The 70,774-nt window shown below is 49.4% G+C and overlaps 1 protein-coding gene and 2 long non-coding RNA genes across 6 annotated transcripts in view; 2 read left to right on the top strand and 1 right to left on the bottom strand.

Moving 5' to 3' along the window:
* The window catches only part of LOC142903907 (uncharacterized), a 30,111-nt gene extending 14,553 nt beyond the window's left edge, over nt 1–15,558 (top strand). Inside the window, exon 3 of the long non-coding RNA XR_012929300.1 lies at nt 15,335–15,558. This is a non-coding gene — a long non-coding RNA (uncharacterized LOC142903907). The remainder of the gene's footprint in view (nt 1–15,334) is intronic.
* Nucleotides 15,559–17,540: 1,982 nt separating this feature from the next.
* On the top strand, nt 17,541–21,688 carry LOC142903987 (uncharacterized). Its single transcript, XR_012929303.1, has 3 exons — nt 17,541–19,294; nt 19,419–19,545; nt 19,929–21,688. It is a non-coding gene; the product is annotated as an uncharacterized LOC142903987 (long non-coding RNA).
* Nucleotides 21,689–31,724: 10,036 nt separating this feature from the next.
* Nucleotides 31,725–69,463, bottom strand: ets1 (v-ets avian erythroblastosis virus E26 oncogene homolog 1). Of its 4 annotated transcripts, none has more exons than XM_076050015.1 (10): nt 69,194–69,463; nt 67,625–67,734; nt 64,345–64,492; nt 42,758–42,877; nt 42,008–42,208; nt 41,602–41,679; nt 41,058–41,255; nt 38,944–39,204; nt 35,065–35,183; nt 31,725–34,807 (listed from the first exon to the last, which is right to left on the bottom strand). In XM_076050015.1, the coding sequence occupies exons 1-10, from the start codon at nt 69,366–69,368 to the stop codon at nt 34,592–34,594; spliced, it is 1,626 nt and encodes a 541-aa protein (XP_075906130.1). In that variant the 5' UTR covers nt 69,369–69,463; the 3' UTR covers nt 31,725–34,591. The 4 variants fall into 4 exon arrangements, with proteins under 4 accessions (XP_075906130.1, XP_075906128.1, XP_075906129.1 ...); XM_076050013.1 differs by having other exon boundaries at nt 41,058–41,303; nt 69,194–69,462; XM_076050014.1 differs by having other exon boundaries at nt 41,058–41,303; nt 67,625–67,731; nt 69,194–69,462.
* Between the last annotated feature and the right edge of the window lie 1,311 nt (nt 69,464–70,774).

The following is a 70,774-nucleotide window of genomic DNA, read 5'->3' as shown; positions in this document are numbered from 1 at the left end:
TGGACACGCCATGCTAGCAGTAGCTTCTGGTTTCGATGGCTTCCACCTCTTTCTCCTTGGAAAATAATGCCCAGTGGCCTTTGAGCAGCCAGACGTGGCCTAGATGAGGTCTTGTCAAGAGGGATGGATGTGAGGATTAAGACTTGTGCCTTCTGGATGGACCACATCCTGATGGGCCCTTTTCTTCTTCTCCGACAGCAGTAGCCCCACGGAGGTGTGGGGAAAGATTCAATCAGGCTTCTGCATGACTAAAATATTTCCTGGACCCATTACGGCCAGCGGCAGCGAGACGCAGCATAATGCAGACTTGCGCCGTGCTGTTTGTTTCGTATGGACATTCCTGAGGTAAACTGGAGAACCGCACAGTTATTATGTGGAGGGATATCAAAGGCTGGCGCGGCCACCAGGGCTGCAGTGGGGAACATGGGAGGTTTGTGCAAGACCCTCTGATTTTTTTTCCCCTTTTTCTTTTTTTTTCCATCTTCCCACCAATAACGTGCATCGTGCGGTGAGGGGGTTTGGGAGGGAGGGAGGGGGGGCGTGTGGCTGCGGCCTAATGAGGCTGTTTGTTGATGACTTCCACCTCATTTCAAGGAAGCGTCATCAAGGTCTCTTGAACACGTCCCTGGAGGGAATCCTAATGGAGAAGTTTAAGCCTGTTCCGACTTATGCACATTTGGCATGGGGGGCAGAGAAAAAAGGCAAATAAAGCTACCAGAGCCTGTTAAAATCTGGATTAGATGGCGGCGTTTGCTCACGGATCTCCACAAACAAACCCCTCCTGTTGACTCGCCACAGCTCCGTTTGTTGGTCCGTCCGTCCGCCCGTCGGGGTCGAGTTGTCGGGGGCCGAGGAATGCTTGCCAGGCCAGGCCTCGGTTTATTGGTGTTCACATCAGCCTGACCTCGGGGTGTCAGGGGCTGTTGCTTCACCGTTACTTCACCGGCTCAGGTTACTTGCACCACCACCCGATTCCCCCCGATGGCAAGAAAAAAAAAAAAAAAACGTGGGAGGCGGCAACCCATGCAAATGGGGGAGTGCGTGGAGTCTCCCCAGTGCCGCGTCGCATTTGGCACCCATTAAGGAATGTTGGGGCCAAATAAAAGTTTAAGTATGGCCTGAGTGAGCACGCCACGCCCCAAGACGTTCGCCGCTCGGCTGCCACGACCTCCAGAACTGCTGACCTCATTTCCTCGCCGGGTGGCAGCTTTGCTTGGAGGACACGGTGACTCATTGGCTGAACAGGGTCCCAAATTACGACCGTTGAGTTAAGTGACAAGTCGCTTCACCTGGGCAGCGATTAGCTGCAGCGGCTGCAACAGCAGTGAAGACTTCACAGTCAATGTTTGAATTCAAAAATGAAATGCCTGATCCCAGTTCAGTTCAATTCAGTTCTGACATTCAGTCAAACGACTAACTTAGTGTTTGAAAGCAGTGTGGATGTCATAAATAAGTAGATTATTAAAACAGTATTATTCATCATAAACAACATCATTATGTGATTGGACTCCAGTGTTCAGAGCAGTTGACGGAGAAAAACTGCATGAAACTCAACGCTTAAATGGATGCAGTGTTGCTGCTCAAGCAGACAAGTGTAAAGACTGAGGGGATTTGGATGAATCTGAAGTTTCGGTTACAAACACAAGTACTTACTTTAGGTGAGACTAGAAACCAGACGCAAGAATTAGAAACTGACTGAGTAAAGGTGATTTCCTCAGTGCTGGCGATACGGTTAACTCACTGCTGTAGTGAGAGCGAGGTGAGAGAAGAGACCCCCCCAACCCCCCTCCGACCAAGCCCTCACCCTTTCATCGTTTCTCCCCGCTCACGGCTGCCAATGCCGCCACCACCGCCGCTGCACCAGAGCCCACCTTCATTAAAACCCACCAGAGGGTTATGAATGGGCCTGTCTGGCCCACTGAGCAGCCTCGGAAGCCCAGCTGGTTCCCATTACTGACTCTCACCGTGCTTCGTGTGTGTGTGTGTGCGTGTGTGTGTGTGTGTGTGTGTGTGAGTGTGTAGGGGGTGAGGGGGAGGGGGAGTGGGAGCCAGTCCTCTGACGCTGAGGGGTAACAGGTTTTGGTTAATCCCTGGCAGGTAGCGCTGATGAGAGCCAGGGTCCAGGTGCCGGAGTCGGAGCAGAGTCACTGCATCCCATCCTTCCTCCTCTCGTCTTCTCCTCCCTCCATCTGCACCCCTTCATCCCACTTTCACCCCCCTCAGCTCGTCTTTCTCCACCTTTCTGCCTCGTGCACAGTTATAATGTATTTGTAATTTACGGTCAAGGCTACTTTTTTTTAAAGAACGTTTTGTCTTCTTTTTCAACCCCCTTCTTTTTTTCGAGGGGTTTTCCTGGCTTGGCTCCAGAAGTGAGGATGGGGTAGTTGGGCCTGGGGCCAAAACATTTTTGGCCCATTTTATGAAAGTGTGTAAATCTAAGGGAGCCACAGAGGGGGGGGGGGGGGGGGTGGTCTCGGTCCCATGGCCTTTTGTTCTCATGCTTGGTCTCTTACAGCGTGGTGGTGGTGTTTGGGGGGGCACTGAAATGAAGATCATCCGAGCAGAGACAAGCCTGAACGCACGTCTCCGTCTGTGGTCAATTTGTCAAGGGGAACGATGGGCGATGAAGATTAGCACGAGTGGAGGAGACAAAGAGACGAGTGTGGCTGCAGCGACGACGTCCACCCGTTGTGTTTGGGAACCTTACAAAGGCCTGGTGTGCGACCAGAAACCATCCACTGTGTCATCCAGGACGTGTTGGTTTCACGCTGATTGCTACTCCAGACAAGAAGTTTTCTCCTCTTCTTCTATGAGCAGAAATTAGTTAAAAATGCCTCGTAGATCACGATACACGTCATTATACTCGTCAGTGCTGCCACGCTGGAGCCCATATGCTGTGTCAGTACTGTGCATGTTCATTGCACATAATGTACGCGCAAAGTTTGGTTGTTGTGTAATAACAATGTTGTGCACTTTTTGCATGTTAGGCAAGTTATGCATGTTTATTTTTAGCGATAAATGAGCAACAAGAACACGAGAGCGAGAAAATGTTTGTGGCATTTTTTTAAAGTTAATATGAACATCGCACCAATGACTTATTATTATTATTACTTCATACCTTTTTGGCAAGTGCAGTTTTATATTTTTCCATTATTACATTTGTGGTTGTCCTCTTGTTTGCCTTGCCAGGAGTTCACCTGAAGGTCCACTTGTTGTGGCTCCTCCTGCTAGTTTTATTTTCTCCGTATGAATCAACTGCAACCAGCGAAACATGAAGCCGTCTGCTTCATTTATGAATGTCAGCCTGCACTGAGTCACAGACGAGCGTAGTGTCTCCATCACGGTGGTCATGGTGACACTGTGGGGGGGGGGGCTGTGTTTGCCAAAATCACTTTATTTATAGCACTTTTGTTTGTCACACAATATGGTTTAGATTGAGTCGGCTCGCTCCACACTGAGATCTTCCCAGGCCGGAGTGAATCGCCTCACTTACATCGAGGTTTACGTTCTCATGCCCTTCACTCTCCCTCTGTCTCTCTCTCTCTCTCCACCCCCGCCCCTCCACAAACAGACACAAGGCCCCCCCTCCCCTTCTCTCCCATCAGCAACACTCTCATTCACAATAGCAACACACACACACACACACACACAGCATCACGACCAGCGCCGTCCTCCACTGCTGCTCAGTGCAACACATGTGCTTCCAATTTGGTTCTGCTGGTGAAGAATGGAGGCTCCCTCGGAACCCCCACCCTCACCCCCACCCGTTGCATTCACACACCCCCACTCTGGTTCACATGAACACGTGTGTACTAAACACTGGCCTCTCGCTCTCAGCACTGACTTGTAGCGCCCACAGCGCAGGTTCCAATCGTCTCGTTGCACAACCTGCCTGTAAAGTTGTTTTGCCCCCCCCCCTCCTCCCTCCCTCACCCCTTTTTACTCTCCGGAGAGATCAGATGACTTTGCTCACTCAAGCTGTCTGTGTGTGCAGTGGGTCACTTCAATATCTGCCACCAACTGTTGTCCTTGTGGGGAATCTATCGCCACTTTGCCTCCCTCAAATAGAGCCGAGTGGAGACTGAGAGGGTGTAGTTCCATATCAGGCCGCTAGAGGAGCCCCTGCAACACGCTGGTGTGTTGGCAGGCAGGCAGGCAGGCAGGCAGGCAGGGAGGGAGGGAGGGAGAGAGGTGAGGCGGTGCAGAGCTGTGCAGCCTTGTGTCAGGTCACTGCTTGAGTCAAACTGGTTGCAAATGTTGCTCCTTCAGCACGCATCAGGTTCGGTTAATGTGGTCTCGTCTTCAGCAGCACAGGAGGATTGTGGGAAGTCTTCTGTGTCGTATTATTCAATTCAAAACAGTACACGAAGCATGAAAAAAAAAACGGAGAGAGAAAAAACACAAAACACACACACACACACACACATACGCACGCACATTCTCTGTGTGTTTACCAGCCGCTCAAGAGTACACACTGCACTGTTTTGAGTGTAGTTGTTTTCTAGGCCGCTGCTGTGGTTTGTGATTGAAATTACCGTTGCCAAGGAAACGTTCTAATTTGGCCTCATTGGAGACGTTGCGGTTTGAGCAACAGGTGCCTGTTATTTTTGGTCTCTTTGTCGCAGGCTGCTGCTGCTGCTGCTGCTGTGTGTAAAGACACCTTTGTTTGTATATGAATTTGCGTGTGTGTGTGCGCGTGCGTGTGTGTTTGCACGCAAGCCTGTGCGCCGATGTGTGACCTGCTCTGCAACGCAGTCGCACGCTGCGGCGAACGGAGCTCGGCAACCTTGGTTTTGTTTATTGGGGATAAAAACAAAAAACCTTAAAGATCTTTTCTTGGTTTCAGGTCAGAACAGGGGAGCACGGTGAGGAATGGGAGCTCAGCTTCGCAGAGCTGCAGCTCGCTCCGTGTCAACCGCCACTCACATTGACCTTTCTGTTTTTCCACACCACCATTTCTTGCATGAGGGCTTTGAGGCGACGATGCGGCTGGTTAAAGTTCACAGCGTCAGTCTGCGAGCGGTCCGAAACTGACGCCTTAAAAATAACAGTTTTTTCTGTTATTTATGTTTTGGGTTTTTTTTTAAAGCAAAATTCAATTTCTGACATTCTAAACGGGGCCAGCATGCAACACAGCAGTTACAGGGCTGCGGTTTCCATTTGACTGTTTCATGTATAGGACGAACGAGCACGTTGTGACTCACCGGGTAACCAGTTCAACAGTCAGTAAACGACTTCTGCATGTTAATAAGTTCTAAAGTGAAACAAATTCTAATATGTGGTTCTTCTGTCATTGGCTGATCAGGTGTGTGAATATTCAAAGCAAATTATTCAACAAATGTTCTCCCATTGAAAGTCTTATACATGTATGTTGCAGAACACTCAGAACACAACATTGAAGCTGATGGAAAGTTTCAAAGAGTTTCCTCCCACATCTTTTGCCTCGAATGACAGTTTTGACCATTTTTAAAACGGTGTGTCTCTTCGGTTGACCTAACACCTTTCAATGGTTTAGCCTCATTAGGGGGCCCACATAGAGCCACTCGGCCATTTTGAGGTTGCGGTGGTGGTGGTGTGTGTGTGTGTGTGTGTGTGTGTGTGTGTGTGTGGTGGGGTGTTGCAATTTGCCATGATGCTGTTTTACTTTATCTGCATTTTTTTATGTGTCATTTGACATTTGGATCATTAATGTGGGCGTTCAATCCCCCCCCCCCCCAAGATTGTGTTTCTGTTTCTCTCACATCATAGTTAATAAAGCACTCACTCGCTCCGCTTCAGTGCAACGCAACAACACACCTCGCTACTGGTGCTGTGCCATTTTGACGCCTACCTACGCTTGGGTCAAAACGACCAACTTCAGACAATGTAAAGAAAATGCATTAAAAACGGGGGGAGTTGGGGTTCAAAGCTCCAACAATAGACAGACGCAGGCTCCATCAATAAGTAATACAAACATAACATAAAAGGGAATTTGGAATAAAATAATCTATGTAAATTTATGTAAATATGTAAATAAATGAATAGGTTAACACACTACACGCTTACAAACACACATGTAGATATGATGCTAATCCCTGCGGGCCCAGTTCTCTTGACCTGAGTCACTGCTCTCAGTGGGCAGAGTCCTCCCTCCCGCCCGCCCCCTGCCGGGCTGATCTATGTCCTGTGAGAGTGAAGAAGAAGAAGAAGAAGGAGAAGAAGGAGGAGTAAAAAAAAAAAAGTTCCCTCACCTCCTGACCTCTGTCCAGGCTCGGGGCAGGGAGTGCGGCTGTAAAGCCGAGCGCTCCCCCCTCCCGCCCCCTGTGTTATTTCAGCTCTCTGGTTACAGTCCTAAACCCGAGGGGGTCTTTAACGGCGGCCTGGGGATCACAGGGCCGAGTCTTAACAGCTCTGAGGTGAAAGGCCTCGGACGCTGCCCCCAGACTCGCCTGGTGTCACACACTGGGCCTGGGCTCCGCTAAAAAAACCCAGGAGAAGTTCAGCTCTACGGGTGACACCGTCTCACGTTCAGCCTGTTTGCATCCCAGAGGTTGCTGGCGTACAGGGGGCAGAGTTACAGCCCCAACAAGTGGTCGTCTCTTCGACAAAACAGAGGAGAGAGACAACTGTTGGCACTCATATTCACACCTATACGGAGCGTTTCAGAAGGAATGTAGGAAGCAGGAAACCTGAAGAACCTGGATGAACATGCAAGCCCCACACAGAAAGGTCCTGGAATAGAACCGGCAACCTCCTTGTTTTAAAAAGAAAAAAAATGGAAATCCAATTTAAAATCTTAATCTTACTGATTATTAACTCTGACCTGTGTGTGACAGAGTAGCGGGCGTCATCAGCAAAGCGTCCTCTCAAGTCTGACAAGTCCCCCGGCACGCCGTCAATTTTTTAATTATTTAATCCTTCTCCGACCAAATGATTGATTGCAGCTCGGAAAGTGAACATCTAATCATTCAAATGTATGCGCGCGTGTCAACTGGATATTCCGCTTTTGTGTGCGACCCTGCTGTTGACCCCACAATTTGTCTTTCTCCTGACAGAGCGTGTCAGTGCGTTGGCCGCCGGCAAATTTCCGTCATCCCGCCGCCAGTTAGCTGCTTATGTACCACATTTGAAGCTGTCAACGTTGATCCCACGGCGGTAATTGATGCGCGAGCCGCCGCCGCCGCCACCCTGCTGCTCGTCTTTTTTTTCTTTTCTTTTTTTTTTCGTCAAAATTACACTTGTCAACTTCCATCTGAAGATGTGCCTCTCAGGTTAACAGTTGTTTGTCTCCCGGAGGTTGTGCAGTGTGACTTGTTGTTGCCTTTGTCTCAATCAATCACGCTAATTGTGGAGAGCTGTACAGGATTTTACTGAAACGGATCCCGGCTGAAGTTTTTAATTGATATATGGCACCTAAACCGAGAGAAAATAGTTTTTTTCTTCGTTTTTGTCTTTTTTTTTTACAAAATGAGCTGCGACGCAAACAAGTAAAGCACAATCAACTGAGATTGTGCTCGTCAACAAGTGATTCTTCTCAGTGGAACAGAAGGAAGCCAAGACGACAGCCGCTGCCGAGCTCTTGTCGGGTTTTTCTTCCGTGCCCACAATGCACAAATCTCACGCTTTTCTTCATGTCACGATCGGAACCACAAAGACCAACTCAATTTGTTTTTTTGGTTTTTTTTTACCCTCTCTCTGCGCTCTTCTAACATGTTCTCAATCTGAGTCAACCTGTGCAAAACAGCCCAGGCAGATGGCGGCTTGTGATAATAATTAAAGTGTTGTGTCTGGCCCGCGCTGAGGATTTCCTTCGGGAAGCGTCTGGCTGCTGCCGCCATGCCGGGCCATTGAAAACGGGCGGAGGCCTCCGTCGCTCCGACGGCCACCTCAAGAGCAGGATGACCCTCTTTTCCACCCACCGGACAAAAATACCAGAGAGGTGGGCGTCGACAAACACTCGGGGGAGGGAGGGCGCAGGCACGCAAAACATCCAGTGGGGACGAGCGACGCTCAAGGTGTTGTGGCGGCCACTCAGACCCTGAGCAAACATGCCACCAAGTGTTTTATAAATCTTTTGGATTATTTATCTCACATGTCCACCTCGGGGACACGGAGAGGAAAGGTCCGGGAAGAGGAGGCCCGTCCAAAATTAAACTGGAGGATGATTGGAGCAGAGCTCCGTCCATCACATTGAAGCCAGCAGCCCGATCGGGTTTTGTGTTGTTGGTTGAGTCGGTTACATTAGATGGTGAGCTTCCACTGTAAGCTCCTGCCAAAATCTGTCAGTTGTGAAAAGCAAAAAAACATATTTTACACCGGCAAAAGACTTCAAACGCTCATCTCAGCCTAGCAGGCAGCCACTGCCTCGTCTTCTTCTTCTGGGGTTTTAAATGGCAGCGTGCAGCAGTTTTTGTCACAGCTACAAGGAAGCCGACTGGTTGCTTTATTTGGAGCAAGTCAGTAAAACTCAAGACGCTGCTGTTTCACGATGGATTTGCACGGGCCAAGACTTAAAATTTCAGATTTTCAAATCCCAGCGTAAATAAAGTCCAATGAAAGATGGAGGACTGGTCCCACGGCGAAGCTCAGCTTCCAAGTTCTCCAGAACTTCATATTTATTTGCCTCATTTCATCAAAAATAATAATGACACACACTTCAAGCTTAATGAATCTGCCGGTTTTGTCCACATTGTTCCTGAGCTGAGTTCTAAGACCAGTCGGCTCCTCGCCGACGTCGTGACTCATCGTGCACTCCGCTCTTGTTTTGCGACCGCCCGCCGGTGTCTCCCATGACCCCTTGACGTTCCGCTATCTCAGTCGCACAGACGCAACGCACCTCCACTGGTCCACCGGCGGCCTTGTACGCCCCCCTCCTCCACCACCACCCATTGTCTGCTGTCCCTGTAGTCGTGACCCCACACACAGCACCGCGGGGGTCTGTTCCTATTTATGATGTGGGGGCGTTTCCTCCTATTGCATTGTTGCTGTTTGCCAGCACTTCCTCCTTTCATTCACTGACCTCTTCTCTACTTCCTGTTTGCGCGGAGGACCCACGGTCATCCCGAGGGTCGGCTGCCGACTAAATCCTCTTTAATTGAATGGTTAAAAAAAAGGGAGCGGTTTCAGCATTTTAATCTGAGTGGAGGTCCAGTAGGGCCTCCGCTGGTCCGTCCCGGCATGGTAGCAGTGGCCCGTTGGAGCGAAGTGCGCCGCCTTCGTTCAAGAATTTGGTAAATGTGCCTTCGGCTCAGGGACCCGTCAGAGGTCTCACGTTTTACCCCTTTTAAGATCATTTTTTTTTTCCATGGTGGATCCTCAGGGGATCAGTCTCACATATTTAATTACCCCCCCCCCAAAAAAAAAAACCTCAGCAGGATTCCAAAAAAAACGGCAGATTTAGCTCTCTGCTGGGGAATGTTTAATTTAGAAGTCCAATATCGGGACAAAAACAAGGCAGTCTGAGGGGCGGAGACAACACCTGGTCCAGTGTGTAAAATGTTTAAGGCAGCCCAGTATTTAAGGCAGGTTTCCTTAAATATCGAGTTTCCTTTGAAAATGGCTGCGCAAGATGGCAGCAAACGATTCTCATATATATATATTAAAAAAAGGGTGTGGTCACCAATATGGGAGGGTTGATCTCTGGGAGTGTTAACCAAATATGAACGCTGATAAATGGGTCCTTCAACAGACTAGCATTATGAAGTGAACATTTCCTGCTGCCACAGTTGGACATAGTTTCATCGGCAGGATTCATTGCCACACTGGCTGATGATGAACTATTTACTGGCCTTACAGACTCAGTGAGACATTACGCTCTTGTTCATAGTCAAACTAACTTTTCTCCAACTTCTCCTGCAGACAGGAGCCTTTATTTAATCACTTTATGAAGATCCAGGCTGGTGGTTGCGTGCAGTCGCTTCTGGTTGCGGAACAATCTGTGAGTTCCACTTCAGATCTGCTGTCCCGGGGGGAACCTTTTTATAGATTAACAGGAACCAACCCTCCCATGTGGCTTCCACTCATCTGTGCGAGTGACACACTTTTTCTTCATGATTTAAAACTCCTCTGTTTTATTTTCTTTGCGCAAAGTAATCAGCAGCCATTGGGGACGAGGGGAGTTTATATAATTTTTTTTTTTCTTATTTTCTTTCCCCTCAACCCCCCACCACCCCCCGCCGCTGGCGCTCTGGGAAAAGGGTTCCGAAGTGGAACGCAATTATACTTGACAGCTTTATCACGAAATTTCAGTCACATGCAGTTTTGTGCCAGTCTTTTGTTTTTCACACTGCGGCCTCGAGTGTTTAGATGAGCAATTGAAAATAAACAATGCAGCTGACACTGCAATTCAATATCAAACAATCTCCGCAGCAACAATGATCCCGAGCGTTCGGGGGGGCTGTGGAGGTGGGAGGGGGGCCGGGAGGGTCGGGGGGGTTCAGATGTGAATAAGCGGCCCGGCCATTGATGCATGCTTGACTTTGTTGCCCAGACGATGGGAAGACTATGGCAGGAAATGATGTAAATGGTGACCTGGAGATGCAAAAAAACATTGTGTGAAGAGGAGGTGGGGGGAGTTGGGGGGTGGGGGGGGGGTCTCATGAGAGTCTGGCTGACAATGGATCAAAATGTGTGCAGGAACAATGGAGCACGAGTTACTGACAACATTCACAGCCTTCACCAGATGCTGGTGTGAGAAAACAGAGAGAGAGAGAGAGAGAGAGAGAGAGAGAGAGAGAGAGAGAGAGAGAGAGAGAGACCCCTTCCAGTTTGATTATTTGGACCTCTGAGCGGCTGCAGCCAAGGCTACGGCCCACCTGGATGTTCCGAAAGCCTCGGCAGCCAGAGATGGGGAGGCTGAACTCTAACTCATGGCTGCTTATCTTTTTCCGACATCTGTTTGCACTGGGCCCTTCCAGATGTTTCCTGCTTGGCTCCCGCACACCCCCCACCCCCTCACCCCCAAACCCACACCCCCAACCTCGACTCACTCACCAGGGCCAAAGTGCCTGTGCGCTCGACACGGCTCGGCTCGGCTCCGCCGCTGGTGCTGAGACCTTTTGGGTCCCGTCAAATGTGTTTACCTAAAGCTGATAGCAGCTCGGTGACGGGGGGGCTCAATCATAGCGCACATGCAACTATTTGTCAGTGGGAGAGGCCGGTTATTTCTGATGCGGGGCAAGTGTTTGGCCCTGTTATTTATATTTTTTTCCCCTCCTCCTGCTTCTTCTGCAATTGTGCAAAGGACGTTATGTAATGTCACCAGCGGTCGCAGCTGAGATAGTCCATCCAGCGTGACGATCGGCGGGCCGGTGCTGGTGGGTCGGTCGGGGTCTACGTGACTGTGTTCAGCCGCTCAGGACCACGGAACGTCCTCTCCTTTGTTTAGAAGACGGTTTGGATGGAAGCCATCCTCCACTTCTGTTAGATGTGTTTCAGACTGAGACATGAACAATATACCTCGGATGGCGAGTCGTGGGGACTGATAAATTATTGGATAAGAATCGCTCAGCATTGTTACTGAGTCACCGCCCTCGGCCTCTTCTGCTGGACGGTAACTGAGCAGCAAATCAAATCACGAAGACCCGAGTCTTTTGGCTGAACAAACTGGACCGAATCACTCCCTGAAATGACTTGTTCATTTCTCAGTTCGGTGAAGCACTTACATTATGTTGCTTTGTTTTAAATTGTGGTTCACAAAGTGTTGTGGAAGCTGAAGAAACGTGACATACAGCCAGAGTGTGTAGTGACAATTTTATTGGGCGTACTGCGTTTGTACGTTTGTAAAGTGATTGGTTCTGAAGATACTATGCTGAATGTGAGCCTTCACATTAAGCACATTGTGTAGAAGAAGGAATAATTGTCCATATTTCTCAAGATTTTCAAACCAAGTTCAATATGTTTGTAAAAACAACAGCCCCTCTGTGTACAGCGCTGGGGAACTCAATCATTTGGTTCTTTTGAATGCATGGATTTTTGGGGTTTTTGGTGTTTTTTTCACTGTTTCCAGTAATTTAGTACAACGAAAACAAGTGCCCGTCCTGTCACTAGCGGCCGCCATGATGCTCAATGATTCATATTCAGTCAAAAACAACCTTCAGCAAAGTTTAGAGCAAAGTTTTCAAAATCCCTCGATGTCACGAGCCATCATCACTGTGGCGTCTGCACAGCAAGTCGAGTTTCAGACCTGCTTTGATATCGAAGGATTAAAAGAGACACACGGTGAGGACTTTCATTTGAATTGCATGCAAAGAGTTTTTGTTTTAATTCGTCATGTATCGCTTCCTTGAATTACGGCTCCACCTTTTTACCCTTGGGTGTGTCCGACAGTTGTGCTGCCCCCGTGGTCCTGCTGAAGATCCTGGAGGCCTAGCAGTCTGGAGGTCTGGGTCAGAGACAATCAGCCAGAAGTCAGTCTTTTTTGTTTGTTTTGTTTTTTTAACTGCGGCTTGATAATGCTTGGAGACTGTCTCTTGCGAGGCGCTGCTTCGCTCTATCATCTGTGACAGTGCTGGAGTCTGCCTGCCTATCTGCTGCCCCCCCCCACCCCACCATCACCTCCTCCCTCCCCCTCCCCTCCTCCTCATTTACTTCTTGCCTCATGTCTCCACTGACGCTCCTCCCCAGCTGAAGCTCAACCCTCTTGTATTCCTCCTTCACGACCACACATCTCCTCAGCGTCTTGCCTTGGTCCTACAAGGCAAAAATAAAGGGTCAGTTCACCCAAATCTAAACAACCACCCATTTGCTCTGCACTGATGTATTGGTTTTTGGCTTGGGTCACATTTTTTTCAAAGCAAAACCCTTGTGTGTTTTCGTAGCATGAAAGGTTTCCAGTGATGCCAATGCAAGGGATGAAGTGAAGCTTTTGGTTTCCTCAGTGGTTTTTTGTTGTGTTTTTTTTTAACTCTCATACAGCAAAACGTCTTGGTGCAGAGAGTGTCACAAGTCCAAAAAACAAGAAACAAAACAAAACAAACAAAAAAGATTTCACAGTAACTAATTCCTGTTGGTTTCATAGCGCGGTAAGGCCCTCAAGTTCTGGTGAATTCCAACCAAGACAGTGTAGCAAAGTTGCGTGGTGGAAAATTACGCAGGCTGGAATGCACCTCGGTGCACCTGAGGCATGCGAGAGACGAGAAGCCGCAGTAAGCGCTGCATCTTTTACGGGCGTCTGACGCTGTGCGAGCAGATGAAAGACGCAGCGTCTGACGGTTTCTGCAGATGCATGTGCGCATCTCTCTCTCTCTTTCTCTCTCTCTCTCACTCACACTCACACTCTCTCTCACACACACACACACACACACACACACACACACACACACACACACACACACACACACACACACACACACACACAAAACAAACTTTCTGAGTCTTTGCATGGAGTTCCTCGTCTCCTCTTACAGATCAGGAACTTTTGGGGGAATTTTCTTGCACTACATTGGAAGATCAGCATCTTTTTCTGCTGCTGCTGCTGCTGCTGCTGCTGCGGTGGGGTTTTCACTCTTGCATCATTGCAAAATGGCACCTGTGCCTCTACTGCTGCCAATCAAGTCAAACCCTGTTTACGCAAGAAGAAGAAGAAGAAGAAGAAGAAGAAGAAGAAAACACGCCCTGACAATAAGTTCCCCCTACGTGGAAATGTACAGGCAGACGCAGCTGTTTCTAGAGAATCATCCTGTGTGCACAGCAGTGCCACAGAGACGTGCGAGGCGCCGCATCTACGCGGCGAAGCAAAGCAAACCCCTGCCTGTCCGACGCCCTCGGTGTTAAATCTGCTACCAATTTGGGGCTATTTCTAGTATTCCCGTTGAGTTGCAGCACTCGCATCACTGGCACAGACACACACACACTGGCTCTCGGGCAACGGGATCCATTTAATATCCTCCTACATTTCATTTGAATCATGAGGATCAGAGCATATTTATGAGATGTGCTGCCAAGATGTGTGATTCCTTCCAGCCCGTTTGGCACTGAGCTTTGTGTGCAGTGCCCTGCAGATGGTTCTTTTATTCACCTTATCTGCTGTTTCCCCCTCCTTCCCGCCCCATCTTCTCTTGTTGCTCATTTTCTTTCATATAATGCTCTGGTTCTGCACTCCCTTTTCTTTTTTTCTGCTATTTTTTTGGAGAATGAGAGAGGAAATCCATCAGATCTGCAGCAGCGCACGTTCCTCTGGGCTCATAAATTGTGTGCGCCTCAAAGTAGCAGGAAGTACAGGCCTAATAGGGTGTATCCTCCAGGTTTCCTGTTAGGTTAACCCGTCGGGTCTGGGGCTTTCTGGCCCGTCACTGGATCATGAGGCACGACCCCCTCTTGGCCCAACACTTAGAACGAATGGCCTTGTAATACAGTCAAGCTGCAATGTAAAGTGTTTTGTGTTTCTCACAGAAACAAAAGGGGCCATAAATTTATTGTTCTATACATAGAACGCTGTTTGGGGAGAAAGTTACTCTGAGGTGGGCCGGTGGGCTTTCACTCTGAGTCGGCAATAGTCATATTGCTGCGGTTGCAGTGATGTAAAGATCTCACAGCGCTAAAGTACCTAAAGTAAAATCAAAATTTCAAAAGGAAGAAATATTTCCTCATTGATTTCTAGAAACAACAGAACAAAACATGGTCTAACAATAGTCTGTTTCTCAGTGGACTTCCACATCCATCCTTTCCTTTTTCCCTGCTCCGTTTCTCAGTCAGTTCTAAATCACACCATTCTACAGTACAACCTCAGACCTTCTGTGATGTCATAAAGGGCACAGGTACCTCTCACAGGTTGGTGACCACACCGCTTCTGCTGCAGTCAGCATCCTGCTATACTATCATGTTATTTGGTGATCATTTTCACGTGATCGTGACCCTTGTTTTTCTTTTTTCTTTTTTCTTTTTCTAGTGTGGCAGCAATGCCCTTTGGTAGTAATTCTTTAGATCACAAAGTAAGTGTTTTTTTTTGAATTTGTACACAGATTATAGAGCTAGATTCAACTAGATCTCTAGAACCCAAAAAGTCCTTTGAATCGCTGTCCTTGTGTGTGTTCCTTTTCAATCACCTTGAGTTGATGCAAGTGTATTAACATGAAAATTATCACGAAACAATGTATTTTTCCCCCTTTTACTTGGACATTTATGGGAGATTGTTTCTATCTCACTGGCTTCTCTGCCTCGTCAGTCAGTTTGTGTCGGCGCCACCTGTTGCTTCTGCTTCTTTCACTCCACGAGTAAAAGCAAGTGGGGCAACAAGACCAAGGGGTTGACACGGACTGACGGCAGCAGGGCAGCCACTGGACTTTGCATCAGGAATCAAGCTCGTCCACGTGTTCACACCCAGATCTAGTTTTTTGTGTTTTTTTTTTTTTTGCAGGGGGACTCGGCTCAGGGAGCCAGCGTCCGACGTGGCGCTGAAAGGGTTATGGCAGGAAAAAATCCAGTCAGTCGATCAGCTTCCCCATCTGGATCCAATCCCACCTGGGCCCCTGATAAAAATAGAGACGGTGTGATGGGCCAGAGGCACGGCGCTGCTCCATCTTCCTTAGCGGAGAGGAGGACACGTCACAGTCTAGAGTAACCCCATGTTCTTGCTCCTCCCCCCCTCCTCCTTCCCCTTCTCTTCTTCCTCCTGTGTCTCTGGATGGGTTGCAGGTGTTAGAGGGTGGGGGTGGGGGATCAGTGGGGGTGTCCTGACTACGCTCTCCTCCGTCAGCGGCTGCAAGCGCTGGGTTCGTCGACCGCGGCCTCCTCGCCGAGGCGCCTTTGAACCGTGGAGGTCATCCCACCTCACCGCCTCCTCTGGCAGAGTGAAAATGCTGTGAAGTGACACATCGAAGGGATGTGTTTCCAATTTGACTCATGAAACACCCCTCCTCACATCACCTCACCCCTCCCACTGGCCTGTCTGCCTCGGTGCTGGTGTCAGACAGCTGATTAATTCCCTCCAGACAGGAGGGGAGAAGGAGGGAGGGGCACAAGACGTTTATTGATGAATCATCTCTTCATTCATTCTCAGGTAAACTGAAAAGAAAAACACTCACTGGGGTGTCCAAGGATACGCAGATCTGACTGTCCGACAGCCACAGACTGTCTGCGCTAATGTCACCGATGCCTCTTGAGCTTATCGGTGATGACGTCCATCTCTGCTGCATCCAGCAGGAGATCTGTGTATTTGGTTTTCAGACATTTTTTTTCAGCCTCCTGTTCTATGCTGATGCTTTGTTAGACCCTCCAGCTCTTTAAAAGGGGACAGAAACGAACAAATTCTGCATATTGCAGGAACTTCAGGTTCAGTTTAACCTCGTCCGAGAACTGAGATGAAAATTATCTTGGCATCAGTCGGTGCAAACCTTCTTGAAATATCGGCGGCTGCGGGATGTTTAAAGATCATCCAATGCGTGAATGTGCAATCACACCTTTTGTGCTGATGTCGCATCCAGAGTTGCCGCAACACAATCAGCTCCAGCTGTGCGGCCGGCCTTTTTTTGTGCACACCACCTTGACCTCAACGCAGCGATTATTAGCCGTCGCTATTTTCGCAGACATGAACTTACGGCTGCAGCGCTGGCGTCGGATGCAGGGCCTCTTCCTGTAAACACCGTGCTAATTATTTTTAACAAGGTGTGAACCATGCGGCCGCTCGAGAGGCGAGCTGTCAGTTCATCGCGACGCTCGAGCGGCTTTAAGTTGTGATTTCGAGCGTCGTCTTGCATTTCCCACCACACGTGCAAAAGAGCACGAGGGCGGCGAACGTGGCCGCCTGCCCGCCCGGCAGCGCGCTATCGGCGTCTTGTTTGTGTGGGATGTGCACCGCGTCTCATCCTGACACAGAGCACAAAGGTGACTGTGGTTTGGATAATGATAAGGTTTGGTTTTAGCGAGGGAAACAGCAGCGTCTCGGGTGAAAGTTGTGCAAGTGTGCGACTCGCCGCGACACCCTGAGCCCACGCTCCACTTTAGCAGCCAAAAACATGATCTTTGTTGGCTGAGCATTACCTTTATTTTTTGTTGTCGCTGTTTTGTTGCATGGCTTGGCAATAAATAGTGGGTGTTTAGGTTTGATATGCAGACTGTAAAACTGAGCCAGTGCAAAAAAAAAAAATATCAATATCAATATTGAATTAAAATCTACAGCTGTATATTTTTACATAAACTAAACAGCTAGTTTAAAAGTTCAGACTGAATCTTTTGAGGAGGGAATGATTCCACTTCTTTTATGTACACAGTGCCAAACCTTTCTGTGTCACAGCTAACTGAAGAATAGCTAAACTCTAAATACCTACAAAACAAATAATTAACAAAAGTAGTCAGAAAAAAGTCTGCGTCATTATTTTTGCAGCCCTGATATTTCACTTGTTGCTGACTGAAGGCGCACGGCTTTGCAGATGAAGCATAAAGGTGCTGGTGAGGAGGAGTTTCTGATGAAGTTGTTTCCTGTGCCTTCTGCTTTTAGTGTGTGAGTGCGTGTGCGCGTGTGTGTATGTGTGCTTGAATTGCGTGTGCACACTTTGCATGTTTTGCGTGCTTTCTAAAAGAGGCAGAGGGATAGAGGGGAGTCGGGGGGGGAGGGACATTTTTTGGGCCAAACGGAAAGTGGAGAGGTTTGTCAAATCAGCAGAGAACATCCTTCTGGCCTTTTGGAGCAGCGTGTGTGTGTGTGTGTGTGTGTGTGTGTGTGTGTGTGTGTGTGTGTGTGTGTGTGTGTTCGTGCATGTGTGTGTGCGTGTGTTCGTGCGTGTGTGTGTCTGTGCATGTGTGCGTGACCACCTAACCCAAGCAGTGTGTTTACAGATGAAGAACAGGGTGGAAACGCTTGCCTGGTCAATGACACTGCAGGCCTCCTCCCGTCTCCTCCTGCCTACCAGCGACGGCCACTCAGCTGCTCAGCAGTGGGAGGGAGGTCAGCGGAGGGGAGCGTAAGCGTGCTGGAGCTGCTTTAATAACATATCACAGCCATTCATTATTTATTTGTTTTTCTTTTTTTTTTTCAAAGCCGTCTTACAGATTATTTTACAGACCTGTTTGATCCGGTCAGAGCCAAACAGAGAAAGTAAAAAAAAAAACTGCAAGCCTTGAGGTTTTAACAGGAAAAGTCTGTTAAATGAAAGAAAATTTTGCATTTTCCCTTTAAACCAGTTTTAAAGAAGTATGATTTAGTTGTTTTTTTTTTAATTGTTTTTTTTTTTTTTTTTTGTCTGGTGACGTTATTGGTTCAGAATCTGCTGAGTTACGTGGCGTCTCCTTGGATTTTCTGCTGTGTTTTCACAACAAAATACTAGAAAAAAAAAAGTTTAGAAAAAAATGTGTTCCTCCTGTGTGTGGGTTTGAAGTCTTTGGGAGTGTTTATTCTTTTTTGCATTGCTGGAGCTGCTCCACGGTCCACCTGCCTCGGTGTCTCCTCCTGCAGGCTCACGGTGCCCTGATCAAACACAGCACTTCCTGTTTGGACTCTCAATAATAAGACCCGTTTTCCTCTGGGAGGGATGTGATCTTCTTTCCTCATGCAGGCTTTTCTGCTGAATTTACCAAAAAGCCAGGAGGGGAGTGGGGGAGGGTGTGTGTGTGTGGGGGGGGGCGGGGGGGGGGGGGTCACCAGCACTCCACTCACTTCCCGCAGTTAGCCCGTCCAGCCGGCTTTATGTAACCGTGCTGCAACAACGTCCCTCGTCAACCCTGACACGTCATTTTTGTCGTCTTTGTGGTTATTATTCAACATTTGCGAGGATTTCCTCTGCAGATCTCCCTGGCGGAGCAACTTTCCTACTATTGGCTTGATGATGTATTTGATATTCCTGAGTCCGCCCTAAGCTCGACATTCCGACTAAACTTCTTTGAAGCCGACATGAGTTTCAGGATTCGGGGGGTAAAGGGTCGCTTTCTCTCAGTGAAGACGTATTAGCAGCCTGTGCTTGATCTTACAGAACAGTCAGCTGCCTCTTTGGGCAGAATTCTAAAGCCGATATACATCTGCACGGCGAGGCCTTTTAAGGTAAATGATTTGCACTCTGGTTTGGCCTCCAGGATCATAAAATAAATCATCGCTCTCACTCAGACTTTGGCCGCCTCCTTTGCTGAGCAGCTCCGTTGGAAACCACCAGCCTGACGAACGCTGTCCCAGGTCCAGCAGGTCCTGAAGCTTCGCTCACATTCCACAGTGTTGCTCTCACGTCAACACTGACCTTCTTCTGTGCAGCTCATCATGCGAATCCGCCAGAGGGGGCGGAGCACGGTGCGATATTCTGCAGATTAAGCGGGAAGATGGCCGGCAGATGAGACGGTTTGGTGAAGCTCTGGCTGGAAGGAGGCCGGAGCAGCAAGGAGATCGACAGAGGCGGTGAGAGAAAGAAAGCTGGCGCGTAAGAGAGGATGCACAGGATCGGAGGTCAGGTGGAGGCAGAGGATTGGCTGAAAAGTCAACTTTGTTTGATGCCAAACTGATTCCCACTTGTTCTTGGCAGCCGCTTGGACGTTTTCGGGGCGTGTTGACAACGCCGTGCACCTGAAGAACAAGCTGGGCTGTCTACTGCCAATGCACTGAAGGATCTGACAGCAGGATTAATACGTCTGCTGCAGCAGAGCTGACAGGTGAAACTTGATGCAGTGCAGCTGAATCTTTTTTGGAAAAGACACGAATGGTTCTGCTCCCCATGCGCAAAAATAGAAACGCACACAAGTGCTGCAGCAAAAACCTTGACGTCAATCTAACTGACTGTTTTATTTTCCTCTCTCTCTCTCTCTCTCTCTCCCTCTCCAGGAACTCTGTCCCTTTTCTCAGCCACTCTGCTCTTTGTTTTAATTAGCTATCACCTGACAGCGAGGCTCCTCTCCGTTCTCTGACTCAGAGGTCCGGGACCATTTCACTGACCACAGATTTGCCTTTGGTCTCTCTCTCTCTCTCTCTCTCTCTCTCTCTCTCTCTCTCTCTCTCTCTCTCTCTCTCTCTCTCCTGCTCTCTCTGGTGCTCTCAGTGGGGTTCGTGACTACAGGGGGAGGTGGTGAGAACAGCGGGCCGCAGCTTTTCCCAGCCACAGCCCAGCAGATTGCTGCCGAGCGAGGAGAACCACCTCTCGGTCCCCCCGAAGATGTGGGAAAAGCCTGGGAGGGGGTCCCGCTGAGCGGTGGCTGCAAAGCTGTCAGCGCCGCCGCCACGGACCCGAAAGATGCCACAGGGCCGGACACAGAACGTCACACATGCTGCAGCGAGAGTCTGAAGAGATCAGCATCAACGTCCGTCGAGAGGCAGACTGATGCGGCTCTGACGTTAATGAATCTCTCAGCTCAGCTTTTGTTCTTTGAATGTTTTTTTTTTTTTTTTAATGAATGAACGAGCCATACGCCCCCAACCCCTCGACCCCCAGCCCAATCATTTTACATCTTGAGCAACTAGGAGCTGTTAAAATAATTACCGCTGAGTGTACCGACTCTTGTCCAGCTGCTCGGCCGTGTGCAGCCAGCGGTGAGTAATCTGCGCTCAGCTCCAGCCAGTTAAACTGATAAAGAGCAGCAGGATCTGTCCAGTGTCACATTCTGCAATGGGGCCAAACACGCTCATGCACTTGTGCAAGCATGCACATACACAGAGAGGGAGAAAAGATGGGGAAGCTTTTGAGTTTTTATCCAGTGTTGTACCACAATCACTGCATGTTTTTCTTTCTTTTCAAATCAACGTTTCAAAGACACACAGTCCTGACTGGAGAAAACCATTTATGCCCACATGCGCCACACTAAACCAAGTCTACTTCATTTAACCAGGGCCCCAGAGTTCAAGGTGGCAGCCCATTCACTTCAATGTAGTTGCCCACCCAGCGCATACGCTGAAAACGTTTTTTGACCCCTGCATTAATGGGCCAATAGAGAATGTGCAGTAGTGTCGCGTGTGAGATCACAGTCGTCCTGTCAGCCGTTTTAAAGGCGTTTGTTTTTGCATATTGCGACGTATGGGGAAAAAAATACATGCTGCAGTACCTCAAGTGGCCACAGGGAAAAATCGGCACGCCGCCATATTGCCAGTCCGGTACCCAGTTCCTATAATACATCCATGCATTTAACAGAGCAGATCTCTCTGTGGGAAGACGACCTGCGGAGCCACGCCCCCTCTCTCCACTCAACATGGCATCGCAGTTCCTTTTTCTCCGTCGTCCTCTTTAGGTTTTTTGCCATCTCAACAAAGACGCTGCCGTTTGGCGCCAGACCAGATATGCCTGCATCACATGACCGGAGACAAGCCTTAAGACTCCTGTTTACACAGCCCATAATCAAGGAAACTAAGACTGAATCGTGCCCATATTTCTCCCCAATTCTTGCAAAACATCCACCGTGGAGACTCCTGGAGGGAGGCTGCATCAGCCAGTGTTGTTTTTTTCTTTTTTGAGGCTCATGGTTTGTGGCCAGGAGAGAAATGACCCCTCAATGGTCACATGACACAGGGTGGATTGTCTTATTGTGGAAACAGCATGTCACTGGCTGGGAGTCGCAGTAAACACCATTACGGGGGGAAACCGCACGAGTGTATGTAAATAAAGGTGAGATGCTGTTGACTCTGCGGCTTCGCAGGCTTTCTGCAGCTCATTTAGAAGAGCTGATGTGGCACTGACTAAGTCGGGGGGGCAGCGGTGGGTGGGGAGCATTCCGTCGATGCCACTTGCGCAAAAAACCTGAATGGTCCTCAGACTAATGACCTAAACATCCCTGAAAGTCGCCCATTCATCTGGAACCTCAAGACTTTTCTCGGGGAAGAAGCTGTAGGCTTCAAACAGACGGACCTGAAACTGCAGGGACTTCTGGAGAGCAGTGGCTGATGGGAAATGTGGTCTCGCCTGATGCAAAACATACTTTAGCTGCGTTTTCTGAAAATTGTGTATCTTGCCACCAAGAAATTCAATCAAAAACCTTTTTGCTTAACTTCCAACCACTTGCAACGTCCTTTCAAACATGCAGAAGGTCCAACAAAGTATCGGTTTCAGCAGGAGGCCCTGAACAGAGGGCTAAACATGATGTCTTCTGGAGATACTTGGGGCATGTTTAGTCAGCCGAGGGCCCAGGACTGAAAATTAAGATGTGAAATCCTCCCACAGAGCGAGTGGAGGAGGACTCGCAGTGAACTGGGGTCACAGTCACGACATCAAACTGCTGCACCTGGCCGGCCCGGACTGCAAGCCAAACGTGTCGTCACCGATGGATATGGATGTTTTTCCGCAGGCCGAGAGGAAGAAAAACACAATTGAAAGTCACAAAGCACGTCAAGGGTTCAAGAGTGGAGGAAAAGTCTGGAGTTTTTTTTGTTTTTTTTTTTCAGATATGACCCAACATCATCAGCTACTGGCAGGTCAAATCTTTGACTCCTGCTCTTTAGCATTTAGCTACAGAAGTTTAGCATTTGTGGCAAATTACATTACACTGCATTTCCAGTGACACAAATGTGGATTTATGAAATATCTAGATATGAATATATGTATATATCATCCATCTCACAATAAAGAGAGACTATTTGTACAATTAAATGTGGAAGCATGTGACTGTTGACATATCTGAGAGTGGAAACCAAACACGAGGTCCCAGATTATTATTGTTACTGTAAACTCGGGCTTTCCCAGGATCACTTCCACTGCTGCGCTGCGTTTATAAAAGTGTTCCACTCAGGAGCTCTGTTTGCTATAAAAATCACTGCCTGGCTCCTTTTGTCCTCCAGCTCCTTCGGTCCCATTTATCTGCCAAACATAATTACAGCTCCGGAGACAAAAAGCATTAAGAGCGCTGTGGCCTCTCATGATATCACTGCGCAGTGTCTCCCGCTGTACATCTCCGGAAGCCACCGCTACTCTGCACTGCACTCCGCCTGTTTCAGCCACGCTCAGTTAGACACAATTTGGTTAAACTGATTAATTATGTCTGACTGGCACTAAATTAGGTTTTCAATGGATTGTTGCAGCAATGCGTTTGCTTCATTATGTTCAGACTGTTTTGCTTTCTCACAATGAAAATAATTCGGAGACATTAGCGGCCTGGGAAAGTTTATTTTTAACAGTCCAGGAAAGATCTGACTGTCTTCATTTGTGAAAATCCTAAATATATATTGAGGTTGCTGTAAGTAGGCCAGAGGGCAAAAGAAAAAAAGAACAGATTACGGCAGCACTTTCTCTGAGGCTGGCTGGGACAGTTGAGCCCCGAGCTTCATGCTAACATCAGCACGAAACACACACACGAGAGGAAATGCAGGGAACACGCTGTTAAAAAAGGGGAGATAGTTCAGTTTGGTCAAGGGTGAAAAAAGGGACATCCAGCCAGTCAACACGCAGAAGCCTTTCGTACTTTCACAACAGGTTGTAGCTGAAACAGCTGATGGAAATATTTCTCGCCAGATTTTTTTTTTTATTTATTGTTGTGGGGTCAAATGAAAGACGTCCCATGTAGAGCCCAACAAATGGCCCCACCCACAGCTCCCATCCAGTTCAAACATTGCACAACAAAACAAGCAGTGGACCACACTTCAAAATTAAAAAAATGACAACAATTAATGATAGTGCCACTCCAATGTGAATTAAAATCTGCCAAATTTGTACAAACAAAACTCTGCCCCAATTTGATGCTTGACAATCACACAGCTCGAGCCTCACACGATCAACACAAACTTGTGGAGGGTAACTGAATCCGTTGTGAGCATAACATGGACATGGAACAACGCACCTGTGAGACAGGAATGTCTGTTGTTGCAGGCAGTTTATCTATTGTTTTTTTTTTTTTGTTTTTTTTTAAAGGAAGCCAAAGTGGAAACCCGCCACTGCAGTGACACGCAGTCTAGTGCGAGCCGGCGAGAACTCGCTTGTACTTATAGCCTGAGTGGACGTCCACACAGGTGCCACCTCGTCAGTGTGACAAGCAGCCCTGACGACCTGCACCTGCAGCTGCACCTGCAGCCAGAAGCCTGGCCAGACCCAGCTGGCAAGGAGGTCGGTGGGAGGGGCTTATTATCCAGAAACAGGACAAAGTCAATGGGTCACAAAACATTTTTTTACGATATCAAAGTTTTTTGTATGTAAAAAAAAAGAAGTGAATTTGTGCTCCTGGTCTTCAGCAATGGAATGATGAAATATTCTGATTTTTACACGTTGTCACTGCCTCCACATTTGTGGTTTGGAAAGTTTAAGTTAGTAATGTGACTGTCTTAGTGTGAGAGCAGCTTAAGCTAAATTGGATTTTTGACAGACAGTTTTAATTACCCCCAAAATAATACACTCCAAGGTTTGGCCATCACCATCCTGTCAGTATAACCTCTGACCTCTGACCTCTGCAGCTTCCTGAGTGCCAGGCGAGCTGCCCAACACACTTTTTTTTTGCCCCTCCCTCCTCGTCTCTCTTTTGTCTTTCTGTGTGTTTATGTGTGTTAATAACTCATGCACTCACTTTGTTATTTTGCGACTAAAATAGTCCCAGCGTGCTGTATACACACCGTTCGTCTTTGTGCCAAAAAAAAATGAAAAAAATGAAGAAAAAAAAAACAAAACCGCAGGGGCGTCGCTGCTCTTTCCCACAGAACCTTAACCTCTGAAGTGCCAAAAAGTCCAAACAGCTCACTTAACTGGCCGCGGTACTTCAAAGATAAGCGGGGGTTTGGAGGGAGGAGGAGGGGCTGTTGCGTTTCTCCGGGGAGCCGAGCGCCACGTTTGATCGAGTCCGGTTTGGTGGACTTTTTCCCAGTGCACTTAATAATGGAGGCGTTCTTTTCTTGAAGCCGCTCTATAAATCCAGAGCTTTGTGGTCAAGGCCCAGTGACCCACCTGTGGAAGAACCTGATTCAGCGTCAGCCCAGGTTTTTACCCACACCAACACGTTTAGTTCAACACTGTGAGTATGGGCCGCGTTAGGATGGATCGAACGATGCTGTGACTGCAGGTACAAAAAACGGGTTACGGACTGCACCCCCTTCATACTCGCTGCTTCGCATTTATTACACATTGCTAGGTGACCGGGTTTGTACTGATTCTCTTGCGAAAGTTCATTCATCTCTGCGGCAGTGAGCCGGAGCGACTCCTCCTGATAGATTTATTTATGCGATCTGACCCGGGATTACCACTGAAGACCAGCCAGGACTACCGGGCCGTAAATCAGCTCTTGCCCAGCAGGGGCTGCACCGTGCTGAGGGTCAAAGGTCAGCAGGGAGGACGCTGCGCCGGAGGCAGCCGCCGGTAACATCTTTATCTTATCTGCAGACCACACCGCTTTCATTTAACATGCTAATTCTCCAAAAGTGGGGACACGTGACACCTCGCAGCATGAGGCCTCATGTGATTTCAGCTCGGACACGATGAGTCAGCGCCGTCGTCCCGGTAACCCATTTTTAAAATTTGCTCCGCGGCGCGTGAGAACCGTTAGGATACGCCGCGGTTGTAACCTCTGTTTGCTCAGGCTTCTCAGAACACTTTGTAATGACTCCAATTTTTTTTCTTTCTTGCAACCTCTTAACCTCTGAGCTGTTTGTTTCCAGGCTTGTTTAGCCGGCTACGGCTAAAGGAATCCTTTAAGAACACGAAACTCGGCCTTCGGAATAACAACGAGCTGACACAGTGTGTTATCTCTCCGCCTCTCTCTCTCTCTCACTCTCTCTATTTCTCTCTCTCACTCTATGTGTACCGAGTGATTCAGCACGATTATTTCTGTGTATGCGGAAAGTACCTGCTATAACAAGCAGAATGCTCTGCCATTTGTTGACCCACTGCAGTTGAAGGCCAGACAGTGACCGCACAGGAAAGTCCAAGCAGTGAGCGAGAGAGAAAGACAAATCTTTTGTTGTTGTTGTTGTTTCTTTTTATTGTTTGTTATTTTTAGGAAAGCTGACCCATATTTTTACATGGAAAAGGTGGGACGAGGTGCAGAGAAAATATTTTTCCCTTTACTTTGCCCTCTAACCAGTCAAATGACTCAGTTTTAACGACTCATCGTTCTTTTCAGCTATAAATTAAAACTAAACCCATCTTATTCTTTAAAGTTGAGGTGTAAAAGGGAAAAAAATTATGTGTGGAGCAGCAGATGAAGCGACTGGAGGGTTTGACTTTGTTTGTTTGTTTTTTTCATGTTAGCGGTACAGCAAGAAAGCTGCAGTATGTGTGTGTGTGTGTGCGTGCGTGCGTGTGTGCGTGTGTGTGTGTGTGTGCGTGTGTGTGCCCAGACAACAGCGGGGAGAAAAAGAAGCGGCCTTTTCACTAACGCTGATTGGAAGCAGATGTTGGCGAAGGCCAAGACAGGGGAGAAAATGTTTCGGAAAATTCTCAGGGCTCAGCCTCGTCTTTCTGGGCCCTGGCCCAGCCGGCCAATCGCAGCGCGGCACCCGCCGGCCTTCTGGGCTGGGGCAGCCGTCCCATTGGCCGGGCGGCCGAGACGTGGGCGTCGGGAGCAGATGTCCTGGGAAAGTTGCTGAATCCCAGTCGGCTCGCAGCAAAAAGAAAAGCGAAAACATTTTGCTTGTTCAACTGGACGGCGACCAGAGCGAGTTTGCAGTCCAGCTGAACTCGCTCTCCCACTCTCTCTCTCTCTCCCTCCCTCAGAGCACTGACGCTCTCCCGGCCCTGTGCACGTTGTGGGGCAGCGGATCTCAGAACCAAAACGCTGCTGCTTCCAGAGTTGAGTAAAAGGCTCATTTCCCTCATTAAAAGTCGAAACAAAGTGGCTGCCGATTCGTGTTCTCTCGTCTTTTTCACTTTTCTTTTTGTTTGTTTGTTTGTTTCCAACCTCGTCGACCTCAGTCTCATCCCCCTTCAAAGGCTTCGAGCGGAAATTTTAAAAAAGCAGCCTTGTTAACGGATGGAACTCGGAGGTGAAAGACCTCCTTCTTCTCTCCTGACGTCTTCCATTACAGTGCAAAAGCGGCCGAGAGCTTCCACACGCTCTCCATCTCCCGCCACTCACGTCCACGTCAGCGTGCACTCCCAAACCCTCCGCTCACACTCCTCCTCACCCGCTAACCTCCACCCTCCCTCACCCAACCCCTCATTCCATCTCTCGTCGTCTTTCCTCGCCTACCCCCCCCCCACCCCCACCCCTCCACCCCCTCTCATCAGCACCCTGAACTCCGTCACGCTCCACTTCACACGCGGCCTCACCTGCTCACAAAGATCCCACTCTTTCTTCCATTGTGCCACTCGGTTGCCATTTCCGCCGCACAAATCAATCATCCCAGCAAACGGAAAGTCCACATTAACATGAGAGGACACTCCATTTCCGTCCTGGAATGCCAGGGCCACAGGGGTTACCTGGGGAGGCGGGACGGCGAGGTGACGGCCGTGAGGTCCGGGCAGCGGCTCCGGGAGTCGACGGTGTATTAACCGAGGACGCAACAATGGCAATAAAAATGCAAATGGGAAGCCAAAACACACAGTGGCCTGGATGTGGCCTCCACGAGCGGCATAATACAGTGGCTGCACCTGCCGAGACGTGCGGTTCAACACGTCTCCGGCACAACAAGGCAAGGCGAGGAGGAAGAGGAAGAGGAAGGAGGGAGCTGGGAGTGAACCTCGACTCTTGGCCGCTTTATCCGAGACAATTTCAGGTCGGTGGCAAAACAAATGAAGTTATCAAAGGACAGAGAAGCTCCAAAGGGATCAAGAAGTTGATCAAACGCTCGCCAAGAGCAAATGCAGAGACCAGCGGCTGTCGCTAAACATCATGAACTCACGAGGCAATCACAACTTTGCGATATTGCTGCTGGTTTTAGACCATTTTCAATGAAAAATGTCAACTGAAACATTTTTTTATGTTGACTATCAGGAGTTCTTTTAATTTCTTTTTTCCGTGAGGGTTTCAGTTCTGGGTATCATGCAGCCGACAGCCAACAGCCTTGGGCCATAAATGTGTTTTGGCATCTGAATCAAACACTGGGTTCTCTCTGCTTGGTGCAGGTCCCAGGCCGAGAAGGCAAAAAGTGCACGTTCCTTTACACTCCAGTCCATGAGAAGGGTCACGCCTGCGGAGACATGGTGGATCTCACTCTGTTTACTCATGTCCCAGCACTCGGCCGTGGCCCGACTCGTCCCGGCCCGGCTGTGATGGACAATGGAACACGACGACGACGTCCCCGGGCGAGAGCGCTGAGAGTGGGACTGCCGGGGCCCCGCTGGGAGACATTGGCCATATTTCACAACTTCTCTGCGTAATGGAACCACTGAGCCGGTCTCTCGAGCGTCACAGGGTTCCTCCGTCCGAGGGGAGTGGCTTTTCATTTCGTGCGGTCAAGATAAATATAGACGTGTTTCATTCTTATCTCTGCCAAGCGGCCATTAGGTCTCGGACTCGGAGCATTCCAGAGCTTTAGAGTCCGCCTCATGGCCTGCGCCAGAACAAATGAATGTCCAAAAAATATTTTTGAAAAGTTTCAAAGACAACTGCAGCATCTTTTTTATTCTATGTTTTCCTTGAACCACTAGTGGGCATCGATGAGGAAGGCCTTTCTACTAAATACAAACTGCTGCCTTGACTGCAGACTCTCAAGTTCGGGTTCATTTTTTTATTTTTTTTATTTGTTCTTCGTCTTCTAATTCTACTTGTGTAATGCGCCACAGCCACAGCCACCATTATGAAATTCAAATATTTTGCTACTGGCAGTGACTGCATCCAGGTCTGCAGGGTTTGCGGCCTGCTTGGGGAAACTTAGCGAATCTGCTGCCGAGCACCAGATGAGTGTTAAATTGGCAAAACGGTCAATTTAATTTGCTGAAGGGCACATATGAGAGTAAGAGCTGCTGTAGTGGTCCAACACCACTTCCACAACAGTTTCTATTCCTTTGTACTTTCTCACAGGGGCATTTCCTAAAGCATGCCGTGTTCAGGAGCTCTCTCTGTGTTTATCACTTCTCATTAGAAAAAACAAAACAAGAAAAAGTACAGACAAGTGGCACCACACCCGTGAAACATCTCACAAGTGCTCCGTGAAGCTGCCTGCACCGCAGAGTTGCAAAGGTAACTTCAAAAAGTCGTTTACTACGAAACGCAACCGCCAACTTTTCCTGTGATGCTGCTGATAGTTTCGAGGGTTGCTACGTTTTCAGGGTGGCTCTAGATTAAATATAAAGCGTCAAGTGTGAAGGTATACACAAATAATATCTAAGTGGCGCAAGCAGCACATTGTAGTCAGAGTGCATCAAAAGGTACATATATTATAGGTACAAAGAAAAAAACCTTCAGTCCAGCCAGAGGCAGAAATTTTCAGGGCCACTTCTCTTCTGAAAAAATATTGTAGTGAAGTAAACCAATGGAGAAACTTTGAAGACCAGAATAGCAGAGTCAGAGGCCATGAAGGTTTAATTAATTTGGTTTAGAATCGGTAAAAGTCGACACCAGGAAGTCAGTCGTGCAGGCAGAAGTATGAGAATTAAAAACACAAAACTGGGGAGCTGAAAACACAAAAACACTCACCAAACAAGGTGGAGCTGGCTGAGGGTCTGTCACAGCAGGGGGCGATCGAGGGCCAGGTGAGCTTAATCAGGGCAGGGCGGGGCTAACACAGGACAGCACAGGACGTTGGGAAGGCAGACTTTCACAATAAAACAGGAAGATGAGAAGTGACGCGATCAGGCCTGTGGTCATGAGGAGATGCTTTTTTTATTGTTTTTTTACCCTGACTGGTCAAGCCATCATTCCGACTAAAGATCAGTTCGGCAGTCAGGAAGGATAACACACCACCATCAGCTGGATGAACTAAAAGATAAACTCCTTTTTTACCCCTTGCTGAAAGTCACTCATGAAATTCAATTTGCACCTAATTCTCTCGCTCCAGCCACCTCCGAACCTCGCGGGTTTCAGCACAAGTGCACCGCTTCATCTCCGCCCTCGCACCCGTCGTCCTCCCAGGAGACACATGTATCTCGGCGAGACCCTCAAGATAAATATTTAGGTTTGAAATCCGACTCGCAGGCCTACATTCCATTCGCAGAGGAGCTACGAGCTGCCGGCGACGGGAGGCTCGCCAGTGATCACGGCAGGTGAGACGCTTCCTGCACTCACTGGCCTCCACCTCCTCCCTCCCGGCTCCCCACCACCACCACCACCTCCACCGCCGCTGCGTCTCAATTTTTTTATTTTTTTTATCACGGCCTTAAATCACCGCAGGGTTTTTTTTTTTTCCCTCTTTCCTGGAGGGCAGGAGTTTTGGTGGAGGGCAGCCCTGTGGCTCTGTGTGAGAGTTTGGAGGTGGTGTGAGCAGAAACAAGCGCTGGCTGTCATAGCGTTTGAGGTTTTATTTAATTTTTCCTTTTTTCCACGCCTGTTGGAAGGTGCACCGTTAAAAGCTTTGAGAGCTGCCATGTGAACCGGTCTGGTCTAGTCTGGTCTGGTCTGGTCTGGATCAGGGTCCCGCTCACTGCCGAGGAGGTGGAATCGGAGAAGAGCCACCTGGGTAACCTCGGCCTGCCCCCCCGCCCACAACACCGGCGGCGGCGGCAGTGGTGGCGGCGCATCCTGACGGAGAGATGATTTTTTTTTTGTGTGATTTTGACAAAAGGCAGCTCCCCCGTGTTTGTGTTGGAGTGGCAAGAGACGTATGTAAAAATCAGTCACGCACCGCTCGCTCTGCTTCCTGTTATTCATCCAGTTCGTGCCGCGCGCGAGAGTCGAGGCCGCCGCTTTGTTTGACTTGCAATCGAACGCGCGCGGATTAAAGCACATTTTTCTCACACTTCCATAAACGCCGCGTTATGTTCTCGTGAAAGACGAAGCCGGCCTGTTGGCTCCGAGACTGTGGCGGCGGGAGCGGCGGAGGCCATACAGCTGTGCGGCTGGAGGCAGCGGGCCACAGGCCTGCGTGTTTCCTATCGACAGTGGAATTTATATGAGCCCCGAGTTACAAGCACATGAATGGGCCCCAGTGTGCCGGCGCTGCTCTGACGTCACCTCATCAGCGCGGGTGGGACACACACACACACACAGATACACACACACACAAACACACACACACACACACACACACACACACACACACACACACTCTTTAAAAAAAGAAAAATCTGGACACACCAGGCCTCCGACATGTAGTTGAAAGGGGACTTCGGACCCCCGTGTGAAGCAGCTCCAGTGTGGCCTTCGGAACAGTGCACTGAATTGTCAGTGACACTGAGAAAGTTTGGCGGCCTTTTTTTTCGTTTTGTTTCTTTCGACAGAGCAGTCCAGAGATTCCCCGACTGGCCGATGTTATACTTTTTTGTTTGATGAGAACTGGTGTGTGTGTTTGTGCTTTGAGTGCAAAGGATTGCATCGTATGTTTGTACTGATGATTGAAAAAAACTTACGATGCAGAATGAAATGTATGCATGGCGACACAGAACACTGTGAGAGTTAATCATTGTGAACTGACTTATTGGAAGACTCCCACTGGAAAAGTCTTGTGACGCTGGTGGTTGTGCTCCATCCAAGCATGCACGCTGTTGGATTTTTTTTTTTTTTTTTTTTTTTACAGCTTTTGCATCGATTTCGTGGCTCGTCTCAATCGCCGTTTGATGGCACTTTGATCATTTCAGCCATTTCAGCTGCGAAATGGCAATTACGTCTTCTAACCATCCTGCACCACAGCCATAACAGAAGTCTGCAACTGGAAACAGAACCACGCTGTGCAAAACTCACCCCCCCCTCCCCCCCAAAACTTGTTTCCTTACTTTTCTTTTTTTTCCTTTTGCTGCAGATCCCCTTTAGAATCTCCCCAGGCAAGACTAGAAGAAGCTCTGTAAATGACTTTAATAGTGATATAGTTGTCTCAATATGAAAAAACTGTAACATCACACTGGGAATTGTGAAATTCTTGTTCACGTATATTTTATAGCATTTTTGAAGTACATTACGTACATTTTAGAAATAGAAGCTACAGTTTATAAAACCTTTCCAGCAGAAATCATTGATGGGCCAGCATCACCCTTTTTTTCTCATAAGCAGACAGGTCCATTTTTTTCTGTATAAAAAAGATTAGAACAAAATAAAAAGAAATCAATAAAAACAACAAACCAACCAAAACAAAATAGAGAAATCGCTACATTATTTTGTCCTGCACTACCTTTATAGTCCCATTAGAGCACCAGCTGTCTGCATCTATTGTCTCTTATAAAATATAAATTATTGAAAAATATTTAAAAACAAAAAAAAAAGGTTTTGTGAACTAAATACAATAAAAGATGATCTCATAACAAAAATACAGAAATACTATAAAATGTACAAAAAAATCCGACATCTGGAACAACAAAAAATAATAATAATATTAATAATAATAAGTTTCATTTTCCTTCTGGATCCATACTGAGATATGCATATGCCACAAACTACTGGAGTGAACACACTGACATATAAAACCTGCAGTAGATTGTAATCTGTGACATTCAACAACACTTTCCTGACAAAGTCGCTTAACGTTTTAGGTAACAGAACGTTTTTCTTGAACGTGGGAGAAAATGGGGGAAGGCGGGGAAGGGAAGGGAGGGGAGGAGGGATTTTTCTTTGGGGAGAAACACTGAGGAGAGAGAGTGAGAGAGAGAGAGAGAGAGAGAGAGAAGAAGAAATAACAGTGTCGGTGCAGCAAAGTCTGAAAAGCACAGTGCAGCTCGTTAATGGTTTTGTTGCTTTTGGTGGTGGGACGACAGCGGGTGAGTCAGTGGACGTCTCCGTCGTCAACCAGGTTTTTCCCCTCAGCCCGATGTGCTTTTCCAACTTCATTGCCGACGCTCTTCAGACCGCCGTCCACCCGGCTGGTACCCACGCAGCAGCGCCGCGGCCCGAGACCTCACAAGGGTTCTGGTTGTTATTCCGGCTTTGTCCCCCGCTTATTTGTCTAAATCTGCTCCTCAATAAAGCATTATGAAACACAATCTGTACAAATAGACATCTCACAAGCTATTTCCATCCATCAGAATGAGAGGGGAGTTGGGTGGGGGGGATAGGGGGTACACTCAGCCACTGTAAACAATAAGATGATATTCCATTTTTGACGTTTCCCATCAGGCCACTGTGTTGGGAGGTAACGAGTAAGGGAAAAAAAACAATTGCTGCCAATTCGCTGAAACGAAACCAAAATAACTAAAAAAAGAAAAAAAAAAAGAAAATCTCTTTCAAAAGCAAAACAAACACGGAGTCACACTACGTGAATTACTCATGCGGAGCTGGAGATGGTCCCACTCTGAGAGGTACAACCTGGCACCAGTGTCTGCCTCGGGTCCCATGTGTGTCTCCGTCTGGGCCCAAAACCTGCGTGGAGCTCCCCTGCCCAAGACAGACCAACCACCTGCAGGATCCACAGCTTCCTGTCCGTCACCTTCATTTATACCTTCACCTTTCTCTTCCTTTCACTTTTATTGCCCATCCCTGTTTCTGAGGCCCAACCTCTCCCTCTCCCACTCTCTTCTTCTTCTTCTTCTTTTTCTCCCAAAAAAGACCTCTGCTGCACATTCTTAGGAATTGGTAAAAAACAAATCAAATAAAATAAAACAAATTGCTCCCTCAGCTAATTCTGATGTAACTGACAAAGACTTCTCATCCGCATGGACGGCAAACCAACAACGTCTCAACAAAAACTAGACAACAAACAAAAAAAATGTCAAGAGACGAGAAAACCAACAAGATTGTCCACGTTTCGCTAATACTGGTGCTTTATGCAAAAAAAAAACAAAAAAAAAAAAACTGCACAGCTTTCTTTCAGTCACGACTCGTGTGATGTGGCTGACACTTAAAAGGTGATTCCGTCGGTTTCGGGAGCAACGGCTGCTTTCAGTTCGCCTGCCTGTCAGACTCTCGCACTATGACTAACCTCGGCCTGCGAGCCGCCGCCGAGCCGCTCGGCCCGCTGCACGCATCAGCACATTCCAGTTAGTGGTTTCAAAGAGAGAGAGAGAGAGAGAGAGCGGGACGCCTTCGACCATGAACTCTGAACCTTTGGTTGCGCCGTTAAACCTTCATCAACATGGAGGAAAAAAATAAGAGAGAGAGAGACGCTCTGGAGACGGATGAAATAATACTGGCACCAACTTCTCAAAAACATTTTTTTTTTTTTTGGTTTATGGCTGCAAACTGTAACTATGAACTTAAAACCTCCTTGACAACTTTGGACAACAGCTTTTTTCCTTTCTATTTCCTTCTGTCATCTGTTGACCGTCAACAATATCATTTTTTCCTCCCCCGTTTCCTTTTCAGATTTCTATCACGGTTGTCTCTTCTGACTGCTGTGCTACTCAAGCAGAACTGATCTGAAGTGTGCGCACGCACGCATGCACGCACACACTCACGGGCGCGCAATCACACAAACACCCACGCACGTCTTCGATGCAACATGGGGATGGATGAGTGCAGGCTTTTTGGGTTTGTGCCTTCTTTAAAAAAAACAAAACAAAAAAAACAAAAAAAAAACCTGGTCTGAGAGAGAGAAGTGTGAAGATGACAACAACCACAATTTCCTCGTAAGTAAAAAAATAAAATAAAATGAACAAAAACATTTTGGTCCCCCACAATTGAAAACAATAAAAAAAAAAAACAGTTGACTGATTCTATAGAACAGTTAAGACCACTTTACGAGCCGCAGTCCACGTGGCTCTTTAACATTTTCATGTTCACTTTACGTCGAGTTTCTTTTTCTCTTATCCTTCTTTTTCTTCTCCTCTTCTTTTTTTTCACCCTCCCTTCACTCGTCCGTGTCCGGCTTTACGTCCAACATGGCGTGGAGTTCCTCGGGGGTGTAACCCAGCAGGCTTTTTAAGTCACAGACAAAGCGGTAGACGTAGCGCTTCCCCGACGTCTTGTGGATGATGTTCTTGTCGTAGTAGTAGCGCAGGCCGCGGCTCAGCTTCTCGTAGTTCATCTTGGGCTTGTTTTTCCTCTTGCCCCACCTCCGAGCCACCTACAGACACACACAAGAGGACGGGACGCCCGGTGAGACGCTGCAGGGCAGCAGAATGTTTTCTCAAGCAATCAAAGAATTTCAGTCACCGCCGTGCACTCCTACAGACGCACACCCAGCCCAGTCGGCCCTCCCTCCGACAGGCATGCGCCCTGTTTGTTTTAAGCAAAAAGCTCCGAGACGTCTTGTTCATCTGGCCAAGCGCTCAGGACCTCCCAGCACGTGTAGCCGTGACCGGCGGGGTCGCGGCCCCTCACCTCATCTGGGTCGGAGAGCTTGAATTCCCAGCCGTCGCCTGTCCAGCTGATGAAGGACTGGCAAGACTTGTCGGTCAGCAGCTCCAGGAGAAACTGCCACAGCTGGATCGGGCCGCTGCCTGCAGAACAGAGGAGGAAGATGAAGAGAAGTGCTTTTTAAAACGAGGCGGTGACAGCGTGGAGGCCTTTAGGTGGGTCAAACTGGGAGAAATGGGAGGAAAGAGTGAAATAAAAAGGCAAATCCGGGAAAAAAGTGTGACTCTGCCGGACTCGAAAATGTTAAATATTTATTCACTCAATTATTCACTTGTCTCTGCGGAAGGGACAATGTAAACCTTCTGATCTGGGTCAGACTGAGGAGCAGCAGCAGCAGCGGCAACCAGAATATTCGGCAAACACAAGAGTTCCATTCATCATCATCCCTCCCCTCGTCTGCCCGGCGCAGAATGAGAATCTGGAGTCGGCGCGAGTTCCACGCCGATGAAATCACCGGTTTAAAATAAGAGGGCCGGCCTGTGGGCCTCCCTCAGACTCACAGCCGCGGTGCTCGAACGCAGACGACAAGAGCGGCGGCGGCGGCGGCGGCTGAGCCGAGTAACAAGTAAGAAGAAAAAAAGAAAGACAAAGAAAAGAAAACGAGAGTAGCATAAAAACAAAGTTTGCTCTTGCGTCTGAACTAGTTTCTTTGCAGGGACACTTTGATCTTGTGGTTTCCCTCCCTGCACGAACTCCAACCCACCCACTTTTCAGGCTCGCATGCAGAAATCACACCTGCCTATGCGGCGACACCGCCTCAGCAAAAAAAAAAGAAAAAGAAAAAAAACTGAGCAGTGCACCAGAGCCACCTCGCTGTCGCAAAAACCAGACTTGCACCCCCTTTTTCTTTACTCAACACAAACGGGAGCTTTCAGGGTAAAAAAAAAGGCGCGAGCGGCTTCGAACGCACGGGACCCCGTCGGATTGGACGAGGTGCTCGGCGGCGGCCAGCGGGGGCCTTTCGGAAAATGGAAAGTGGGGCGGCAGCTCAACACTGGCGCTCTTTCAGCCCCGCCGGCTTTGACTCGCATTCCAAGGGTGTGCGACTGTAACTGTGGCTGATACAGTGGGCGACCAGCAGCCTCCAGAGCTCTCACGCCGGAGGGTACACGACCCTTTAACGACAAAAAAAAAAAAAAAAGGGAATCAATGTTTCCAAAAATACGCTGCCGTTGCACAATGGGCCTCATTGAAAAGGCCAACGACGGCGTGGCAGAACGTGTTGAAGCGGCTTCATTCACAGCGGTGTTAAGAATTCAGCAGCAGGAGAAAAGGAATGTTTGTTTTGTGTTAATGTGGCTGAAAAAGAAAGGGGAAGATGTGAAGATATTTCAAGTGTTTTCAGCCAAATGGGCCAAACTTTCAAAGTCACTCAGTCACTTCTGCAACACTGTTCTTCCCAAGATAACCCTGCGAGACTTTGACATGGGAAAAGAGTGCAGATAAAACTATTGTGGCAACTTGAAAAAAAAAAAAAAAAGTCTTACTGGTGTGCTGGCTTACAGGGTACGAGCTATTAGAAACATGTTGTACCTTTGACGGCAACAAATGCAGCGTTAACGTCGCTGATTTGCCTCCGACGACACCGACCAGAGTCATTGCGACACTTGACCAAATGAGCAGAATGGAGACAAGTTGTGTCCTTTAGTCTGTTCTGTTTTTTTACGTTGGTGTACGTGGGATTCTTTCTCCAGAAAGGTCACGTGGATAAGAACAGGTGTAGCAGAGCCTCCACTGACATTACACAACTGGATTATATCGGCAGCCTTTCAGTTACGGGTGAGCTGTAAGAGCTTTTTCACCTGTTATTTCACCATTAATTAACACATTCTGAGCTTTATGCAACTGGAGTAAGAGAGGGAGAGAGGGAGAGAGAAAGGAAGCAAAAGCTTATAAAACCCTGCTAACGTTACTGTAGAAAGAGGTGCAAGTGGCAAATTGTCACAGGAAACCACACACTGGATCACACCTGTCGTACCGAGACGGTGACAGGAAGCCGAGCGAAGCTGTCAAAAACATCGCTTCAAGATTTTATTTACCTGGGCCGACCTCTTTATTTCGAGGGTTCATTTTTTTGTTGCCGTCGTTTGCTTTATTCCGTTGACTTAAACACATGGAAATGGACGGGATCCGACCGTGTGGAATTTCTTATTTATTCCCCCACCCCTTTCATAAAAATCTGGGTCTATTCATGATTTTTCTCCACCCCATCGATGTCTATCTCCACCATTGTCTCCATACTGCAAAGACGTCCATTCTGCTCGCACAAGGCATGAATCACTCGGCAGCCTTTCATACTCCGGCTCTTTGTGGTTTTGCCCGTCGTGCCATAGCAACGGAAACAGCAGCAAAACCGAGTCGGGCTGTCATGAAGACCTTTTTCACATTCTAACGCAGGTTTCTGTCTTTTCCACACTAAAAACCTCTGCAAGCTCGACGAGCCTCTTTCCCCCCCCCTCGGCTCACGTATCCCGTTCATCGGTGCAATATTCTTTGTTTGCCGGCCGAGTGCGACGCTGCGCCTAATGGGTCTGAAAGAGGCTTTCAGGCCGTCTCGCTGGCCGTTATTTGATTATAGGTGCATTAAGGCGTTCTTCCAGCGTTGTTAGGAATGAATGAGTCATTGTGCTGCGCCGCAGCGTTTGAACCAATAGCCCTATAGACGGCCAATTAATGCACATACCGACTGCGGAGCGGTCTGCTGATGTCTGATGCACGCCTTCTAAATGATCCTTCAGCAATTTGCCTGGACTTCCCCCCCTTTTTTTTCATTTCTTTTTTTCTCCTGGCCATCTCACAGCCTTGTGACTCTGATTTAAAGACGGCTGGAAAAAGTCCCAGATGCTTCAGTTACGAGCGGCTGAACTCTTTTGAGTGAATACCGAAGCGAGTCAAAGCTCAAACTAAGTCTTCCTTGAGATTCAGAGTAGCGGTGCAGTTGAGCCAAAGCTGAAACTCGCAGAAACATTGCCGTTGGTTTCTCTTGGACAAATTTCCAAATATTTCTGTTTTTATGGTATTTAAGGAAGGACGGAAATATGAAAAGTCACCATGTCGCCGTTTGCATGCAAGCAGCGTTTGGGTTAAAAATTCTTTATCAGTGCAAAACTGTTAAAAATATCATCTGCGCTTCGTTTTTTTTCCTTTTGTGTTTTTTATATATCGTGCATCTTTTCTTAGATCAAACTGTACAGCAGAGCTCAAGCGTGGATGTTTGCAGAGTCTGCAGGTATCTCCACATCTCGCCCTCAGCCTGGAAAACGTGTATGAACCAGCTCTCACTCGCCATGTACGAGTGCGTGTGTGTGAAGGTGCCTCGTAAGATGTGAAGATAATTTTACTCTCCGTGTGCAGGGACAAGCGTGATTTCTCTACATATCTCTGCCGTTGCTAGGACGACCTGAAAAAAAAAAAACACTAAAAAAAAACAAGGTTGAGATGCGGGCGACAGATAATGTGGAAGCAGATGAGAAGACGCTGCAGAACAAAAGTCAGCGAAAAGAAAAAGAAGAAAGAAGAAGGAGCCACGTATTCTCTGGCTCTCGTTATATGCAGAAGTCGAGCCGCCAGCGAGTCTTTTGCTTCGCTTTGGTTTGTGTTGCGTTCTATAAGCAGTGCACCAAGGCGTCTGAAGAGCGCCAACAAGTGGCAAAGAGCAGCAGTGACAAGCAGGGACAGAAGTATGCAAACTTTATGTAAGAACATAATAAAAGCAGTTTGCTTTAGATCATTTCAACTGGTCTTTTTTTTGCCTCTTGAAACGTAAAAGTTGTTTTTGGGAGGTGGAGAAAAAACAAACAAGCAAACAGCGCAGCCTTGTCGCATCGACTCCGTCGCTCTCACCTGTGTAACCCGCCAGCGCCGCCGCCGGGATGACCGGCTTGTCCTTGCTGAGGTCCGAGCGCTCCCTCACGTAGTCCTTGAAGGTGCCTTTGGGCTTGTGGCCGTGCAGGGCGGTGGGGTAGTCCTCGGAGTCGAAGCTGTCGTACGACGGCACCCGCTGCAGGCTGCTGAAGGACGACTGGCTGCTCCACGACTGAGTCAGCCGGTCGCAGCTCTCGAAGCTCTCGATGCTCTCGAAGGAGTCCTGGCCGCCCAGCTTACCTGAGGAGGCATTGAAAGGAACTTTACTCTCTGGAAAAAGTTTCCATGAGATGCCAGTAATGCTCCCCGTTAGTGGAGGCCGTATCGATACAAGTAGATAGTACTGATTTGAATATTGATAGTGGTATTGAGCGATTTTAGAATAGAATAGAACAAATTCTATTGATCCCCCCAGAGGGGAAATTTGTGTTGTTACAGCAGCAATTGAAACACAAGACAGGAACAGTATCAATGTTTTGTGTGCTAATAGCAGCAGCACCATCAACAATAAAATATAACAATTCCAAATAAAAAAATTAAAATCCAATATTTACAGAATTGAATATTGAAACTGGTATTGAGCAATTAGAATCTTACTCCTTTATCTAGATATTGCTTTTGTATACATTGATTAGCCTGTTCAAACTACCACATGGTTGTGTCCTATTTGTTTTACATTGTTTCTCATGAGATGATTGTGACAATAATTTCAAGCGGGGAAAAAATTGAATGGAGGGAAAAACAACTGGCCCTTTAAGAAGACATTTGCTTGAACCTTGCAAAATTCGCAAAACATTTTACATGTTATTCTGTAAATGAATAAGCCAAAACGGAAAAAAAAGTAAATCATGAAAACACTAAAAGCTCACGTAAATTCATTCAAGATTTAGCCATTTGATGATTCATCTCTATTGTATCGGTATTGCCAATACTGGCCCTGTCTTTACTGTCTTTATTTGGTATGGGAGCACGACCAGAACTCGCAGTATTGTGCAGCACCCCCCCCCCCCCCCCCCCCCCCCCCCCCGTCAGCCTCCTTCTTCCCCCTCCACGGCCCCCAGCTGGGCTCGACTTTAAGGGGGAGGGGCGGGAGATGATGGCGCAAATTGCCATCGCCGTTTTTAGACCTTGGGAAAGATAAGAGGAGCCTTTCAACGGCCAAACATTATCGAGTGACAGATAATGCACCACCAAACCCCCATCCACCCACCCGCCAATCCTCAAAATCGTCCAGCGGCTGTAATTGAAGCCACATGTGGCTATCGGTCCAAATACTTTCCCACGTTTTTTTTTTTTTTTTTTTTTAGGGAAGCGCACAAACGCGGAGGAGCCTGCGTCACGCACGGAGGGATCGGACCTCATAGCTCACGGACAACGTGCTTTAAGGGGTGGGGGAGTGGGCGGTGGGAGAGGAGGGGGTCGTGTAGTGTACACGGCACATGCTAGTCATTTGTACAGCTGGCCCGACTGTGAGAGGCAAAACAGAAAAAAAAAAATCCGGGCTTTGCGTCTTTAAATGTAAACCGCGCCGCTAATTCCTCTGTAAACTTCGGCGAGAGAGAAAAACAAGGCCACACATTCAGGCGTTGGTTGTTTCGTGAGAAAACCCTGCAGAGGAGGAGGAAGGAGGAGGATGGCACCTCGACCCGCTTACCCAGAAAGTCGATTCGAGTGGAGGGGAAAAGACACCTCGCATGAAGAGCGAGCGGCGCGAGGAGCTGCTGCGGCTTTGGGTTTTTCGTATCGGTGTGACAATAACAGCCGGCTTCCTATCCTTTTTCTTCTATTTAAATATCCCCAGCACGATGTCGAGAGCACAACGTGGCTCTGCACCAACCGCAAACACAACCTTCTTCTCCAAAATCGATCTATCTATCATAATATTCATTACATTGTACATTTTTGTGTACTCATTACATTTATCATGTGCATATATTCTTTCTAATCTGTATATTATATTTGTATGTCATTTTTCAATTATATTTTGTTACATTTGTGATGAAGTTCAACTTTTTTTCCCCTTTGCAAAAACCTTTTTCACACATGGCGCTAAAAAGCGGACGGTCTCCCCGTCTGGCGCCCGGCGTCCTCACCTCGGCTCAGGCGTCCCACACACATGTTGTCGGGGGACACCACCTCCTGCTTGACGGTGAAGTAGTCCGCTTGCAGCGGGTTGAGGGGCGTGTCTCGCAGGATGACGGCGGGGTACTCGCTCTCGTACTTCAGCGTCAGCAGCTCCTCCGAGCTGATGGGATGCAGCGTCTGGTAGGACTCCGTGATGAAGCCGGGCTCTGAGTATTCAGAAGGGGGGACACACTGAGCATGCTCCACACCGTAGCCTGGAGACACAATCGGAGGAGGACCATCAATCTCAGGGGAGAGTTCACTCGTCTCGTTGACTTCACTCTTAGCCAATGGGAAGCAGCCCGTGCCACAAAAAAAAAAAAAAAAATCTGGGCCCAGGGATCTTTATCTTAGCAGATTCTTCTTTAATAAAAGCCCTTTGAAAAGACACGTTTTTCAAACACTCAATGACCCGACAGGAGCCCACACCTCCTCCATCACCGCCCGGTCACGTCTTAGGGCTCCCGCTATTAGCAGCTGAGTGGCTGGCGATGAGCGGCGACGGCTACTTACTGACAAAGTAGTCTGAGGTATAGCGTGATTCCTGGAAGTTGGAGGTCAGTCCATTGATGGGGTAATGCTTCATCTCCTCTTCATGAAAAATAGATAGAGGGAGAGAGAGAGAGAAAGAGTCAGTGACCTGGCCATTGATTTCATGTATCATGTAACTGCATCCGGCGTTATCAAAAATTAATGGGACCCCCCCACCCCCCAACCCCTCCCCATCCAGCATGTCTTCCTGTTTGGCTCCGGTTACTTTGGTAAATGCCAACAGTAGGAAGCAGTGATATCACTCTTAATTGTGTGATTTTTTTTTTTTTCTTTTCTCTTTATGGTCTGATCTCCAATGACCCTCCCGCTCGCTGCTACGTCGTGAGAATGCATGGGGGGGGGGGGGGGGGGGGTAAAAGGGCCTCACCTTTCTGGAGCATCTCTAGATGTTCCCAGAGGATGTCGCCCACAAAGTCGGGCGCCAGGTCCAGGAAGCGCTCCTTGCCCATGCCGCACAGGGTGGCGCCGTTCATGCAGAACTTTTCAAAGTCCACGCTCTTCAGGCTGAACTCGTTCACCGTCCACGCCAGCCACTGGGCCACGTTCTGGTCCGTCCACTGCCTGGGATCTGAGACACGGAGACACGCTGCGTTGGACTCTGTCGGCGTTTATGGACTGACCGACTCCACCAGTCAGTCTCGGCCAGGATCGTGTTTTACGACGCCATAAACTCTGCCGCGGGCTGTATCACGCGTCGTCTCAGATCTTTTGATGAGCGCCGCCGCCGCCGCCGCCACCGGCAGCTATCACACAGTAAATCTGCCACTAACAAGTCCATCAACAGACAACAGATGCAAAAAACATTGTCTCCGCATACCACTCTCAGACTGATGGACACAGTATTGAAAACACTAAAGGGACTCTAGCTCATTATTTGGCTGTCTGTCACCAAATGTGTGTGTGTGTGTGTGTGTGTGTTTGCCTGCAGTGACTATAAAGTCAGGCCACAGCTGTGGTAACTGGGTGTCTCCTGCTTTTGAAAGAGACGCTTCCACCGGCGGAGCTAAAACGGGCCGCTGTGAGCTGGTTTTGTGACGGCTCCCGTTTGATACGACTCCCTCCCCCCAATTAAAGAGAAAAAGTCTCCGACTGATAAGAAGCTGGCTGACAGTCTTACCTTTGGGAATACCCAGCCGCAGCTGCTCCTTGGTGAAGCCGCTGAACGTGGCCTTCAGAGCCTGGGACATCATCTCTTTACTGCCAGGAGTTAACAAGGGGACGTCGCCACACTCCGGATCTGCCAATCAAAGGTGACAAACAACCATGACAACGTCATTATGAGTTATATCATTATTATTGTTGTTATTATTTGGAACGCGCCACTCATTTTGGATGACAATTAGCGACGTGCCTCTTCGAATCATCGCAATGACCGCTGGAGACTCGGCGACGAAAGACAAAGGGAGGAAAGAGACGCTGGTGCATGTGGTACAAAAACTGACATTGGCACACACACACACACACACACACAGAGTTGTATCAGAGCGTGATCAACAACACGGCTCAACAATTACATCCCGTCTAGACAGACAGCGTCTCTGTGTTCGAGCCAATCACTGTAAACAAGAGCTGCCCGGTGAGAAGTGTTTAGAATCCCAACCCAGCGCAGCATGGGAACGACGCTCTTGTGCAAATTTTTCCTTTTTTTTTTTTGATACAGCCGGTGGCTGAGTGGCCGGAGGAGAGGCGTGTAGAGCCGACGAGCGCCTGATGCCGCAGGAGGTCGGGGGGTGGGACTGGGGGGTGCGTACGACCTCCTCTCTCTCTCTCTCCGACTTAAAGCAAATCCAACTCATCTGGCGCTCGGCGCGTAAATAAACACGCAGACCCTGTTTGCCGATAGCGCAAACACTGACCTCTCCTCCACCCGCAGCATCTCCTGGGTGGGATCGCAGCGCCTGGTGCCAAACCGTGACACCGCGACACCGCGACCCCCCCCAACCCGCCTGCACAGTGGGCCCTACTGTCACCGGGCCCAGGACTCTGGGGTCGGTCACTCCGCAGGGGGTCACGGGGGTCGAAGGACCGGGCGGTGATGTCACCGCGGTTACTGGGGTTGGGTTTGGAGGGGGGGCGGGTCAGTGGGTTAGAGTGGAGGGGCGGGAGGGCGGGGGGGTCGGTCCCAGCCACACACACTGGCCTCACTGTTCTCCGCTCACAGCCAGTGGGCACCCCGCAGCGGAACAGAGCTCCCTTTGATGGCTCTAAACAGTGCCTGATGACTCGCGCTCATCTAATTAGATTGAGCCGGCTGCAAGAAGTATGGCGTGTCTGCGCGTGTATGTGTGTGTGTGGTGGTAGGAAGGCGCGATGACAAGGGGAGAAATAGAAAGAGAGAGAGAGAGAAAGAAGTAAAGAAGTCATGCCCCCAATCTCTCCCCCCACAGCTAGAAACACTAGAATAGATTGCTGCTAAAAAGACGAGTCTGGGCCGCGACTTATAGCCGATGACTCGTAAACAGACACAAAGAGCTCCTAACAGAGGCCCGACAGCAAGTGAGGCCGTCGTGGAGCGCAGACACAACAGCGTCGTCTCGGGCCTCCAAACGCAAGAGGTTTCGCACGGAATCGACGCTGCCGGCGGACTCGGTTGCACCGTCGCCAAACAGCGCCACCACTGGTGCAGCCCAGGCGTTTTTTTCACCGCTAGCCGACTACTCGACCTCAGCTGCTCGAATGCACAGCAGCAGCAGCAGCAGCAGCAGCAGCAGCAGCAGCAGCTGATGATCAGTTTCTTCGTTTCGATCTTTGCTCCCCAATTTTTTATTTTTTTTTTATTCAATTGATCTACAGTGTATGAAGAAGGAAGCCATGCAACGCCACAGGCCCAGTACAGCGGCCGAGGACGCAGAGCCTCCGGCTTCTTCCACTGATCCGGTCAGATGAGACGTAATGACGCAGCGCTCCGTCTCGTACGGGCAACGCAGGATAATAATCATTCATGTGGCATATTAAAGGGGCAGTTTTCTCACAAAACAGGAATAAACACCTTTGTACGGATGACAACCACCTCAGTGGAGCCACGCAGCCACAGACAAGCTCTTTAACCCAGGCAGCAAAGTTGCCCGCAGGACGACTGTTCAAAAAAAAAAAGAAAAAAAAAAACGACAGACACATGGTGCGAAGGGGCTGCACAGCGAGACGAGGCCGGGGCTCAGACAGTCTGCGCTTTGATGTGAGGGCAGAAACGTGGCAGCGCCGTTCCAAGCGGGAGTTTGTCTGCACTTTCAAACCGTTCAACGCCCCTTCCTCCCTCCGTCTCCTCCCTCCGTCTCCTCCCTCCTTCTCCTCCCCCACACTGCCGTGTCTTTTATCAAGCCAGACGCCGCCCACACAGACTGGGACCCACTTAAGCACTAAATCCCCCCCCCCCATCAAAGACCAACACGCATGAGAACCGCCACTGGCTGCTGAGCGAGGAGGGGAACATGTCAAGCCGCGTCATTTGATTTCAGAAAGTGAAATCTGATTGTTTCTTTCACATGTTTTAACCTTTTGCTGCTAGAAACATTGAAGATATGGTTGCATTTGCTAAAATGTCTATTTTGAGGACAACTTGACTGAAACATTTAACTCATTTTAAAGATTCTCTTTTTAATGGAAATGCATGACACTGCTCAGTGGGATTGTGAAAGAAAAATAAGTGGAGTGAAAGCAGTATGTAGGTCAGGAAAGTGCAGCAACAGTCCAGCTGTCTCCAGATTCAATTTGACTCAGAGGTTTTCTAGGCACAATTAGATTTGACTTTTTATGTGAATGAACAGCTGCATTTCTGTTCTGCTTATCATATCGTCATTTCTAAGCATTACAAAAAAAAAAAACAAGCTTGTTGCTTTTGTGCCATCCAAATACGCAAACATTGTGACGTGAGAGAGCCGAGTTAAAGAGAACGACTCTATTTCAGGCCTTTAACCGGTGAAGGGTGAGTTTGGTCAAAACCCTCGGCCTAAGTTAAAAAATAAAAAGCAAGAATCCCTCCAACAGCTCGGAGGATAAGTGTGTGTGGAAGAGATCCGGAATGATCCCTGTGAAAGTTATCTGCGGCAGAGCTAATGTACGGCCTGCGTCCATTAGCTCGGCTCGGCCCGAGACGTGATGAAGTCCTGATAGGATTTCAGAGCCCTGCCAGTCCCATTAGACGCAGAGTGGTCAGTGTGCGCTGAGTTAGAGCATCCACAAGTCATCACTTTCCACATTAGACGGCGCGAGGCGTCTGTCCGCAAAAAAAAAAAAAAGAACGAGTCCCGTCCACTTAGCTTTCAAAATCAAGGTCTCATTACCATCCAGGAGACCCACGTCTGGAGGGAGGAGGAGAACCACATCACGACCTTCTTTCTTTGCTTTTTATTTGTTTTGTTTGGGTTTTTTTTCGCCCAAGCGGAGCAGAAATAATAAGGCAGTCTAGTCTAAGAATGGCCACGGCGGCCTGAGACTGCTGTTTGGCCTGGCTGCCCTACAGGAAAGAGCTATCGATCGGCCACTCCCCCATCGCCAAAGTATGAGTAATGGACAGGGATACTTCTGCCCCCGCCGGGATTCTTCCTCAAGCCAGAGTGTCCGTTCAACGCACACGCCTGCATGCACGCATGAGCTGAACTTGCGACTGACTTTGCCTTTGCACGCCAGAGCGTTGGCGTGAAATTGGGATTTTTTTTTTTTTTTTTTTTCGTCCGCAGCCAAGGACCGCTCCAGGGGTCTGGAAAAGGGCAAGGCAGGGCTGGGCTGGGCTGGGCTGGGCTGGGCCTGGCTGGGGGAAGATACCGTAGCCAGGGAGCATCATGGGGATGGGTGAGGGGTGGGCGAGTGAGTGAGTGTGGAGAGGAGAGAGGCGGGGAGGGGAAGGAGAGGGGTGAGTCACCGGAGTGTAATTTGAGCCCATCACAGGACGAGAAAAGCGGGGGTGGGCACAGCGGGAGGGGAAGGGGGGGGGGGGGGGGGGGAAGCGAGGGAAGAGGGAGCGAGTGAATGAACGACTGCTGAATGACTGGGAGGCCTCACAACGCTCCCTCTCTTCCTCTCTCGCCTGTTTTTCAGGGGTGGGGGTGACATCACAGCGGGACCGGTGCCATCTGCCCTGCCTCTGGCGGAGGCCTCGGCTCATTCATAAAGCATGGACCAGCTCGCCAATGATGCAACGCACACAAGCAGCAAGGAGCAGGCGGCCAGAGCCCAGCAGCCAGGCGACAATATGCTCTCTGTCATGCAGGCCCGGGCTATTAATAGCCCCGATGGAGTCGATGGAGCCCGTGAATGGGAGGGGGGACGGAGGGGGGGGGGGGGGGTGTACTGATGCACAGACACCGGACTCATCCACGGAGAGAGAGTTGGGGGGGGGGGGATGAATAAAAAATAAAAATAGATGAGTGCCGGGTCTCTGAGAGGCCATTCAATGCCTGGAGTTTGGAATGAATTGAATACGCTACGGTCTGTTAGTCTTTTATAGTATTAATCTGTGTGAAGTGTCTGGCTCCTTCTCTCTCTCTGTGGCCTTAATGGGGGCGGAGCAAAAAGAGTCAATTTCCTGCAGGCAGAGGTGCCTCTCGCTCTTTCCCTCCGTCCTTGCGGGGAGTGAGGTGAGCGGGGGGTTCAGCCGAGGGTCAGGCGAGGGTGTCGCCTCACGCCCTCGGAACACGCCCGCCGCCATGCCGGCAGGTAGAGCGGAGCGTGGGGAGGGGAGGGGTCAGCGGGGCTCTTGATCAGCTGCCAAGAGGGGGTTTAATAATCGGGTCCTTTAAGTCGGGAGCGCCGTGCCCACGGCGGAGCAGAGGTGAAAGCAGAATGTGAGGGAGCCTTTGATGGAGATCAGCGTCTGGACCCCTGGTCTGAGAACGCCGGGTCATAAACCCGCTGCCACATGAAGGGGGCCATTCAGCAAGGGCAGCGGCAGCGGCGGCGTGATAAAGTCTCTGCTGGTGGCTGCAGAGTGGGTGGGGGTGGGGGGGTTGGGGGGTGGGGGTTCTGGTCTCTGAGAGGCAGCGCTTGTTCAGCCAGCCGCTGCTCTGCTGTTTAGATTTCCACCTCGCTGCCAAGCGCCAGGAATAGATGCAGATGAAGGACGAAGGGCCGGTTCAGGTCAGTGTGGGGGGGGGAGAACCCGAGCCGAACCGAGCCAAGCCGATCTGATCCGAGCAGGGCCAGGTTCCCTATTGGTGCTAGGCCCAAATCCCACCGCCAGTGCCGGTGCTGCGCTGCTGAATGGCTGGGTTTATTCTGCACCGCTGGCTCCTGGCTGCACTCCTCCAGCGGTGCGGCCCGCGGTTCTGTCAAGCAGCTGCTGCGGACCCCTGAGCTGCCGCCGCTGCTGCTGCGGCTGCCGCCGCTGCTGACATCTGTCTCTGGCCATGAAACCAGAGCGGGCCAGGACCATCACCAGCGCAGCAGACAGCCCGGCTACTGGAGCCCACTCTCAGTCAGAGTGATACCTCCCTCCCCCACCCACGCCGCTCCATTTCAGAAACCTTATCATGTTCTGAGGAGAAAGTGAATTAACTCGGCTCTTCGTGCCAACGTTTCGGCACTTGACATGACGTTACCGCTGCGTTTTTAACAACAATCTGCGCCGTGGCTGACAGACGCCGCTGCCGCTGTGCATATTTTTGCTCGAAGCCTGACTGGAAGTCTTCGGTTTGCTTTCGCAAAAGCGGTACGCCGCTCCGAGGCCGACGGCGCTTCTTGCACAAGCAATGTGTGTAACTTCAAACAACACAAATGTTGTGCAAAATTCTGTACTTGATGTCTGGCTTGTCGTGCCGTGTGTGGAGGGAAAAAAAAAACTCAAACCCCCTTCGCTTCTGTGCTTGCTACAGTTTTAGGAAAGTGTGTGTAAAAAGATGCACTTTTGGAAATCACCCCATAGTGATGTCACTAACACGCTGGCTAATTATTAAGAGAGCGACGGCTGCATCGCGGCGTCTCGCCGCGCGCCGTGTGGGGCACAATGGAAACTGACAGGCAAGCAGGAAAAACAAAAAAACAACAACAAAAAAAAAAAGGAGGCGAGCGCAGGTGGCGCGAACCCCGCCGACCAACCAGCCGTACGTGCGCTGTAAACAGACAGGGGATGCAGAAGAGGGGACTGTTTAGGTGTTGGAGCAAACACACGACACATCTGACAAACAGTTTACTGCCTGTGGAGCGTTTCTTCCACGCAACCAGGCTCTTTGCCCCCATTTGCAGTCCAAACCGACGCATTCCTGCAGGCAGGCAGGCACGCACACACACACACACACACACACACACACACACACACACACAGACAAACACACAAACACGACTTGTTATTACGGCTCTTCTCTACATACATATGGTTGCCAGTGCAATATTGTCTGGTTTTAATTGTGCGATGTACACACACACACACACACACACACACACACACACACACACACACACACACACACACACACACACACACACACACACACACACACACACACACACACACACACACACACACGTACTGTATGTATATGTAAACGGTGAGAGTGCGCTGGCTGTTGGAGCTGGAGCTGTGCGCCACACATGGACAGCCGATAAATAAATTCCTGCCGCAGACCGCAGCGTTTTCATGTTGCGTGCCCGGCATTCCGCCTCTGTTTTACAGCGGCTAATGCGCTTCTCACAGCTTTCTTGTTTTCCCTCTAATGTCACCGGGAAAAAAGAAAAAAGGGGGGGGGGGGAATGACTTGCGGTCCAAGCGGCTAAATGGTTTCAGTGCAGGGATGATAAATTGCTGGATTTTCTATTTTAAGCCCAGTGTAGTTTTTTTTTTTCCTGTTCCTCGCTAATAGGGGCGTCGAAGATCAAACGTCTGGCAGCGAGGCTCCGTTCGTTATCTCTCTCTCTCGCTCTCTCTCTCTCTCTCTCTCTTTTTGGACACTCCCCCCGACCCCTCACCACCACCAACCCTCCTCGCAACGATGTGAATCACGTAAACTCTGGCTGACTTGACTGATGCGGGATTGCGATTTGACTTGTTCTTTTTTTTTCGGACAGGGAAGTTACAAGTGTGTTGCAACGAGAGATGGAAGCGATTTCCAAAACGTGTGCTTGCCAGCACTGATGTGTAAACTTGTGTTCACCTCTTCTTCCTTATCTCTCTGCCTTGCTCTGCTCTTTCCACACACACACACACACACACACACACACACACACACACACACACACACACACACACACACACACACACACACACACACACACACACACACACACACACACACACACACACACGTGATGACTCAGTCCATCAAAGAATGACTGGACTTCAGGGGATATCGTGCTGTTCCACTCGATAATGTGACTGCTCATGATGACAGCGATGACCATATCTTGTAAAACTCTACCTCTGTGACTCAGTCAGACGTGTTTCGTGGTTGACTGGATGCGTAAAACAAACAAGTAGTGTTTTTTTTTTTTTTTTTTAGGAGGGAGCCACCGCCAACAGAACATTGACACATTCACAAAACCCAAACGACGTTGCCGTGATTAAATGGGCGATGTGGATTTTATACCCCTCCCACTCCCAGCAGCTCAATTGCATTCCTGAGGCTGATGTGCGTTTCAAATCGACTTCTCGCCGCGTGGAAGCGCGGAAAAAAATCTGGACAATGGAGTCGAGTGTCATGAAGTTTTCTTCGGTCGCGCCGCGTCGAGTCTCAAAACACTCATTTGTTATTTTTCTTTTAGTTAAACAAACTGCGGTGCTGTTCAAAAAAAAGTGGACCGACTGTTTCCACTACCACTCTTGGTACCTTTACTAACTAACACACACACACACACACACACACACACACACACACACACACACACACACACCCATGTGTCTCAGGTCAGGTCAGTGTCACTCTGGCGCAACGACTCGCGATGAGCTGAGTTGCACCTACAGACAGAGACACGGCCGCCTGCCCGCCCGCCCACGCAAAACACACCCTTCTTTATCACCCTGCTGCGTGGGCGTGCCGGCGCTTTATTGCAACCCTGATACATCCAGTGCAAATCGCCGACTCTGTTGCAAAAGCAGCGCGCAGTGAAGTGGGTCGACGCCGGAGCAGACCCGCTGGTCTCAGGACTCAGGAGTTCTAAAAGCAGCGTGTTCCGCTAAAGTAGGACACTTTCCATCCCCTTTATGGGAAAACCTGAGTGTGGAAGCACGACACAGATATGGCAACAGAGTCAATGTTGGGACAAGTGGGGTGGCAGTGAGTTCACGGTCAGGCTGGAACCGCAGCGAGAGTGAGGGTGGGAAAAAAAAAAAAAGGGAAAAAAAAACAACAACATGAGGCAGAGATTGGCAACCAGTGGCGTGCCGTGCTGCAGGCGCCCGGCGCCGTGACTCAGGACGGAGCAACTCACCGGAACACGGCAGCATCGAGGCGCCATGAGGGGAAGCTCATGTGGCCGGCAGAGAGACAGTGGGAGCAGGAGGAGGGAGTGTTTGAGTGGGTGGCGAGAAGAGGAGTCGTCCGTTACATAAAAGAGCTCGTCAAGTGTTCCCGGCTTCTCGGAGTCGGAGGGAGAAAATCCTTGAGTGTGTTCCCAATGACAAACAGGCTGATTGCACCCAATCGTTTTAATCCCTCGTTAGACGACTTTCTCTCTTTTCTTTCTTTTTTTCCCCAAACAGCACCGCGCTGACCACACCTTGGAACGTCTCCATGATGCCTGGCGGCGCCGCCAGCCTCCCCTCCCCTACCTCCCTCCCCCTCCCCCTCCCCACCCCTCCTGCCATATGCTTACCATTTAGCCTGCTGAATCTGCCGCGAAACACGCCTCACTTTTATGACTAACCTCCCAGGCGTGCTCACACTTGGGACCCACGCAGCGTAATTGTTTACTTTTTTTTTTTCCTTCCTTATAACGGGCAATAGAGCACATGAATGAAACACTGACTGGATATCTGGGGGAGGGAGGTGGGGGAGGAAGGGAGTGGGGAAGGGAATAACCCAGCTGATGTAACAACACGAGGGGGCAACGGCCCAACAGCTCGGCCGAGGCTTCCGAGACGAGGCAATTCTGGAAAACACACAGGCGGCCCCTTCAGGGAGCCGCTACCTGCTCAAACAGCCGAGCCAGCGGCGTGAAGGTGAGGCCCCGGTCACTGGACCCCGCTAATCCAGCCACACCAGAGACGCTGGGATGAAAAACACAGGCAGGGCCTGCTTGGAAACCCCGATTGGTCGGCGGCGGCCACATTAAGCGAGGGCAGGATCACCCAAACAGTGTTTGCACAGCTGCCAGGCGGCTCAAACACTGGCACACGTTAGAGCCGCGGCGGCCGGCGCTGAAGGAGTGCTGACACCGACACACTGAGGCGGGGAGGGGCGGGGGGGCTTATAACGAGGCTCTGTTCTGCCGGGGCGAGCGGAGCCGCACACCTCAGCACGGGAGGAACCTCAGAGAATGAAAGGCGGCGAGTCACCGGCAGCGGTGCTGCGGCCCCGGCACGCTGGTGTTTGCATACCGCAGCGCAGCGCAGTGCAGCACAGCGTGGGACGGGACGGGACGGGACTGGACGGGACTGGACTGGATGGGACGGGAAGGGATGCGGCACCTTATAAGGGCCTGCGGTGGCAGCGTCAGGGCATGCCAGCCACGACCAAACACCGCTGTTTGCCTTTCCATCAGATAAAAAGGCAGGGCGGCCTTCCCCCCCAAAAAAAAGTACACTGAAAAAAAATCACATTCCCCTTGTGCCAGCCGACGGGGCATGCTCGCAAAAAAAACATTCCTGTCAGCCGCTGAACCCTGACCTCTCAGGCCTGCCGAGGGCAGAGCAGAGCAGGACCAGAGCAGCGAAAAAACACCCCAGTCGTGAATTATTAACGAGCGTCTCGGGTTTTCGAGAGCCTTGCCTTGCATAACTGCGTGAGAACAAAAAAAAAAAAAAAAAATGCAAGTCGAGAACATTACTCAATCAAAATATGCGCGGAACGAAACTTTTGCTTGCTTGTGCTTTCACGTTGCGCAATATGGAATTCCAACACCTTCTCCATGAAGCAACGCTCCCCGCCCCCGCCCCCGCCCCTGCCCTTCCTTATCTCGGATCGACAGTTTGTTTTGGTTGACTTACACTTCCAATAATAAGCTACCAGGACCAAACTGCGGGCCGACTCGGGAACCCGCTACTTTAGCTGTGAGCGGAGGGGGGAAGAAAAGAGGGGGGGGGGGGGGGAAGCGGGACACCTTGTTTGGGTGCACCTCTGACCCTGACAGCGTGCGAGCGCTTACAGAGGAATTACCTCAGGCCTTGAGTAAGCCGACACGAGCTGCACTTCAGTCGCAGGAAGGAAAAGCAAACAAACTGGTGAGGTGGGTTGCAGTCAAGGGTGCGTGTCCGGCGTGTCCGAGCAGGTGTTTCGGAGACGGGAAGGTTAAAAAAAAAAAAAAAAAACGAAAAACACACACAAAAAGGAAACAACATCATTTCCAGCGCTCACAATGCCGGCGCTCTGGTGGTTGTGAAAAGGGGCCCCGGCAGCCTCGTCCTCTGGGACAGCTGCGCCATTCAAAATTCTGACATATCAATAAATGTGCTCTGGCTTTGTATGGAGCACTTATCTGTTCTCCACGAGATGTAAGCAGAGGAGGCCGCGGCCGCTCTTGTGCGTGGCTGCACAACGCCAGAGCTTCAAGGCTGCTGCTCGGCGGCATCGGGGACAGCCCTGGCCGGCGCTCGGCGGAAAAAACACGGGTGCACCCACCAAAGTGTGTGTGTGTGTGTGTGTGTGTGTGCGTGTTACAAGATGTGGACTGGATATGCGTTTGTGTGAAGTTGACAACACCTGCTCAGCACCAGGGTGAGTGAGAGCAGCAGCTCGAGAGTCTCAAGATATGGCTCAGCGAAACCAGGCTACTCATTGGCAACTCCTTTTTTCTTTTTTTCTTTTTTTTTGGTGATTTGCGTGTGTATGAAAGCCACGCAAACGTATGTACCCAAGGATGGGCTGATAAATGTGGTGAGTCGCCGCCGCTTAGCGGGGTCGAGGCAAGCAAGGCGGCGTCAAGTTTCTGTGATGCACACGGGCGCCGCTTGTTGCTCTGCAGCCGCTCAACCGCCAGCAGCAGAACGACCTCAGAAGCTCAGCGGTGTGTGTGTGTGTGTGTGTGTGTGTGAGAGGGTGGTGGTGGTATCATATGGTGCACAAAAGCCGCCGAATGCAAATGATCCAAACATGCCACCGTGTGCAAGCGTGGCTCAGGCTGAAAAAGAAAAAAGAAAAGCGAGAAGTGAAACCACACATATCGCTGACAGCTCTGGGCGTTCCTGCCTGCTGAACCCAAGAAGGAGGAGAAGAAGAAGAAGAAGAAGAAGAAGAAGAAGAAGAAGTTTTAAGGCCGGGTCAGAGAGTCACAGCCTCAGTCCTCCTCACCCTTCCCAAACCGCTCCGGGTGAGGAGGAACTGGGGAGGCCGAGGGTGGGGGAGGGTCTAGAGGGGGGGGGGGGGGGGGGTAATGTGATTAGGAGTCTCAATGGGCCTCTGCCTCTCGCCTGGTGTGGTGCCGTCAGGGGCTGAGGTGGGTGATGGAGGGGAGGAAGGTGAGGAGAGGAGAGAGGAGAGGAAAGACCCCCCCTACACACACACACGCGCGCGCACACGCACACGCACGCACGCTCTCCCCCAGTGAGATCAAAGCTGGATGAAAGGGAGGGTTATGGCTGAACATCTGAGCAGCAGCAGAGCGTGTCATCAATAGTTCATCCGAGCCGCGCATGACCAGAGCCGACATCAACTCCTCGCAGCCTCCTTCACACACAAACAAACGGAAAGAAACAATAAGAAGCGCCGCGGGGCAACGTGACGTCCGAGCCGCATGACAACGCGCAAACTAACACGCACACACGCACACATTATCGACTCCTCGCGCCAGCAGCAGCAGCAGGTCTTGGACTTGAGGGGCTGGTGATGATGATGATGATGATGATGATGATGATGACTCGGCGGCTCGCGTAGCAGCGTGATCCGCTCAAGTCAAAACACAGGGAGGCGCACGCGCGCGGCGGATGACAGCGCGCGCCCGTGAGAGCCTCTAGCCTCCCGGCGTGGCTGCGTGCGTCTCCAGCCGGTGCTGTTGCAGCCGCGCGGGGGGGGGGGGGGGATCCGAGGCGATCTGTCACCTCCCGAAATGAACCAGCGCCGCGAGGCTTCGGGGAGAAACGCACGCAAACGGACGAGCGCGCGCAAGCACACACACACACACACACACACACACACACACACACACACACACACACACACTCATTCAAAAAGAGACGCAGCCGCCGCCGCCTCCGCTACTCACCGTCCATCTTTTCAGCCTTTATGATGGTTAACGTCGGTTTCATGTCGACAGCCGCCGTCATGATCATCGGATCAGCGGGACTTGTTCACGCCGCGACCCTCCGGTCTTCCAACAGCTCCCAGTAACACACACAGACAAGGTGGAGTGCGGGGGGGTGGGGGGGAAATCTCCCGGTTCTCACTTTAGGGGCTCCGGTTTGGTTCGACTTCGCCTCTCAGGCAAAATGTTTAAAGGCAAAATAGAAAAAAAAAACTAGAAGCCAAACTAAAAAAAAAAAAAAATGAAATAAAAAATGTTCAGTCACTTCTTCGCCAAACTTATTTTCTCTCTGTCCCCCTCTCCGGCGCATGTACACACACTCCCTCTTTTCCTCGTTCTTTCTCACTCACTCATACACACACACTCCTTCCTCTCTATCTGTGCCGATGGGCGTGGCGTTACGCAGCGCCGGAGCGCGTCGACAGCGAAAGGGGGCGGGGCTTGGAGCTTTGCCCTGCCGCTTGATTCACAATTCAATTACAACTGCTCTTCTTAACCCTTGTCTCTCTCTCTCTCTTTCTCTCTATTCTCTCTCTCTCACACACACAGACTCACAGACTCTCTCTCTCTCTCTCTCTCTCTCTCTCTCTCTCTCTCACACACACACACACAGCCCACTGTGTGTCTGTAGCTGTGAGAACCCACCAAAGTGCCAAGACCACCACGTCATCGGGCCCAGTTATGTTCCCGCAAATGATTGAAGTTTTACAGGCATGAGAAACACTTGCTAGCTGCCAAGTCGGAGGGAAAAAAACACAACTTTACTCATGACAGGGGACAACACAGCTGTCCGCAACCTTACCATAAGCTCGACAAGTGTAAACTTGGGGGGGGAGCATTACCTCAGTGAGATGTTGTTGTTGTTGTTGTTGTTGTTGTTGTTGTCGCCATCATTGTAGGACGGGAACTAAGTGGTGTTGCTGTAAAAGCCAGACTGAAACGGATACAAGCTTATTTTTTTTATGGGGGGTGGGGGGGGGGGGGTGTATGTCTTTTCTAGAGTAGAGAATATGTATCATTTGTTTTACACTATTTTGACAGTACATTTTCAAATATCAATTTATTTAGTTTGATGCTAGAAATGCTGAAATATATTCCTACCATTTCCAAATGTACAACAATTAAAACCCATCAAGTCAGACACGCAAAGCCTGTCTGTATTAGCATATGTCCACGTAGTATGAATTTGATTTGTGCCCATATGGAAGATTTTAGCCTCCCTATTGTTGTATGTGAGCAGGTTGCCGAGGTGTCTGTCTTTGGTTTGGCATTTTGCTGAATTTCAGTCCTGACTGTCTGCGCTCTCGGGGTTAAAGCTTCCTCGTAACGTGTAGCTCGCACTCGTAAACACCTCCGACTATTTCCTGCTCGTCTTGTGCCAATCAATAAAAGGGGGGGGGGGGCATCTATTGACATCAGCCCGGCTTTGAGTTTCTAGTTTCTCAGCTATGCTGCAGCAACATCTTTCTCAATCATGTGACTTTTTGTTTGCAATTTTCCAAAAGAATAAATGCAGATCATCAAGAAAAACTGTTTAAAAAACAACGACAAAACAACAACACTGTCAGTTTGGCCTGAATACATTGTATTGTCCTCCATGAAATACTTTGTTGTTGTCTATTCTTGTATCTGCAATCATCAGAAACGATGTCCATGCCCTGCTGGGAAATCAAATCAGGAATTTGCTCTTCCACTGAAGGAGGACAAAGACAAGAGACGCAAGCACTGGACAATGAGGCATCGCGGCAAGCCTCAACTCTGAATGAGCCCCACACACACACACACACACAGACACAGCCTCCTCCTCCACTATCAGAATATCAGATTACAGATTAGGAACTGATGTAAGACTCAAAGATGCGACTAAAATGCCCGTGAACCAACCAGGCGGTTCACTTTCTGTTTGAGGTCGTTAAGCTGGGACAATCTGTGTTGCTGATGTCAGTGACATAGGGAGTGTCCACTTCTGGACATCTGTGTTGTGTCTTGTGAGGATTTTTTTTTTTTTTTTTTTTGGGGGGGGGGGGCGAGGGGTCAGTCAGTCGCTGTGAAAATGCTAAAATTAAATCAAAGCAATCACAACATTCATAAAAAAAAAAAACTATTGGCTCCTTTTTTTCTCTCCTCCAGGCATTTGACCTAAGTCACAGCAGCGAGAAAACACAATCTCCTGCTGTGTGCGTGTGTATGTGTGTGTGTGTGTGTGTGTGTGTGTGTGTGTGTGTGTGTGTGTGTGTGTGTGAACGGAGGCCGACGAGCCAGAGTGTATTGATCAAACATGGATTTTTAAAAACCGGTGCTACTTCCATTAGCCTCCCCAGTCAGATCAGATTTCACTGGCCTGATAGGAGCCTGGGCTGGGATGAGTGCTGCGGCCAGAGGAGCTCCCATCAGCGGCTGGGATGGGCTGATGGAGGAGGCGGAGAGTGGCTGCGGGGGGGCGGGAGGGGGCGTGGCCTACCTCTCACTTCGTCTCGGCCAGTCGGTCGCTCTCCTCGCTGCTTGTATGCGTGTGTGTGTGTGTGTGTGTGTGTGTGTGTGTGTGACTGGACCTCTTTGTTTTCTCTTAATGAACTCCCTGGTATCTCTTCTTAAAAGGACAGTGCGCCCGAGGGCGGCCATTAGGAGTTTAATGGCGCCGCTGACTAATATCAGGGCTGGCGTCACACTTTGGTTTTCCACTCTGCTTGTACCCTTTTCTCTCTTTCTTTATTTGTTCCCTCTCATGCAGTAATGGAACGAAAACACTTTTCGATTTATTTTACTTTTTAACGAGCAATTTATGAGTTTGTGCCAGACTGACACTTAATAACTTCAAAAATATCCATGCTGCCTTGAAGCATCTGTTACAGATCTGCTTCTTGGAGTGTTGACCTGTATTTTTTTAAACTGTTTTCCACAGCTTGTTGTACAACGACCCCGGGGACATTTTTTTTTTATTCTATTTTTTTTTCAAAGGGCTCCGAAAAACCATTTATTCGCAAAAAAAAACAAACAAACAAAAAAACTAGCAGGACTGTGACCTGTCGTGTCAAAATATTTTGCACAATACGCAAAGAACAATACGCAAAGAACAAGGCAGAAAAAAAAAACCAGCCATTGTTGAAGCAAACTGTGTTGTTTCCGACACTGACACAGTGATTGTTAATTGTGTGGCGCTGATGAATCGGGCAGCCGCTCTGCGTGTCACACGGGGAGGGAATCACACGTCCTCCATCCAGCAGCTCCACTTTGGGTTTCGCCGTCTACCTCCGTCTACCTTCGCCCGGAAAACCCAGTTGCCATGGTTTTGACATGGTTTCGCTGTTTCGCGGCGGAACACCTCCAGCCGAGGCGCAGCGCTCTCTTTCCCGCACGCTGCCGCCTCGCTCGCTCGCTCGCTCGCTCGCTCGCACTCATCGCCACATCTGTGCCGTCTGCCAGTTCTGTGACGCTCCTACGTGACCGCCGCACCTGCCACTTGTCAGGGAGTTAACTGAGAGATGAGTGGATTCGCAGCCGCTTGAACGGCTCAGTGGATATTTGTCTGTAGGCGTCTGACGACCCCGTAGAGAAACACAAAGTTGCAAAGTTGTTTCCCCTTGGAAACTTCATATGACTCCAGTTTTGTAACTCACACACTTGATTACCCTAAACATGCTAGATAACAGATGATAGAAAACAGCCAATTTAGCCCTCTGTTTACAGCCTCCAGCAAAAAATCCTGGGTTTTAGCTTTTTACTGCCGGAATTGTTGGACCACCTGCATATTTGCAATGTGGTCAAAAACAAGGCAGAGCAAAAATATTGCAAGTGCATCTTTCTATATTGTTTCCACAAATGTACATGCAAAATCCATATAATTAGTGTTATTATTATCATTATTGTAAATAGTGTTGCATACTCATAATATTTCAATTCTAAATTCCACACACACACACACACACACACACACACACACACACACACACACACACACACACACACTTCCTACATGCAAAAGTAATTAAAACTGGAGCTGACAGAGGAAGTACAGATCTCTGACATAGATTAATGGTAGAAAGAATGTGGCTGAATTTGGGCCCTCTAAGTGTTTCAGGTGGCACTCTGTCTCTCTCCCGCTCTGAGAGCCTAATGTGTGAAACGCAGGATGCCAGACTGTGGCGCTCGGGCCCCCCTGTAAAGATTTCGGATGCGCGGAGTGAATGAAGGGCATTTAGCGTGTCATCAATCAGCCACTCGTTCACAGAGCAGACGGCGACGGGGAGAGTGTGAGGAAGGGAGCAGACAGCGCGACAGTAAAACAGTGGGCTCCTTGTTGCTGCGTCTGCTGCTGCGTCCAGCCTCGACTCTGTCTGTCTGTCTGTCTGTCTGTCTGTCTGTCTCTCTGCGGTGGCTGCTGCTTGAAGGTGCCACAGGCTGAATGCACTCCTGCAGAGATCAGAGGCTCCGCTGTGTGTGTGTGTGTGTGTGTGTGTGCGTGTGTGTGTGTGTGTGTGTGTGTGTGCGTGTGTGTGACACTGTGAGTGCACACGAGTTACGTGCGCGTGAGTTAGTGCTAGTGTGTGTGCGCGTGCATCTTCCTCTCACATTCCAAAAACCTCCTCTGACGGTGACTGTGCGTGCGTGCGTGCGTGTGTGTGTGTGCCTCCGTGCACTCCGCCTGACAAATTGTGTGCATGCATGTAAGTGCGCTGGGAGAGTGGCGGGGCCTCCCTGAACAAAGGCTCAGCTCTTTTCTGAACAATTAGCTTCGCTCAAAAGGACATCTCTCCCTCCATTAGCGGCACCACGTGCCCCCCATCACTCCATTGTGCAGATAATTCAATTACGCCCCCTCCCCCTCCTCCCTCTAGCCTCCCCCCCACCACCACCACCACCACCACCACCACCAGACCTCCCTGGTCTCATCTTGCCCTCCCTCCCCTGTTACCACTCAGCTAAAGCTAGCCGCAGAAAGAGAGGCCGTGCTCTTCACTTATACGTCATAATAAAAGTGACAATGGCGCTGATTTAAAGGGCCCCTTTTTTTTTGAAGTATTCACTTTGGGGCAAAAAAAAAACCCAACTCTCTCTCCTCTCATGGATCTTCCCACACCAGAGAAAAGTTCATATCTTGGTTCTTTCGCTGGATCCAGTTTTTTTCAGAAAGTGTTGCGCAATTCAAAAAGCAATTCTCAAAATCAGACCGGTGTGAAGTTTAGGTGTGAAGTTTATGTGTTTCCATTTACAGATTTATTTTTATTTCTTTGCGATATTTAGGTTTTGCGCAATTCCAGGTCTAATGGAAACGCAGCTACTGACTGCTACAGTCATGCTGCACCACGGGTACCCCTGGTGTTCAGAGAAAAATGATAAAAATGATCCGAAACCGTGGTCCCCTTAAAGTCATGCGATTGTCATGCGGCCAAAAAACAGCCTCAGTTTTAGTGCGTGGGGCAAAATGAAAAATAAAAATCTGATTTTTTTTCCTTTTCTTTTTGTTGTCCCCAAAAGGATTCCACTCTGAGGTTTGGACTCCATTTAACTACGAAATACAAAAAAACAAAAACGTTCATACTCATTTGACGAACAGACTGCCGAGGCCGTGACGTACACGTTACAACACCGAGAGCTTCTCTGTCAGGTTTTTTCGCTGCCGAGGAGCCGCGGCTGTTGCATCACCGGCGGGCGGGCGGGCGGGCGCGTCAGAACGCCGTGTTCTGTAAACTGAAGTGGTTTGTGATTAGTCATCAAGCTATCGGGAGGAAGTACGCGCACAGGCTGACACTTCCTAGAAATTAAACTTGTAACAACTCTGAGAAAGGGAAGTTTCCAGTGCATATCTGCCCGGGTTCTGCAGCCGAAGATGTTTCAACTGAGAGGCAGAAACCAGCAACAGCAGCAACAGCAGCAGCAGCAGCAGCGGCAGCAGCAGCAGCAGCAGCAGCAGCAGCGATGGTGTTTTTCCCTCCGCTGTCATCACACGCTGCAGTTCAGCTGGAGGACGGTGGCAGTCCTCTGCAGTTGTCTGTCGCTTTTCCGTGCCCCCTCCTCCCTCCCTCTCTTGTTTTGTTTTATTGTTGGGAGAGGAGGGGAGGGGAGAGGAGGGGGGAGGGACGGACGGAGGGTGGGGGGGGGGAAGTGTGCGCAGCGCTGATTAGCATCACTGTTTCCTCCTTTCCCATAACCCCCCAGACCCCCGCGGCCTGCCTGTTTACTTTTAGAAATAAAAAATGGGCCTGCGCCCGTGAGGACGTGCCCCTCATCAGAGGCGGAGGAACACCCCCTCGCCCTCCTCACCCCCCCCCCCCGAACACGCCCACGCCCCTCCACCTTCTTCTCACCCCCTCCCCTCCTCATTCAAGGCTCCACATATCAGTTCCTCCTGCTCCTCTCCTTATCCCGCCACTTATGCGACCCCCCCCGACGTCTTAAACTGTACTCCTCCCACTCTCCACCCCCGCACCCCCAGGCCCCTCCCACCAACTGTCCAGCTGTCAAATCACATCAAATAAAACAGGCCAGTGGTCCCTGAGTGCCAGATCACAGCTGTGCCTGTGTGTACGAAATGGGAGGGCATGTTTAAATGTACAGTGAACTCATGAGTGCCTGGGAGTGAGTGTCTGTGTGTGTGCGCGTGCATGAGCGTGTGTGTGTGTGTGTGCGTGTCTTCCTGAATGGGAGGATGCACACACCTACACACACACACACAGACCACTGCAGGGTGTGAATTTAATGAATGGAGTGCGCGTCTGCAGGATGTTAGTGGAGGGAATATGTACAGAAATAAATTCTTACAATACACACAACCCTCAGACCCCCCCCCACACACACACACACACACACACACGCGCGCACACACACACGTACACATTGAGTAGATTTCCACAATGGAAGTCATCAGGCGGCCTGACAGCGCAGAGAGCCGCTGGCTCAGTGTAAACAGCACCATGGCATGGCCGTCGTCAGGAAGCGCAGTGTGTGACACTGGGCCCACGGCCAAAACACGCAATGGGCCTTTAACATCCCCGCTTCACATCTGCTCCCCGCTGCTCCCTTTTTTTCTCACGCGCTGCACATTTCATGGTCACAGCGGCCAAGCAGCTCCCGCGTCCTGCGAGAAGCTGGATGTCACGTCGGACTGCTGTGTGCATCTCTGTTTGTCTAGCTGTCAAATTAGGAGGTCTAATTCTTAGGGTTGTTGACTGCCTGACCTGCAAAGTCGACATAAAGGTCAACTGTCAGCTTCTGACAAGTACTGACTCCTGAGTTTCTACAGCGTGAGGCCTCTTTGCACAGTTGAAACCAGTTGGCCTGCCGCGCGGCTGCCTTTAAACCAAATTATTCACGACGCTCGCCAAGAAGAAAGATGAAAAAAAGCGGCAGTTTGACAGAGATGAGTCAAGAGCAACGGCTCCACCCGCCTCCGAGCCCGAGTCAGTCGGTATTTGGTCGCGTTTGAGGTTAACGAGGACTCATAACACGGAGAGCAGCAGGAAACCCTCAGCGGCACCGAGAGACACCCGAGGCCAGTTCACCAAACGACTCCAGGTGTCTCGGCGTGCCGATGCTGAGCCCGCAGCGCAATTTAAACGTAGGTTTCGGAACAGAAAACGAGAAAAAGAAAGAAAAAAAAGCAATAAGTTGGGAGGTGGAGGGTTGGTGGTGGTGGTGGTGGGGGGGGGTGGGGGGGATGGGGGGGTCAGCGGTCGGTCATTTTTTTCCACTCATCGATGTTTATGTCAACGGTTTAGCACTGGGAGCGATGAAGTGAGGCCTCTGAAGGAGTGTGTCTCCAGCAACAAACATCAGCAAATCCCATCAAATCCTGCCTCCCCCCTCGTACACACACACACACACACACACACACACACACGCACACTCGGACCTCCTCCACCTCTCCAGAGACCAAACAAGAGGCTTGGGAAAAAGATGGCCGCCCTTTGGCCCCCACTTTTTGCACCACCGCCCCCAACCCCCCCGACCCCCCCGACCCTCCGCCTCCTCCCCTGCATCCAGCGCGGGGAGGAGGCGGAAGAGAGGTTGTCCTGCCCTTCTCCCGTGGCAGGCGTCCCAGTCGGCCCGGTATCAATCACGTTTGAGGCAGAGTCAAGCGCAGGCAAACGCACTGGAAGGAATGTTCCAGTTTAAAATAAAACAGGGAAGAAAAAAAGGAACGAGAGGCAGGGGGGGAGAAATCCAGAATGTTTGATTGAAGAGAGGAGAGACATTGGAGAGGTGGCGTGTGTGTGTGTGTGTGTGTGTGTGTGTGTGTGTGTGTCTGGTAAAAGCGTTGCCCTCTGGGTCACCAGCGTCACCACAGCCACCTGGAAACCGTGTGTGTGTGCATGCGCGCGCGTGTGTGTGTGTGTTCCAAGGCTTCCAAAAACAATCAAGTTGAGAATGTTGCAACATTTGTGATGGATCTCCAACAGTTGCCGTCGTTCATCATTATTGTTAAAAACGTCTGAGAACTTTGATCTTTTTTCTTGCCTCACAACAACAAAAAATGTTAATTTTCAAAACGTTTAGATCTTTTTTTCTCCTCATCCAATATTCCGGTGGAGTGGCCTCAGTTGGTGAATAATTCAAAGAAACCTTTATTTTGTGTGTTTAGCCCTGTGTTTACAGCCTGCTGCTAAACCTTTGCTTTGTTGGACCTTCGTCTGTTGAGTCGACAAACCTAAGGCGTTTCGAAAGCTGCAGGCAAAACTGGGGCCGGGGATTTCTATTACAGTTTTTGCAAAATAAAAGCATTATTTCTAAAATTTCAACAAAATACAATTGCGATTTGCAGGTGTTTCCATTGAATGGTGTAAAGCACATGAGAAAATCTCACCCCGTGAGACCCCAGTTTGAGGAGGATGGAGGTACAAAATTTCTTCTGTAAATCTGCATATCAATGTTGTTTGCTGTCAAGAATGGTTGTTATAATTTTCTCTTTTTACTTGTAATAAAAAAAAAAAAATCTGTCTTCTCCTCTGTCCAAATATAAGCAACATTTTCACTTGAAGTGAACTGGTCGCGTGACCCCGTACGTCACGTCCGCTGACGTGTAAATGCCAAAAAAGTCTTTCCTTGACACTTTTGTGATACACCTCTCTATGGATGCGTCTGGAAAAACCACCTCACGAGAGCGTCAAAACCTTTTAGCCATATTTGAGAGGATTTTCCAAGTTTAGCTGTTTCCATTACCAGTTTTTTATTGCGATATTTAGGTTTTGTGCAATTCTATTGTTAATGGAAAAGCGGCTTGTGACATCACAGGTAAAGCATAGGCTTTTCATCTCCATCTCTATGCAAACATTGCTAGAAAAAAAGAATAATTCTGGAAAAGGTGGAAACAAAAAACTAACGACGCATAAAACTAATATATTGCCGTTCCTGTCAGCGCCACGTCTGAGGTCAGCCTTGATTTCTTACCGGTGGGGCACACGTCGTGTCCGTTGGGGACCTCCTGCAGTGGGACATCCTGGACGTAGAGCGGCTGGGACGGGTAGTACTGCTGCTGGGGGTGGACGGCTGCCGGGAACTGGGCATGCGAGCCGCCCGCCACCCCTCCGCTCTGCCTCTGGACACACACACACACACACAAGGAGTGACGTTTAGCTACCACCACCGGCAAAGCAGTCAGACGATGATTCCGATTTGTTGCTAAATTCAAAATTAAAGAATCGTCAAAAACATTTTGGGCTGTAAAAAAGGTTTGGACGATGAGGTGGAAGGCATACGGAGAGGGCATCTTGCATGACGAATGTCCATCAGGCTAAACAGCTATTCATTTGTTACCATGTAATATGTGTGCACTTCTTTATTACCTCAAGCAATGGAAAACTGCCTCAGGTCCTCTGGCAATGGGAGGTCAGAGGACCTGGGAAACTCCTAACAGATCAGTCCAGCAACTCTGGCCCGCTGGGTGACCCAAGGTTTTTTTTGTTTTTTGTTTTTTTTTAAACATGTTTGTTTGGTCATTGTCTCCCCTGGAACGATAACCCCACAAAGCTAAATTTGACTCACTGTCTTTATCTTTGTTATGTTGTTTCACTCCGCTTATCAAACACACACACACACACACACACACACACGCACACACACACACACACACACACACACATACAAAAATATCTAAAGTCTGGAGTCAGCACATGACAGGGAGGCCAAGGAGAGATATGGAATGAAACACGTGGACACCAGCGATTCTTTGGGGAGGAGGTCATACGAAAGCCTTATCCAAACCTTTGCCGGGCAACAAACAAAAACAAGCCTGAATGGATATTGTTAGATGTTTGGGAATAGAAAGTGTTGGGAGCAGGACGGCGGGATCGTTCTCAAGAATCGAACCACAAATGATTTTTCTTTTTGAAAAGATGAAAGTTGAATGAGTGTTTTGATGAAAGTGCGGGACACAGTAGCTGCGTTTCCATTACAGTTTTTCGCAAAATAAAAGCAATTTTTCTGACGTGTAAGAGTGCAAAGGAGTGAAAGTTGCCCGTCTCACAGCAGCGGAGTGCAAAACGAGACCCGAAGGTTCTGCTCCTGCCGCTGAAGTCTTCCCGTCGTGGTATCCAACAACAGCGTCACACTTGCACACGCTGGCGTAACTGACAGGCTGCCTGACGGAGTGACTCCGCATCTGATAAGCATCCCTCGTCTTTGGGAACGCTGGCGTTCATCAGCGGGGCCGCCGGCTTTATGGATTGCAAACACGGCCAGAGGATTCGGGGGGGGGGGGGGCGCGTTTACGAGGCGCTGCGGAGGTTCGCGTGGGATGCGTCCTCCTCCTCTCCTTCCTCCTATCAGCCAAAAGAGGAAGTAGTATTTATGGGGCAAACAGACAGACGGACTGACGGGGACGCTGCTGGAGATGACATCCAGAGTAAAATACATGCTGAGGTCAGTGACTATTTTAGAGAGTCAACAATAAAAACCTCACGTCGTTTCTCAGGTTTACGCTGACGAACAAACAGTCCAAGCTGAAAGCCAGATGTCATGTTTCACCAACTCGGGGGATTAGCCGGTGTTTGGAGAGGGGAGGCCCGTTGAACAACTGGAAGGTGATTGGATAAACTTTTTTTTTTTTTTTTTGTAACGTTAAATAAAAGTTACCCAGATATCTGTACAGCTGGTTGAGCATGTTGGTAATAGTACGAGGCAGCTGTTTATGTCAAAAACCCTGGCTGGCTCTAGGCCCCGCCTCTTTTTTCCTCAGTGGAAGCTGATTGGGCTGGTCATACTATGACCAACTGGAAGCCATCCAGATGTGAGGTTTGCAAGAAATCTTTCAATCTCAGCTACTTCTGAGTGATCCGAAGTCAAGTGTGTCAAAGACTTTTGCAGCCTATGATAGCATTGGAGCTGATGCATTTCAATCTTAAACACACGTGAATGTGTTTGGCAGGAAGGCCAAAAACATGCAATCCAAGCCTCAATTCTGGATGCAACCTGGACAAGTCAGCAGCAGCCAATCACGGGGCAAAATAAGGTTTTAAATTATTTTGCCATGATTCGCTTCTCCGATGCAAGTGAGGACCTGCTGCAAAACTTCCACTCCATAAGAAACATGTAACTAAAGCCGACTGTGGTGCAGCTTGACATCTGTCACACTTTGAATGTATAGTTGGAAACCTGATTAAGGTTGCATGAAGACCGGGAGGACCGAGGTCAGGAGGCCTCGCCGCGTTATACGCTTGTTTATGAAATGATAACGCCCCTGTTGCGTCAAGGCTTCTTCTTCTGCGCACTGTTTGTGCAGCAGACGAGGCGGCGATGAGCGCGGCAGCGTAAACACACCGGGCCCCGCCGCTGTTTCTGCGCATTATTCATGGAGATTTGTGAGCAAACAGCCACCGAGGGCGACCCGGCCTCACCTTTTGACCGAGGCTGCGCCGCTATACAGTCGTCTCAATTTCAGCGGCAAGCCCCGACACCTGAGCCAATTAGGAGGCGGGAAGCCGGATCTGTCCGTGTGCTCTATCAGGCCAGGGTGGGGTTGCCATTAGCATATAACCCCGCTCTCTTATCCTAATGTGCCGGCGCTCTGCATACAAATGGAGGCATTTATTTTGCCGCTCCTTGGCCTCCAACCCACCAAATGCTCATCTGACAGGAATCCCAATGTTCCCGGCCACCAACCGCCGCCGACTCCTCTATTTAGCCGTCTCGTCACCGAGAGTGTTCCAGCAAACAGGCCGCTGCCGGACTCCCGCTTCTGACTGGAAGACGACTTACTAAAGAGAAGTTGCGTCTCGGACGCGGCGGCGGTTGTGCAACAGGGAGGGAGGGAGGGAGGGGTGCACTGAGGACAATGTCACAGCACTTGCAAGTGGAAAAAAAGAAAAGGCCTTGTTCAACCGCTGGGTTTCCTAACCTTTTTGTTGAAATCACAAGAACGCCGTGTTCCAAGGCCAAGTTTTAGTGCAACTCTGGAGGTCTGAACCCAGCTCCGGAGTTGCACTAAAGGAGGAAAAAAGAATTGCTCAGATAAAGTGTCTTCCTGAGACCTGACAGGATCCAGAGTTTCATTTTTTTTTGTTTTTTTTTTAGCTTGTGTGCACACACACTAAATCCCTGCACACATTCTTACAGCAAACACACACACTGACACACACACGCTGTGTCCCTCACGCTGCTGGCCAGTTGGCTGCATGGCAGGTAGCCGTGACGGCGGCTCTAACTCGGAGGTAATTTATGAGCGAGGTCTTACCATCGTGGCCAGACGGTCGCAGGGGTGAAGGGCCGGGTAGGAGGAAACTGGATCCATGTAGTAACTCATGGCCGACGCAGCGGCGTGGACGACAGGAGCAGGGCCTGCTGCTGGAGGGATTCAACACACAAACACACACACACACACACGCATACAATGCTGGGTGAAGTGATCTATCTATCACAGGCTGTTTACACACAAAGCGCAAGTGTGAGATGTATATGTGTGTGTGTGTGTGTGTGTGTGTGTGTGTGTGTGTGTGTGTGTGTGTGCTTGCATCTTAAACAACCTGCAGCTCCACAGTTATGAAGGGGGGGAAACATGTTTTTTGGGGGGAACTGAGGGACTTTAAACACGTCATCACATCCACTCTTTGTCTGGTTGTGGGCTTGTGTGTGTGTGTGTGTGTGTGGGGGGGGGGGGGGGGTGTTTGAATGTAGCTTTATTTCTTTTAAAGTAAACACAGCTGATCCTATTGGAAAAAAAAACAAAACAAAAAAAAACAAAACAGGTAGGGGGGTCAAATCCGTCCAATCAGAGTCTTAGAATCTCCCGGTCCTCATTCTCCTCTCACGCTCAAGCACACACCCCTCCCTCCCCCTCCCTCCCCCCACCCCTCTTCCCAGGGGCTTTTGCTTCATCACCTCTTCAACACATTGTTTAGTGGAAGCAGAGTGAGAGAGAACTAGAGAAGAAGTGCCAGAGCTTCACAGCACCTTGCAGGCTTGGTGAAGGTGCTGCTGGTGCGCACAGGTCTCGTAGTTCACACACACACACACACACACACACACACACACACATACACACACACACACACACACCTCAACATTCATATGTTAAACAATCTAGCGAGCAGGCTGACAGACTGACAGACAGACTGACAGACTGGGGAGGGTGAGGATGCGATGATGCTCAATGCTTGCAGATGTTCGTCAGAGAAGGGGGTAAAAAAAAAAAAAAAAAAGACTCAGACGCTCTAATTCCACCGGAGGAGGGATTTGAAAGAGGGGTGGTGGAGGGAAGGAGGGAGGGAATCATTTCAGCCATTCATATCCAGATGCATGCACCACCTTACGGCTTTTGACTTGCACAGAATTGGATTTGATGGAGGGAATAAAAGTGAAAAGGCTTCTCGTGGCAATAATTATGTCTTTTGTCACTGAAATGGATTCATACGTATAGCTGCATTCATGCAGAGCGCCAATTAACAAGCCAGTATCAAGTATAGGGGATTATTTAAAAATGGAGGGGAGATGGATGTGAAGTTGAAAAAAAAACACAAAAAAAAACAATAAACGGATGAGTCAAAAAGCATACTTTTACATCTTAATCAAAGCGAATTCCTGACGGAGTGAAGTGAGGAAGAGGGAGAGAGAGAAAACAAAAAAAAAACACCCGAAGCAAAGTTTTCAAGGCGACGCTCATCCACTGCGAGGCTGCCACAATAACCGCACAACCTCACAATCCCATCCACGCCACGGCATTCGCGGTGAACTTCGCCTTCTTCCAAGGAAGGACGAGATAAAAAGAAGAAGAAAAAGAAAGGAAGGGAAAAGTTTGAGCACTCACCGTGAGGAGCGTCCTGTGGAGGCGGCTGACGGCTGAGCGGCTGCACTGCTTGCACGGATGCTGTACCTGCTCGCAGCGAGCCCCGCGGAGGAAGGAATATTATGCTCGCTCCAAGTCCCTCCCTCCGCCGCACGGTGATCCTCTCCAAATTCCTGCGATCCACACATCCAACCATGTGGGGCTCACATGCGCGCACGCAGAGTGCAGGTGTGCAACTTGCGCAGGCACATGCACAGAAGCGGCTGCCCAGTCTCTGATCTGCATTTCAATGCATTCATTTTTTTTCTCTCTCTCTCTCTCTCCCTCTCTCTCTCTCCACCTCTGGATGCTTCCTCATGCGTGAGGCTATTTATACACTTCAAAAACGACGGGGCTGTGGTTTACTAATCCAACATCCAGTCGGCTCGGAGCTGCGTTTCGGCGCTGATGGAGTACAAGGGCGAGGCAAAAATCACCCTTTTTAACATTTTCAGCAAAAAGTTGCCCCTCTGTCCTGTCAGTCAACTTGATGAGAAAAGTCCATCCTTTACTTCTGTCATCTGGCTTCGCTTTTCAGAAGGCGTGTGCTTAAAAACATAAACCGGAGTCAAATTCCTTGTTTGGCATGTACAAACTTGGTCAATAAAGCTGATTCTGATTCTGATTCTGATTCTAAAGTGCTGCAAATTGTCACAAAGGGCAATGACCTTTCTGAGGTCAGTGACCACACCCTCAGCCAGGTGTTGGCTCCGCCCCTCCAAATCTACCCGTTGTCTCCCTCCAAATATGCTGAAGTTCAGAGTATCAGTTTTGGTTACAGGAGGCTGAAAACAGAAGGTTACGCAGGCTTTGATCCTGTCCAGATCGTTAATCACGTGTCTGTTAGAGTTTCCGATCAGAGTGAAATGTGTTTACAGTCATTAGTAAATTCAACAATCCATATAAAGTATATGATATGTGTAAAAGGTGCAAACTACTGATGTAGAAAATAGACGAGAGTCCAGCTGTTGCAAGAGCGAGCATGTGCGTGTGTGTCACCTATGGAAGACTTGAGTCTGTTTGCAATCATCCTCAAGTGGGTCGTTGATCAGACGAGGCTGAAACAAATCAGTCATCAATCATCGCGTCGCTGCCGTCTGGGACACCTGAGAGAGCATCTTAAAGAGGTTGTCACTCCTCGCCGCTGCTTGTCGTGTCACTCCCTCCCTGCACCTTCCGAAACCAGCGCTCAGCGTCTGATTTCACCCGAGACAGAAACGCTGGCCGCTCGTCTGCGAAATGAGAAGATCTACATCCAGCAGCTCACCGATAACCAGCTGTTCGTTTTATCTAGAGTTTTATCTAGCCGCGTATTTATTGCTTCGTATGTATTTATTTTTTTTCTGTTTTCCTTTTTTTTTTTTTGTCGTTATCCCGCCAGTGGGTTAACCGACCGACTGGCACGCCGGCTTCTGTCATCTATAACGCTCAACACTTGCGATTCATCCGAAACACCTTGAGGACCCCGGGATAATTCCGTGACCTCTCCTCCTCCTCCTCGCCGCGGCGTTTGTTTGAATTAGAAAGTGCACGGTTCAAGCGTCCTGACAGCCACTGCACTCA

Source organism: Nelusetta ayraudi, unplaced genomic scaffold, assembly GCF_046127955.1.
Source record: "Nelusetta ayraudi isolate G7.1 ecotype Tasmania unplaced genomic scaffold, CSIRO-AGI_Nayr_v1 ptg000120l, whole genome shotgun sequence".
NCBI lineage: Eukaryota > Metazoa > Chordata > Actinopteri > Tetraodontiformes > Monacanthidae > Nelusetta > Nelusetta ayraudi.
The sequence above is the reverse complement of the archived record's forward strand: the minus strand, read 5'-3'. Positions and strand labels throughout refer to the sequence as shown.

What these genes read in the sequence shown, in the direction of transcription:
- ets1 (XM_076050013.1), bottom strand. Translation starts at nt 69,368, where the DNA reads ATGGTTGGATGTGTGGATCGCAGGAATTTGGAGAGGATCACCGTGCGG. An exon ending in ACACGACGTGTGCCCCACCG is followed by an intron (nt 42,878 to 64,344) that starts GTAAGAAATCAA and finishes TTTGATTGGCAG; the next exon opens with ATCCGGAGTGTGGCGACGTC. An exon ending in AGCTCTCCGACCCAGATGAG is followed by an intron (nt 34,808 to 35,064) that starts GTGAGGGGCCGC and finishes GTGTGTCTGTAG; the next exon opens with GTGGCTCGGAGGTGGGGCAA.